This window comes from Polypterus senegalus, chromosome 4 (genome assembly GCF_016835505.1).
Source record: "Polypterus senegalus isolate Bchr_013 chromosome 4, ASM1683550v1, whole genome shotgun sequence".
NCBI classification, from domain to species: domain Eukaryota; kingdom Metazoa; phylum Chordata; class Cladistia; order Polypteriformes; family Polypteridae; genus Polypterus; species Polypterus senegalus.
This window is the reverse complement of record NC_053157.1, coordinates 221,979,587-222,040,534: the sequence shown is the minus strand read 5'-3', so window position 1 is coordinate 222,040,534 and position 60,948 is coordinate 221,979,587. Positions and strand designations below refer to the sequence as shown.

The 60,948-nt window shown below is 38.1% G+C and overlaps 1 protein-coding gene across 1 annotated transcript; it reads right to left on the bottom strand.

The window, feature by feature from the left end:
• Positions 1 to 3,177: 3,177 nt before the first annotated feature.
• Positions 3,178 to 36,645, bottom strand: faah2b (fatty acid amide hydrolase 2b). The gene is made up of 11 exons (XM_039752000.1): positions 36,428 to 36,645; positions 29,760 to 29,842; positions 29,295 to 29,431; positions 28,397 to 28,606; positions 26,536 to 26,655; positions 26,323 to 26,458; positions 24,490 to 24,607; positions 23,870 to 23,989; positions 16,625 to 16,736; positions 7,759 to 7,947; positions 3,178 to 3,360 (listed from the first exon to the last, which is right to left on the bottom strand). Exons 1-11 carry the CDS (start codon positions 36,614 to 36,616, stop codon positions 3,188 to 3,190), a joined length of 1,587 nt encoding a protein of 528 aa, XP_039607934.1. The 5' UTR covers positions 36,617 to 36,645; the 3' UTR covers positions 3,178 to 3,187.
• Positions 36,646 to 60,948: the final 24,303 nt, after the last annotated feature.

Here is a 60,948-nt window from a genome sequence, read left to right as displayed (position 1 = left end):
GCCACAGTGAGCCGTCAGGACCGAGGTTGGGAAACATTGGACTAAAGGGTGTTATTTCATGGCTAGAGGGCTCTAATAATGTTAACAGTGTGGGAGAGTTTATAAGGGCTTAAAATATATAAAAATAACCATACAAACATATGGTTTCTACTTTGCGGATTTTCATCTATCACGGGGGGTTCTGGAACGCAACCCCCGCGATCGAGGAGGGATTACTGTATAATTAATTTGATTGGCCAACGGGGCTTTCCGTTCTCATCAAAAGTTGTTACATTGTTCAGTACCGTCCAGAGTTATTTCTTTAATTATATACAAGTGGCTCACTAACAGTATAAACTTAAAACCATACATTAGGAATAGCTACAAAGTATTTAGGACATCAGTTATGAAATTTTAAATAAAAATGTTTGACACACCAAGTCTCTAAAGAGTCTCTATACTCACTACCCACCATGCCTCTGTCTGCCAGTGTATGTTGATTCAAGTATTGCCTATAAGTAGCATACTTTTGAAGTCCTCACTTCTCCACTTGTTAGGATAATAACAAGTTTGTTTCTGGCAAGGCTCAGCCTAAGACATTGGCAGGCAGAGTTTTGACACACAATGTTGACAGGGTAAGAAAAATTGGCAAAACACCAGTTTCACAAAAGGTTCTATACGTTAGCCACCAACAGAGCCAACCAATCAAGCAGGGTTGAATTGAGAGAGGACATGCAACTCTACAGTTATTTGTTCCGCTCAGTAAAGGAGAGAAACAAAGTTCTGAAAAATTATTTTTATTAATAATCTGCAACCACATTTCTGAATATAAATAGTACCATATGTTAGATCACATAACCACATTTGCTTTCATTTTCGGTCACAAGTATAAAGAAAAAGCAATTTTCAAGAACCACAGCAGTATCATTTCTTGAAAGATTTGTCTGTGCAAGAACTTGTTCAGCATTTCCACATTCTTACATCACAAATGTCCACATCGCAACTCTCAGGGCCCTAAAGAGAGGTCTGCTCCTCAAAGTCAAGTGTTCTCTGCAGTTTACATGAACTGGATGGACACATGTGGACCCAAGTAGAACCAAAGAAAAGCTATTGGGCTGAAGGCTTGAATTGTAGGCCTTAGTAGACCTTCTAGTAGCCTGTGTGTTTTCATCAAAGCTGTATATTTAGATACTGGGGGTTCTGGAAAGTCATAAGAAGCTGCAAGACTGGGATCATGTAAAACTATCATTCATAATAGGCAGGATGAACCTTAAAGTACTTTCAACCTTCTTTTCCTTCTGCACAAGACATAAAGTACAACAGCAGACAATAAGAATGCATCTTATCAGGACTATTGTGGTTGTAAGCACTCAATCTGAGACCCTTAGATAAACACATTAGTTTTGCAATAAGCCATTCATGAATTAACATGGAGGTGGTGGTTGTCATCGAAATTGCCATGTTTAGTGGCGTTACCACCATTTTGACCTTGTTTATTTATTACTGTTTTGGCTATTGTAAAAATTGTTCATCATCTAATTTCTTTGAAGTGATCAGCATGCACTCTAAAGAGGGTTGTTAAAATATGATAACGAGCACAAACCATACAATATAGAGGCATGAACAGTAGGGCAGCTAATAACGAAACATAGCAGCACAATTTGAAACTTCTCTCTGGGAAGGCACTTCTAAAAAGGACACACTTTGTTAGAAAGAAAATGATGGACCTCATGAAAATATCAGACAAAGGAACAAATGCAAAAGAGCAAAAAGACAGCTTTCAAAATGATTATTGTATGATTAATACATGTAAAAATTAACTTACAAAAACCCTTCAAGTACAACATTTTAGAATCTGTTTAATCTAACTCACATTTACAGTTAGTCTGAACCTAACCCAGGAGCACAGGACAGGAATCAGTTCTGGAAGAGGCACCAGTACATTGCTGTGCCCACTCAAACACATTCACACGTCCATATTGGTAATTAAAATGAAGTGTACATCTTTGGAAATGTGAGAAGAAAACTGGAATACTCAGAGAACAACTTAAAACAGATATAAACAGAATGTGGAAACTCAGCATAGACAATGACTAAGTGGGGGATTCAAACCCAGTACAGTCAATCTGGGAGGCAGCCCTTCAAGTAAAATATTAATTTAATAAATAATTCAATAAATTCTGACTATTACATAACAGAAATGAAATTAATGAGTCATAATGGAAAGTGTGTTACATAACTTAGAAACTTAGTCTTCCCAAAACACTGAAGCAAATGATATCGGTTATTAAGGGAGAAATGGACTGATTTACCAGCATGAAAGGAAGAGTAAAACCTGCTAAAGTAGAAAAATAATTTAATATTTAAGTATTAAGCACCTCTTTCAAAAAATATTGGAATCTACCTTTTCTTTAAGCCTGCTGTTGCAGTACCTTTGGAACAGAATGCACGCCCACAAGTAACTTTGACAAATGTGATTGCACAATTGAACTGTGTAAATGCCAACTAAAAATGAACTGATTGCTCAATTTATTAAAAGAAAACACTTCTTTCCAAGTACCTTCCACAGGTTCTATTAGTAAATAAAATATCTCTAATTTGTTTATATGCATTAAATTCAGAACCCAGGGTCAGTATGTGTTTCATGAATCCTGATGCAGAATGGACCCTACGGTGCGTGTCTTGGGATGATTTTTTTTCTTTGATTTTATGACTAAAATGATTGTTCATTGTCTAGGAAGCTAAATTATCAAATACTTTATGCAACTGAAAAAAATGTTACTTCCAGTTCGAATGAGTCAGATAAACAGTAAAGCAGTGGTCAAAAGTAGTTCAAGAACAACTTCCCAGTCTTTTCTACTCAGCTTTATATAACTGAATTCCGTAGTCTTAATGTATTCCCATCACCTCTTTTTATTTTATTAAACAAATCTAGTAAAATTAACTTAAATAACTAAAATTATACATTAAAACATTAGTTTAAACTATTATATAAAAGGTTTTAAAAATTGCAAATCTCACTGGGGAATGCTACAACAGCTGCTTTCCTCCCTTAGATGATACAGGTTCATTTAAATATGGACACATTGGGATACCTGGCCAGAGAGGTGACACTGTGCTGGCTCCAGAAGGTAACATCACAGGGGTTTCACTGCAGATACTATAAACAATTTTTAATCTCTTTTAAGGTGTTGGTCGTTTTTTTTTTTTATGTTCCAGGGTTCCTCCAGCCACCAAAAGCTTGCTCCAGGTAGAGGGCTGTTGCAATGGTGAACCGATCATTGTATAAATTGGAGACAACTTGAATTCCTAATGGGAGACCTTCTTTGTTCAAGCCAAGAGGACACTGTGTGACTGGCAGACCCAAAATGTTGAAAATTCCTGTAAAATCAAGGGAATAATAGAATAACAAAATTCACATTAGAGGCCACAGTTCTTGAAGATACTCTACAGTACTACTGCTCTTTTCATAGGTAGAGCACTGCAGTTTTCTACTATACATTTGCTAGGACACAAATATCAAACCCACTTGTTGAAAAGCCATAAACATTGCCATTTTTAGTTTCCACCAGCAAAGCTTATAATCGGAAGAAAAAACAAATCTGCTTTTAAAATGAGATTATTTCTTAGTTTTCATTTTGAGCCACTGGAAGCCAAAAAGTTGGCTTTCATTCAAACAACCCTGTCTAAAAAAAGTGTCCAGTGTACACTGCCAGCATAGTTACTAACACTGGCAATACATTCAAAAGGGTAATAACATTCTATTTTTGAATTTGTCCTAAGCAGAACCATCTTTCAGTATTTGTCCCATTATGTGAATGTCAATTAAAGTACTAATTGTTGAATCAGTTAGACACACAGAAACACTGATGACAAAGTTTATGCTCTTTTGGACACCTCTGTGTTAAACAATGTGGAAATAAATTAAATACATAATTTGACAATATCATTTGCCATTAAGTGGATGGGCATTCAATAAAAAGGTCTAACACCATGTGACACAGATGATAGATAGATAGATAGATAGATAGATAGATAGATAGATAGATAGATAGATAGATAGATAGATAGATAGATAGATAGATAGAATAGATAGATAGATAGATAGATAGATAGATAGATAGATAGATAGATAGATAGATAGATAGATAGATAGATAGATAGATAGATAGATAGATAGATAGATAGATAGATACTTTATTAATCCCAAGGGGAAATTCACATAATCCAGCAGCAGTATACTGATACAAAGAAATAATATTAAATTAAATAGTAATAAAAATGAAAAGAATTGTAAAAATCCATGTCAAATAGTAAAATAGTAAAAATGTGTAAAAAGTGTCCAGGGAGCAATTCCACATAAAAGAAAGTGGTAGAAGTGATCAGTGAAATAGAGAAATAGAGAAAAATAGAGATAAAAAGGTAAAAAGATAAAGTTGTATACGGAGCTGCTGGAAAGGCTGCCACTCGGATGCGGCGCCGGAAATCAACTCAAAGAAACACCTTCTCTCAAGACCATTATGGATTATCACATTACCCAGTTAGGTAAATAAATTATGTATATACTGTATGTCTGTCATCTCCTAAACCACCACTAGAGTGACTATTTGACTTGCCCATAAAATGGCAATAACCAGATTATGGTGACCTTGGGACTCCTTTACTACCCCAGCAGTATACCACAAATGCAGCAACAGCATAGCTATAAGATGAACAAACAACTGCCTAAGTCTGGTACAGGCCAAATGACATGTCGTCATACTACCAAGTGGGTAGCCTGACATATCACTGCATATACTTGCTAGCATGCAGATGGACTAGTGAAACAATGTTGCCAATCAAGATTATTGGAATATGATGAGATGCGTGAATATAAAAAAAAAAAAAACACACACCAGGCAAGGTTAACCAGTTATGCGATAGCCCATCACAGAGTCTACAACACAGATTTCACAAATAAACGCTATCGGACTATCAGTGGTCAGTTAATCCTTCAGACTGTAGTTAACAACTCATCAAGGTGTCTGACAGCTTCACAATGCAGAAAATGTTCACAGCTAGAAAAGCTTGTTTGATGGGGTAGAATGTTGTTGTTTAAAACATCTAATCATCTTTACTTCTTGTCAGGGACGATCAGAATGTACTCTGATATGAGAACAAGATTCTCACACTCACTATATGACCTTTCAGTGCCAGCCTGCCTTGGACAGTTTTTCAACAGGACACTGTCAAATAACATAACTGACACTCCCCAAAAATGCCTATGCAACTTCAACATCCTTCCTGCCCCAAGGCATCAATTACTGCCTGCCCCACATCGTCCAATGGATGTCTGCCTTTCTGCAGCAATTCGTAAACAAAGCATGACTGGGTTTATTAAAAAAACACCATTCATCATCTCAATTCCACAACTTATAGTCTCCGATATTAACAACTCCAATTTTGGATGTAAACAGTTAATTTGCATTAGTTTTGATGTTATTTCATAAGCCCGCCTCATATGATGCACAAGTATTTACATATAAATTGGACCATATCTCTGCACATAGCCATTCTGTCACATCAGGCTTCGACTTGCCATGCCTCCAGTCTTGTCCAGTTTTAACTTATGTGGCATTAGACTTAATTGGGACTACTCATTTCAGTGTACACACTTCCAAGCATCATTAACTTTCATTAACTTTGATGGGTGTTTTATTATAGCAATTACTGTGCAATTACCATTTTAATTAATGATGCAAGTGAAATCTAAAGAGAAGCATGATAACAGTTGTGTGCTCAAGTATTGCTCTGCAGATTAGTGGATCCTGCTAGCTTTCATGCCTTTCTTAATTTTAAGAATACTGTCACTAATATGCCAGAGAATAAATGATGTTTAAGATAACCACATTTGGTTTCATGGTTAAAGTCTATTGATAATATTTTGGATAACTAATTCTGCTTTACAGTGGATATATTAATTTTACTAACATTCCCCATTTATAGTAAAATATGTTTAAATTCCCCAAATCATTTCTTGCAAGAACACTGCAAGTTTGGAGGATTTAGAAAAAACCTTTCACTAATTAATTTTGTCAGGGATGCCAGGAGCAACGACCCGGCCGGGACGCCTTGAGGGACCGGAAGAAGGTCGACGCCCGCCCTGGATCACGTGGGGGCCGCCATCCTGGTTGCTTTGGAAGCCCAACCCTGTAGGGACCCGTGGTCACCGCCAGGGGGTGCCCCAATGCCTTGGGGACCCTGGACCTCAGCACTTCCGCCACACCAGGAAGTGCTGGGGGAAGAGGTGCAGGGACACCCGGAGAGCTGCCGGTAGAACAGCCGGCACTTCCGCCACACTGGGGCGTGTCCAGGGAGCAGTGCCGGGTAACACCTGGAGCCCATCCGGGATGACATAAAAGGGGCCGTCTCCCTTTATTCAAGGCTGTAGTCGGGTGGAAGCAGGACAAAGCAGGAGAGAGAGTGGAGGCGGCCCGAAGAGGAAGGCATTGTGTGGCCAGGACTGTGTAGGGGTTCGTGTGTGCACTGACTTTATTGTATATAGTGTTGTAAATAAACGTGTGGTGGTGATTAACAACGTCAGCCTGTCTGTGTCTGGGCCGCGTCCACAATTTACATTTGACATTGCTGAGTACTCACAGCATTTCTGGAGTTAAAGGATTACTTGACAAGTTATTATTTGCACTTAATGTACTCATTTGTAATTACACGATAATTCTGAATAAACTCTAAAAGTGGTGTAGACCTGGGTCAAGTGAGCCACATATTGAAGTCAATGACTCTAGAGGTTGTCAGACACTACAGAGTTTTATGGGAAGATATTCTTCTAAGTCAGGGGTCCTCAATCATAGTCCTGGAGGGCCGCAGTGGCTGCAAGTTTTTGTTCTAACTCGGTTGCTTAATTAGAAAGCAATTCTTGCCAATAATTTAATTTCATTGCTTGTTAGTGCTTTAACTCTGCTATGTCAGGTAATTCTCAAATCCTAGATTTTCTTCCCCTTTCTAAGGATATCATCCAAATGGATTGAGCGCTAAAATGGATGAGTAATTCTCAGTCCTTCATTTTTTTTATTCTTCCAAGTATTTAATTAAATCCAATAGTGCATGATAAATACACACAGGGGTAAATGGTAACAAGCTAAATGGAGAAATGCTGGTCTCTTTTGTCATTTGCATGTTGTTGCTAATTAGGAGCCATTAAAAACTGAGAATACAGCTGTTTAAGACTAAAATAAGCAATAAGGGTTTAAAATCTTAACAAGCAAGGCAACTAAAGTGAAGCAGAAGTGTTACCTGATGGCCAAAATTATGGAATTTGAGCAGCAAGTGCTTCTTATTAAGCAAATGGGTTGGATCAAAAACCTGCAGCCACTGCGGCCCTCCAGGACTGTGATAGAGGACCCCTGTTCTAAGTCAACACAGTCATTAACATAACAGACAGGTATGTCAACATGTACTCCATCATTTGCTGGACACATTTTTGGTGTGCCACCCAGTATCTGCCCTTATATTCACAACTACATTAAACTGAGAGTGTGCTATAATATTTTGTAATTAAAGAAACCCAGCAATCAGTACTTAATTACGTGTGTCTATAACAGATTCCAAATTGTTATTCAACATGGTCTGTCTATAGAAATCTTTTAAAGAAAACTAAAACCATTCAGCTTGATATGATGATCACCAAAAAAGTCAGATGGATAATACAAGCTCTGGAAAACCTTTCAAAATGAAATCAGACACACAAAATTTGAAGACATCTTTCATAAAGTATGTTACCTGTGTATGCAAAGTTAAAAGGAGTGAATATGGGGTGATGGTGTTTTGGAGCAATTTTAGGATGGGAAGGATACAAGAAAACTCCATCGGTTCCCAACAAATCCTCCATCGCCTTCTTAAGCTCCTGTGTTTTCTGCAATATGCCTGGGTTGGGCTCTAGTTTCTGGAACTTCTCTGCAAGACTCAGTCCTGCATTGAACGAAAAAAAAAAAAAAAACACATTGTCATTCAACTTTTATTATAATTACACTATTTATGATGAAACATTTGTATGCAAGGAGGTGAAACATACTTTTGAGAAAAAAGTAGCTTTGAATTATAATCAAGGCATGGTCACTTTGACCGGCTTCTGAATGAATATGCACATCCACAGATATCTTCACATTTATTTGTATCTTTGCTGCCATTGAATGGGTTTTATGTGCTAAGCAAAGCAAAAACTTTTTATAGGCCAAATTGAGACTGGATCTGTTAAAAAATATGCTCTTACTAAATTTCTATGGAGATTAATTTTTTAAAATTTTGATAAGTATTTGTAAAAAAGAAGCAGATTTAATCGAGAAAATCATAGAAATTTAATTTTCAACCCCTCATTGCCTTTTGATAAGTGCCACTTTACAAAATGTATTTTACAACAGGGGTTGGGAAAAGGGAGCATCAAATCAGTTTGGTAAGGAGCTGCGTTATAACTTTGTTTGGACATTACATAAGCTTATAAGCTATCCCCAAGGGGGGGATCATTAAATTGTCTGGCTGGCAGGAACAGGCTACAACATGAACAAAGGAAATAGAGGATGGCTTGTACCAGAGTGTTTTCATTGGTGAATGGCCCAGGAAGGGACAAGCAGACTTACTCTATTGGACATTAGTAGTAGGGGTTTATACCGTGTTAGCCATAATGGATGCAATGAGAAGTCAAGCAAAATGACACATTTTATTGGCTAACTGAACAGATCACAATATGTAAGCTTTCGAGGTAACTCGGGTCCCTTCTTCAGGCAAGTAGGATCATTGGAATTGCATCGTGGATGAAAGAAATAGGTTTGGAAGAACAAAGGGAGTTGCTTGCACCCAATGGTCTAGAAGTAAACCAAAAGAAGATGGACCTCTCTCCCTCACCATCTGTCCATCAAAAGAAGACCACCTCTTTTTCGCTACTTCTCCATGGTGAAGACAACTCTGTCTCGGCAGCCATATTGCATGTGGCCTGTTTTAATATTCCATTCCAAAGCCATGTGGCAGAAAAGCCAAACTAGGCTGAAGACAAGCAGAGAGCCACCTGCAAGACGCACTGCTACTTAGGCTGTAACAGTATTTTTGTCACACATTTTATTTTGCTTATAATTTGGGTATATTATTTATCTTCTTATATAATACACTACCATGGCAGTCATTTTGTTCATCCAGGATTTTAAATCACCTGTAGCTCACAAACCGTTTAACCTATTGACCTGAAATTTGGTACACATATACTACGTGACCTGTACTGTCCGCTTTCAGGGTGATGATTTTTATTTTATTTTATTGTAGAATCAACTCTCAGCAGTGGGCAGCAGAGCAGCCACGCAGTGCATGCGTATGGGCATCGTTCTCATCACTACCACCTTCACCATCACTTCCCCTACTTCTTCATATCTTAAATCATTCTTCTGGCAGTTTGAACACTTAAGTGCGAGCTTAAGTTAATAATTTAAAAAAAAAAATGTAATAATTTATTGCAACACAAAAACTGACTTAATCAGTTTTAACTCGAAAAAATGCCAACGGAAGAAGAGGGCCGCTAGAGTGGAGAAAACAAGAGCTGCTCAAGAAGCAGCAAGCGCATCAACCTCTGAGCAAATGAATGGTAAATGTACAGAGATGAAAACTATAAGTCAAGTGTCTTCACTGCACTTAATCGTGCAGTCCGACGTTACTGTTAATACATATTTTAAAGTACAACTCTCTCCTATTTGTCCTACTTATGTTTCTTGTTGTCTTATAGCATAGGTATAAAAGGCAGCATAACATATGAAGGGCAAAATTATGGAATTTAAGACATTTTGTTAAGGGATATATAATAAAGAGTATAAAGGAGAAAATAAGGTCACAAAGGACCTTATACAACAAAACACCGACAGATTAGATTAGGATAGACAGATAGACAGACAGATAGACAGATAGATAGATACTTTATTAATCCCAAGGGGAAAGTAGTCTTTCATATAGTTTTTTTTAGTAAATATATTGGGTGTGTTACATCCATGCATCAAAAAGCAAATTGCAAGGTACCCCTCAGTAAATATTACACCCAACAATCAGTCATTTAATACCATGTAAATACCAAGTTAATACCATTTTTTTTATAAAACTCTATAAGAAACGGCAGTACATTCTAAGGCATTTTACAAAATATAGCATCGACAGCTTCATATATTCTGTGTCCAAATGACACTACTTTGTCTAGCATATTGACACCTTGGTGAAGAAGGCACACCAAGGTCTTTACCACCTCAGATGCTTCAAGGATTTTCAGGTGCCCTCGCAGATACTAAAGAATTTCTATAAATCCTCTATTGAAACTTATCCGGACAGGAAATATTACTGCCAGGTTTGGAAACCCCAAGGCACTGTACTCTGTGTACACTCTCCAACTTCCAGGACATGTATAGTAAGCAATGTCAGACCAGGGGAATAAAATGATCAGAGATAAAAGACATCTCAACAATTGCCTCTTCTTTGCAGGTGCCGTTCATGGAAATGCTACCACTGCCTGAAGACTAGTTCAGAGAAACTTGAGTTGGAGCTCCTTTACACTGTCTATCCACATTCTAAAGGAGGGCAGTGCCTTGAGTACACTATACCCTATTACTAATTCTCCTAAAGTAAGTTAAATTTTATATATTTTTATAAAATGAATATAATGTGTACATATTGATATTTATTGAGTATTTCCTATTTATGGTCTTTAAAAATTATTCTAATAAACGGTCTTGGAGTTCAGTAACTTAGCATTTCACTGCATTTTGTACTGTGTATAACTATGAGACAAATAACATTTGATATGATATTGTTTTGATATTTCAACAACTGGAGTAGCACGCAGCAATTCAGCAATGAGAATGAATAAGGCAGACAAGTATGTCATGCCAGATGACCTTAAGATACAAGGTGTCACTCAATTGCTGTGTGACCTCAGGCAAGTCACTTTACCTGACAGAACTCCAGTTGTTCAAATACATAAACAGCTGAACCAAGAGCTTGATTTGCTTAGAACAAAAGTACCACATAATTTATTTTAACATCCTTTCAAATTCAACAAACAATCTCTTGTTTCACATTCCAAAACCTTAGTTACTGTAACTCATCCCCACTCTCACCAATTTAAACTTCTTCACTGGAAAACATTCTTTATTACAGAAATAGTACGGAGCTTTTACTCTAATATAATGAAACCGCACAGACAGGAAATGGCATTGCTCTACATTGTAAATGTCACATATGAGTATTTTTGTTTTTCTCAATTAGGCTGACCTACTAAACATTCCGTTTTCCCAGTATAACATTTTACCAACTTGAAGTTGTCGTGGGTTGAGGCTTGGTGGAAGCTTTGCCATACACAGTAATCACACTGTGAGTGCTTTTTCTAGTGCAAAAAACATTCAGCAGTAACTGTTTGCAAAGAAGGATTTTCTTCTTGAATAAATAGATACATTTATTGATGGCGAATTTATTGTTCAAACTGTTACCAACTTAACACTGTTCTATGTGCTGATTATGAACCTTCATCTGTTTGAAAAGATGGGTTGCTGGCTTAATAAACAGAATGAAACTTTACTTGAAAATTTGAACCCTTAATCTATTTTCTTGTAATCTTACTACATTTAGCAGATTACTCCTAATTACTGCTTAACCTGCTAAGAATCATATCTGACACCTTAGTTAGCATATGTATTTGTGAACTGCTTATGAACGATACTGCAATCCACCAAATGCTGACAGAATAGGCTCCAGCTGCTCATGACCCTGAAATGGAAAATGTGTTTGATATTTATAATGCCATTAGAGAACAGTCAAAAAAATGCCAGCTTATTTCAACACGGACAAACTGCATCAGCAAACAGAGAGTGGTTGCAAGTTCACCAACACAAATAGAGGTAAACTTCACAGAAGAGTATCTAAATGCCACAAAAGTACAGCCACCAAAACTGGAAAAGAATTGAATCAACGCATCTGTGACTCAGATGTTATTCTCTGTGTTGGGATTTACTTGACTGGTTTTGTCAACTGTCACATACTCTTCAATTCTCAAACAGCTACTTTGGTGAAATATTAGATACAAGTCAGAAATTGTGCATATAAAGAAAGGATATAATTAATTTCAGAGGTACTACATTCATGTAATAAAATAAAAAAAAAATAATAAGTGCATGATTCCACTTTCTTGGTGCATTTTATACTAGTACTTAGGAAATGTACAGCACTGAACTGTACAGTGCCACAAAATTATAAGCATTATGGTATAGTACTTAGACTTTTATTACTGCTGTTGCTCCCATCACTATGTATTTTCAGTAAAATTAAGATAATGTCACAGATCTTCTCCATTACCATAAAATAAGGATCCCAGTGGCAGGTGTTTGACCCTTTTTGCAGCTGAAACTTCCAAGTGTTTATGTAACCAGATCATGTAAACGCTACAAAAATGGGTTACAGATATGGACATGCAACCTAAACGCAGCACAGCCAGTAAGCTCAGGCTATGAAAGATCCATAATCAAGGTATGGCAAAATCAAACTGGCTTTATGTTCAGAAAAGTACCGTCTTTCCATACTATAACACCTATCTTATTTTATTATATTTATTTAACTGTTACAAGAATGGTTTGGGACTGCTGACATGTTGTTAGTTAACTGGTAGTGTCGGAGCTCTAAGGGTCTTTTTAAAGTGGAATGTTGTGTTTAAAACTACTTTTAAAACAGTTTGTAGAAGGGCAAACAAAAATCTCCAGTTCCATAATATTGATGCTATATTGGGAATTTTCAGTTGTGTGGATTAGTCTTGACCTAGCGGCAGAACATCTGTCCTAGCCCATAACAACTGTAGCAATGTGCCCAACATGCACCTTTGTTAAATGAAAGTGTTAGTGTTAAAGAAAGGACTTCGCTTAGACTGTACTATTGTAATGGCTTTCCCACTTTTCTTAAAGGGAAAATATCAGTGGTTCACACTAAGTGGATAAAATTGCAAAACCAAGTGTGCCAGTATTTAGGTGTATCCACTGAGAAGCTATGAGAAAAATGTTTAACTACGATCTTGCCAAAAATAGAAAAATCCTGTCTGCCAGACACTTCAGTAACACAAGACATTCACACAAAATACATTTAGAACGTAACACCATCTATTCATCTCCTTCAGCAAGGAAGCTAAAGCAAACAAAAGAAGGTAGAATGACAAAAAGCAAACCATTGTTTAAAAGGTAAGTAAAAATAATAAATGCAGAAAGTGAATCTAGCACTACAGGACAGTATTCATGGTACACTTGCACTGCAGAACACCAAGAATGAGCATGAATGAGTAGTATCAAAATGCATTCAACAAAATATGTCAAGTAGGTATTTAAGGTTTGAAAGAGGCCAATGGATTTTGGAAAACTGATCAGACTTATGGTCCTGAACTGGAGAACTGATTTAAAAAAAATGTATGGGTTTGATGGATGGATAGATGGATAATCTTTATTTCCTGTAAATTATCATTTACATCAACTCACTTTCTTCTCATACAGAGTCATTACAGGGACAACAGATTTTTATGGCAGGCAGTGTGGCCTTGTGGATGAAGCACCGAGCGTTAAACACAAGGTTTCCACTTGAAGCCCTACGCCTGGTACACTGGGTGACCTGTACATGTTATTTGTCTGGACCGTTCCTTTACATGCTATCTGCATCTTTTACCAGTTTGTTAGTCATTTATACAACTGTAGATCTTGCCTGAAGAAGGTGCCCGAGTTGCCTCGAAAGCTTGCGTATTGTAATCTTTTTAGTTAACCAATAAATTGCTTGACTTTTCACTACATTCATAATGGCTAACACGGTACAACACCCTAGTGCTACAAATTACAAAGAATGTTGACCCCAGTACTAATTCTGAGGGATACAACTTTTAACATTACCTAATTTTAGGAAATGTTCCTCACCCCATAAACCTTTGCAATATTTTTTTTTTCCAATTACAGAAAGCAATCATCTGCACACTATGCTGTGAACTGCCATTTCTCCTATTTCAGTCTGAAAACTAGGCTATTGTGATGTTGTGGTCCACTGTTCATATGTTATCTATATCTTTAATTTAAGATTTTCCCCCCCCTATCTTCACACATCTTTATTTTACTAGATACATCTTCACTTGGTCTGTGTTCATTCCAAAAGAACATGTTTTCTTTAAGGTACAATTGAAGATTGACTCTTGTTGGCAATCAGATGGAAATCACCTGCATTAGTGTCTGCCTGTGACTGGCAGATTCCATTTTTTTTATCTCATTCAATCTTTCCTATTTGGCCTTCTCTTAACTACAATCTAGTTCTACCCTTAATAAACTAGATATAGGCAGAATTATCATACTCTTCAATGAATCTGCAAATTTTATTAACCTTTACTTTTCTGTTTTCTTTTCCTGTTTTTCTACTGTGGTGTTCTGTCCCACCACTGTCTGAACAATGTCCTGTACGGCCACCAGTGAAATGTGAATGTTTGAATAAAAGTGGATACCCCAACCTTCCATGAGGTCCACTGCATCCAATCTTCTAAGACAACACCTAAAAAACTGGAAATTACATTAAAGACAGAATGCCCAGTGGGACGCTGAGCGGTCTTTTGGCCAGGAACCCCTAGAGATTTTTTTTCCGTCCATCCTGGCCATCTGGCCTTATCTGCCTATCATTCAGACACTTAAAAAACAAAAAGAAAATCTATATTTAAGAACTCCACATCTCTTAATTATATATCTCTCTTAGTGTGCATCATTTTTGTATACTATTTATGCATTATTTTTCTTATCTAATTTTAGTTTGTTTTTCTTTGCATGTAATTACTTCTTTGAGAAACTGAAAGGATCTGTATACTTTCTGAATCCTGAATACTTAATGTATAAGTGTATGTACGTACGAACTGTATCTGGGTATTTTATATATATATTGTGATAGACGGCTGGCAGCTCCATCCGGCCAGGACGTTCATGAAAGAGAAGACTGGAGGAAGGCAGCCTTATCAGGCACTGCCTACCCCAGGATGCTAGGTGGCAGCTCCCCTGGTCGGCAACGGTTCTCCGGATTCCCTCAGGGCATCCTGGGACATGGAGCCCTGTTGGGTGCCGTGGGTGCTGTCTGGGGGAGTTCACAAAGAACCTGGGGACTCCTACTGTTACTACAACCCAGAAGTACTTCAGGGCCACGAGGACGGAAGCCCGCAATACTGCCGGGCTACTTAAGGACTGAGGATGTGGCATTTGACAAAAAAAAAAAAAAAAACCTATTTGTTTTCCATTGTATCACCGTTTAAGAAGGGGTTTCAGAGGATGCTTCGGCCCCCACCTCTTCACAACGCAAGTGGCAGACACAACTCGTGTTTGTCCTGTTTTGTCACATTACAACCTGTAATTAAAATGGATTTTTGGGGGGTTCGCACCTTTTCATTTACACAACAAGGTGCAAAATATTTTTTATTGTGACTAAAACAATAATAAAGACAAAAAAAAAATCATGTGCATAAGTGTAACTTTAGCAGTTATGTTCAGGGTTATTGTCCTACTGGAAGGTGAACTCAGCCCTGATCTATACTTCTCCACAACTTTGTCTCTGACCTGTTTGTGGACTGCTCCTTTGTCTTCATGTTGCTTGCTTAGTGGTGTTGCAGAGTCAGAGTAACTGGCTGGATAAGATCAAATTTAGGGGGTCATAGCAAAGGGGATGAATACATGTGCACACAAGGCATTTAAGTTTTTACTTGTGTATCCTAAGTATTGTATTTTGTATATGGGTAATGAATCTGGGTAAAACCTAATTAATTTTCTCCTTTTTTCTTTTTTTTTTTAAATGTCATTTTGATTTAGTCTCTGTGGTCCAGTTTTGTTTTGTATTTCTGTGTATGGTCAGTCCTGCAAAAAAAAAAAATTAATTTCTAAAGGAAAAAAGTTTTATGTAAGTGAAACAAGGCAAAGGAATAATTTTCAAAACAAATTCTTTACTTATTTTCAAATCCTAAACAAACCATTCATTACATTCATGTAACTAAAATCTGCAGATGACTGCTTCTAACAAAAGATATGAACAATTTAACTTTGACTGCGCTTATTTTTTGTGTGTGTGTGTGTGGTTTTAAAGTGGTCTGCACATTGAGGATTTAATCTGGGTAAAGGTAAAGAGAAACATTTCTTCAGGATGTATAATTCTTGATAACAGCAACTGACAAAAAAACGACAAATATTGGGTATATGTTTCAGTTCCTCTATTGCCTCTAAAAACAGGAGTGAACACTGAGGAGTAACGGCTTAATTGTAGCACAGGTACTGATGACACATTACCTTGGCTTACAAAAATGAAAAAAAAATCTTCAGAATTCAGAAATGGGTTGCTCAGAATTCTTTAAATGGTTATCTTTAACGGACAATGCAATAAGTAGTGTTGTTCACCACCTCCTCAAGCTAGTTTGGCCACAAAGGTTACATCAATGTGTTAGTGCATTCACATTACACTCAACAATGTGTTTTGTCACATCTGTTTTAACATACTTATTACAGAACTTATGATGCATCTTTTACTGGGCCAATAACTGCAAGATAATGTTTCAACAAGAACCCTAAACTCACTGGTCACTTTCATTATAACTCACCAATTGCTGGAAGAGTGTGACACGAAAATCCCAGCATCCACTTTAGCAGCTCCCACAGAGGCCACACAGGCTTGCCATGGTCCCCCAGAAGCTCAGTAAACGTTGTAGCAGCCTGAAAACAGACACAGTGTTTAAAATATGTCTTATTTATTTTAAATCCAGTATGAACTGCAGCTTATTCAGAGGACTGCAGCCAAGCCATGTCAGTTCAAATAAAGCTAGTAAAATACGGTATGATAGACTTGAAAAATAAGATGATCTTTTAGCAGAAAAGGGCAGACAATTTCTAGTTTTCTCAGGGTGAGGAAGTAAACAAGACAGTAGATGAAAAGGAAATTGAAATGCCACACATTTAGGGCAAACTCACTGCCAAAAAACAAAAGTGGTAGCAGCTCTAAAGAATGCGAGAAACTACTCCGAGCATGCTGTACAATACCTACTTATCTGCTATTTTCATCAACATTTTGCCTAAGCATACCTAACAATAATTATTCAAGTACTGTACTGAATCAATATTATTGTCAGTGGGAATAACCACATATATTTAAACAGAAAATCTGGCATTTCATAGATAGATAGATATTAATAAAAATGCACCCCTGGAAGTTTAGCAAAATAAAAAAGACAAATGATAACGAATGTATTACAAGGAGAACACTACAGAAATGTACGATAAGCCCCTTTGTGCAGCAGAAGCAGCTACACTAACACCTTTCTGATTCTATGCCACTGGGTAGAATTGTAACTTCAGTTATTAAACATTTTGCATAAATACTAATAAATATATTTAGAGATTGCTGTAAAGTTTTCGCTTCTTTTCATCATACTAATAAAATAAAGAATAAAACTGCATCTCTTTATTCTTTATTTGTGCATACTTAAAATATCTTTGTTCCTACTGAGAAAGTGTACTAGAACTGAAATAAATAAAACACCAGCTTCATATCCAAGAGCACTGCTAATTCATACATTACATTTACTTCTAGCGGTTCTATTGAGAACAATTCTCTATTTCTTTTCTAGTTTTCTCTTGTAGCTTTTCTTTACCATGTTAAGTTGTAACTCTGTCATAATAGGACAGCAAGGCCTGCAATTTGGAAGATACCTAAAATATGCATTCAGTTTTATGCTTGTCATGGTTTACTTAATCACTGGTGAATGTATAAGAAATGAGAAATATTTTGTAAAGGATTATATACATTTCTGAAAACATTTATTTGATATAATTTTTTTTTTGTGGTAGATTCTAATTTCATCAGGTACAATTATATTATGACTGGTCTGAAAACATTTTATTTCAATCAATCAATCAACATTTATTTATATAGCACATATTCATACAAAAAAATGTAGCTCAAAGTGCTTTACAAAATGAATAGAAAAATAGAAGACACAATAAAAAATAAACATAAGTCAACATTAATTAGCATAGAATAAGAGTAAGGTCCGATGGCCAGGGTGGACAGAAAAAACAAAAAAAAACTCCAAAGGCTGGAGTAAAAAATAAAATCTGTAGGGGTTCCAGACCAAGAGACCACCCAGTCCCCTCTGGGCAATCTACCTAACATTAATCAAACAGTCCTCTTTGTATTTAGGGTTTTCATGGAAGGACCTGATGATGATGGTCACATAGACTTCTGGCTTTCAGTCCATCAATGTTGGTGCATCATGATGCTTCGAGTAGGTGGTGGTGGCGCAGAAATTTGACATATCTTGAAATCTTTTACATATATTCAAATGCATAAGAGGTATCTAATGCCTGCTTTCACTGTATATAACTATGTTATAACACGTCATTACATTTCCAGTATCTAAAATATAATTTTTCCAAGTCAGAACTCGAATTTGACCTGTCCACAATATGACCTTTCAGAATGAGAATTTCAGATATCTACATTTTAGTATTGACTAAGAAGGGGAATTAAAGGTATATTAGCAATATATGAAATGGAGGGGTTTCACCATTGACATGACATCTATGAAACTTTGTAAATTTGTATTTCAGTTATGACTGGTTAAATTTCAAACAGGAGATATATGAATTTATATTTTGAAAAATTCTAATTGGACTTCAAATATCTAAAGTTGTTAACAGTAATTGATGCCTTTAATTTAAATATATGGAAGATGTCTATTTTAAAATTAACTAGTAAAAATTAGAATTTGAGAAAATTTAGACCTTAACCTATCATTAATTGTGATTAGGTTTTCAGTTAAGAGATCTCTGTAATTACATTTGGAAAAGCCCCTCAGTTTCACTTGTCAAAATGCAACAACAGATATCTTCATTGCAAATTTTGACTGGTTAAAATGCATTTGTAGAGACCTAAAATATAAATTAACACAAAACACAAAATGTTAAAATGTCATCTCATTAGAATGTCAATATATTTAAATCATCATTGGATGAACAAGACGCTATTTTGGGATATCTAAAACTGTATCCAAGATATGTTGAAATGAACATGAGATATTTGTAAATATAATGCTGGCATGTTACCTTGAAATACATTTCAAATGCATGTAAAGCTGAACTCCTTTTATGACATCAGATGCATTTTAAGAGATCTCTAGATGTTAATCAGCTTGTTGTATGGTGCAGCGTGTTCTGTTTATCACCTTTTTACATGATTGTCCAACAGCCTTGTCCATTTCCCAAAATGTAACCCCTTGCTCTCAGGTTTATACAGTGTACATGAATTCACATAGCAGAATAAATGAGGAAATATGAGATGAAAATCTTACATAAAACTTTTAAATAAAAACAAAATACATTTATTATTTACATGCACACAAACTACTAAGTGTGACAAAGTGTAAAACATTACTAAACTTAGGTAATGTAAATGATTAAACAAATAAATAAATACAACAATATGGTATGCTTTGTGGGTTACAAAGGCAGCCTTACAAGCCATCTGCAACCCTTTTTTTCTGCTTGGAAAAGAACATTCATCAAGTCAACTACTATAAACTAAGGTAGTCAAGAAATACTCCTATTTCGTTAGTTTAGCTTAGGAATTTTGTGCTTTGAATACTGCTTGATTAAATTACCTGCCAATGAAAAACAGCAATCCAAACAGAGAGAATGGGTTAAAATTGGAAAATATTTCAAACACACTAATCTTGAATGAAAATTATTTGCATTCACATATTAAGTATTAGCCACGGAGCCCCTGAGGAGACACTGTGTCATTTTTTTTTTTTCTGGTGCGCACCAGATACTTTTAACTGCACAGAAAATGAAAAGGGGCTCCATACCTGTACATAATTTCTGATGCATATTAGTTCTGTTTTATAGTTGCATTTAGGAAAGACAGAAATTGGAGACTTTATAGAAGTATACTTTCAGCTTGGTCGTAAGCACAAAGACATAGAGTTTGTGCTTGCAGTCTGTCAGGGATACATTATCACTGATAGGCATTTAAAACATATATTGAAGTCTAAAGGTCTATTTTGTTGTAAGGTCTATAGCAGGGGTGCCCAATGCGTCAATCGCGATCGACCAGTAGATCGCAAAGGTAGTGCAGGTAGATCGAGTTGCATTCAAAAAAACATTTTTTTAAACTTTAGTCTATCATATATCCTCCCTATAGCATTTGCCACTTGATTGACATACAGGGCGGACAGTCTGAGATCTCTTCTCTTCTAACACACTGGTCATCCCGCACGCACGATCAAACGCACAAGCTACTGCAAAACTCTGGCTGTGATGTAGTTAGCCTTCCAATTTATATCGACTGAAGAAGGGATTAAAATAAAATAAATTGTTTGGGGAGGGAATGGGCTGGATGTGGAATTGGAAGAGGATTTTTTTCTCTTACAATGTCACAATTGAAGTGCATTTGTCTGATCTGTCAATCTATCATTGCTATTCCAAAGAAGGAAAAGGTTGAAAGGCATTTTCGAACTGTTAATAAAAACTATGAAACTGACGTCCTTCCAAAAAGCGATCTGAGAAAGAGAAATTGTGTTTATACAGCAACAATTGCAAAGTTCAGGTCAGCTTCATGGCTACCAATGTATGCACACAAAATATAAAAATGTGAAGAAGGAAACTTTTTATAAAATTAACAGGCACTAACAAAAAAACAAAAAAAAAATCCAACAAAGGAGATTAAAATATGCAATGAGAACATACTGTATCAATACTACAGTGTATATTTGCAGACTTTGTCATGAATTTAGCCAGCACAGTGGTCGGACTTAGTGCTGTGTATTAGTAGGATATACACTTTGAATTCTGACTGTGACAGTCTGTTTTTTCACACTTATATCAATATCGGGTTGTTTTTTCATCTGGGCATTCCAGTTTCCTCATACATGCTAAATATGCCCAGGGTAAGGCAAATAGCAACACTAAATTCACCCTGTTTGGGTGAATGTATATTTTGTGATGAACTGGTGCTTTACCTGGAGTTGATTGTGGGCTTGTACCTGATGCTGCCTAGATAGGGTCCTACCTTGCTGCAACCCTGAGCTGTAATAAGCAGGGTCAGTAAATAAAGGGATAAGTTCAGGAAAATAAATGAAATGAAATAGTTACAAGGAGTTAGAGACAATCCTGGCAATACCATAAATGAAAGTGACTATTTAATAGAACAGCATAGAGCATGAAAGCTATAACCTTCACCAGTCTATTAATAAACTGAGCAACTGTCATCAAAAACTTCATAAAAATAGCACAAAAAAAAGACATGTTTACACAGGGCTGTGAACAATGTGTGTTCAGGAATGCCTAAAATATATAAATATACTGTCAAAATTGTAACCTTGCTACAATATTTTGCTACATTTATTCCTACATTTTATAAAGGAGTTAAAAAAAATTACATCATATTAGACATATTGCCTTTCCATTGAAGAATTTTGTGTGCTTCTGCTGCCCTCTAGTGAAAAGAATAATTTTAAAAGTTGATTTACTGATGAAGAAAATGTGAAGTATTCTTACATGGATTCCAAATTTGCTTTGACAGTCTATCAAAACCAGAGTTAGCGTTGCCACTGTAGTTTGTGCCGCTGCCTAGCAGATCTGGCATACTGGGCTTGAATCCCATGCTCATTAATTGTCTGTGCTAAGTGTGTACATTCTCAAAATGTCTAAGGCTTTTCTTTTTTTTGGTCTCAGGATTCCAGTTTTCCTCCCACATCCTAAATAAATGCAAGGTTGGGTTATCTTGTAACTCTAACTGGGCCAGTTTGAGTGAATGTGGACGTGTGTGTAACAATATGCACTGGGATAGACTGGCATGCTCTTTAGAGATGGTTCCTGCTTCACCCCTGTAATTATTTCAAAGCTCTGACCATTATCCCCCTGGACTGTATTATGCAGATTACAATGTTAACAGTATTTTGTTAATGTTAACAGTGTCTTGCTTGAATGACTACCGTCCGGTGGCTCTCACACCTACAATCTCAGATTGCTTTGAGATGCTGGAAATTTTGGAGATAAAAAAAAAAAAAAGACCATCGATATAACAGTGGACCCCCATTGATATGTTTATAGGAAGAACCACTCCATAGCTGACGTTGTCTCTTCTGTGATTTATCTGGCTCTCACCCACCTGGAGAGAAAGGAGTTCTTCATCAGATTATTCTTTGTGGATTTTATTTCTGCCTTTAACACCATCATCCCCCAAATGCTAGTGAACAAACTGTCCCTACTTGGATTAAACTCAGTATTTTGCAATTGGATTTTGGGTTTTCTAACAAACAGGACACAGTCAGGCAGAATCCATGGCATTACATCTTCTACCATCATTCTCAACACTGGTGCCCTCCAGAGGTGCATTTTAAGCTGAAGCCGCTGTATATTCTGCTGACCTATGACTGCATAATTCACTACTATCCAAACAATAAAATAGTGAAATTTGCAGATGACACAGTGGTGGTAGGACCTGTCACTCATAATGAGGAGTTAGCATACAGGATGGAAGTAGCTAATCTGGAGGTTTGGTGTAAGGATAACAACTTTAGCATCAATGTCAAAAAAAACTAAGGAAATGATTGTGGACTTTCAGCAGGTTGGTACTCTTCCTCCTCTCCCCCTTTACATCAATGGAGAAGAGGTTGAAATTGTCACCTGCTTCAATTACATGGGAGTGAACATTACTATAGTACAGCCCATCTGGTAAAGAAAGCCCAACAACACCATTACTTCTTGGGGGGGCTGAAACAGGCTGGTCTGTGCCCATCGATTCTGACTTCCTTTTATAGGTGTGTGGTAGACATTATTCTCACTTCCTGTAATATGGTGTGGTACACTACCGGCCACAAACAATAGAGCACAGCAATGAGTGGTTAAGTCTTCACAGTGGATCATCAACATCAGCCTACCCACTATCGAGGACATTTACACCAGCAAGTGCAAAAGTAAAGCCTCCTCCATTATGGAAGACATCACTCATCCTGCACACGAACTGTTTACCCCCCCACTCCCATCAGGGAGAAGATTGCACAGCTTCTTCCTGGATGCTATTAGACTAATGAATACAACATCACTAAATCTACCTGTACACTCTGTGTGACTTATACTACACTTTGCATTTTGTTTGCAGTAGTCTCATGTACTAAACTATTTGCTGCTACCTTGTTTTACTTGCTGCTAATTATAGGGCATACTGTAATATTTCTTTTAACTATAGTTATCTTACTTATGTATAAATATTTTGTTTAATTTTATTGTTTTTATCTCTGTTAAGTTTAGCTTAGGGGCTACTTTTTATTATGAAGTTTATTTATTTCTTTTTAAAAATTGGGTTATTGTGGGTACTGTTTAATTACTGGGACTCAAGTACTGAATTGCATTTCTGATTTGGATACTGGAATGTCAATAAAGATCCTTGATATTTTTTCATAGCTTGCTCAGGGTCAAACAAGGAATCGCAGGACTCTTCATGCCAGGTTTGGAGGCCTAACATACATAACTCACTGCTAGTTAGTACTGTACTGATTTTTGTTAATGATTATTTTTATAGAGAAGTGTATAGACTTCTAGTATCACTGGCCTAAACATCATGGAATTCTACAGAGAGATCCTGGCATAAGCTCAAATTGTTTATATCATTTCATATAAATATCAGAACATAATTTTTACAGCATTGAACAAAGTTCTCTAAATTTTAACTTTTTTGTCCTTAATTTCTTAACAAAGTTGTAGACACAGAAGAAACAAACTGCATCCGGCTGACCAATGACTTGAAGTGATGCTAGCAATCACGCATACAACACAAAATTAAAACCAACCTTTCCATCAGTACTGCGGGCAGCCATCATAGCAGACCATATAGGTAAAGAGTACCTAAACTGAGGAATATTAACTTCTTGAACTATGACCCCCAGATCATCTTCTAGTCGCTTGACCACCTAAATAATAACAATGAAAATAAAGACCGATTTAGTGGGGTGTATTACATATTTTACTGCGTTTACCAATAGCATCGTCTCTGTGTAGGAGCTGAAAACAAGATTGCACAGCATAACTACAAACAGTCCTTTCTTTTACAAAAAGCACAGACAAAAGGGTAAAAAAAAAAAGACAGTGCAACAGTACAAACAAATATTCCACCTAAAAAGAAGAATCAGCACAACTAAGACTGAGCTGGCAACTGACTCAGCACACTACTCATTAGTTAGTTTCAGAAGAACCTTTAATGCATCAAAGAGTGCCAAACTCTCTAAAGAAAAAAAATAATACCACATTGCAGCAACTGTATCTGATTGAATGGATAAAATATGCTGCCATCTCCACCAACAGAAATTCTAACCAATGTATTGCCAGTCTAATTCCTAGAATCTTCATCTTTGGTGGCAGTCAGTCAAATTAAGTCTAGCACTCATTGATTTCCTTTAGCATCATGTTTTACCTGTTGCTGAACAGCTATAAGTTCTCTGTCGACTGCAGACACAAAAGCAGAGCCCCCATCTGATTTCATTGTATAAAACTTGAGTTGCTTCAGATTCACCACTTCTAAAAGGTTTAGCCTGAACCAAATACAAAACATTGGAAAAGTCACTGGATTGCCAGTGCTCAATTTTTCAGAGGTGTGACCAGCAAGTGCCTTATTTAGAATCAGACAATGCACAGGAAACAGATTTAGAAACATACGACATGCAAACACATGTGAATGTAAAGCTCACTTCTTTACTGTTAGTGCGGGGAATCAGAGGTGGAACTACAGCATGAAATTTTAAGTTATTAACATACTAATAGCTAATATAGCTGACGTCTAGAGGCTAGATACATATTTGAGGTCAAAAACAACGATATTAAATTTTATTAATGACAAAAAGTCAGAGGTACCCCCTCACCCCCAAAAAGGCTTGTGAGGCTCTGAAAAATTATATATATATATATATATATATATAGGAGACGAAGCTTGTCTGGGAGGAGTGGTGGAGCGAGGTGGAGAATTGTGGTTTGTGACTGTGTGGCACGGGAAAGACGTGTCACACAGCTGAAGAAAAAAATAAAAGTAATTGTACTTTTTATACGTGCCTCCGTGTCTTTCAGTGTCGGGTCAGGCGCCTATATAGCGCCTTTTCTACTATATATTACACACACACACATATATATATATACTTATACATATCTACATATATACTGTATATATACATATATATATATATATACACAAATCTACATATATATATATTAGGGTTGGGACTCGATTAAAAAAATTAATCTAATTAATTAGAGGCTGTGTAATAATTAATCTTGATGAATCGTATGTAATCACACATGACAGAATCAAATAATAGACATGGACATGAATATTGTAAACTCAAGCTCTTTTAATTTCTGAAAAAAAAAATGCTTTTAAACTGCATTTCAATTCAAAACAGAAACAAAAATATTATCCCTGGTTAAAATTGGGCAGATTTAAAAATAAAGTGGTAGTTTAAGTACTTTAAGTACATTTTCAGAATGGTATTGTCTTTAAATAATAATAACCAAAATTTCAACATAAAGTGCAGTTTTTCTTCTTAAAATAAGTCAGAAACATAAAAGGTAATTTGACCAGTTTCATCTTTAAACTCTGAGTAACCTCAGCCAAAATTATTTTGTACTTTAGGCTAAAACAGTGTGATCATTGAACATTTTGTAATTAAATGTAATTAGAATTACTAACGTTCACAGAAGTCCAATGATCCCCAGTAAGCTTTCTGTAATGCATCTAATTTTGCTTGCTTTTCAGTGTGCACAAAACCACGCTTTTTTCAAGGCTTCTGCCGGGTAGTCTTTTGAAATGAAATTTTTCTCCGATCTTTCGTAGGAACGCGCTTTATTCCGACTCTAACATTTTTGTAGCTCTGATGTGTGCATCGATGTAATCGATGTACTGGGCCGCTGCTGGCCAAATGGGTGCCCTAAGCAGAAATTGACTTTTGTGCCCCCTCCCCCAAATATTACGGAAGTAAAAATAATAAAAAAAACACCTACTATAGGGGCCAAAATAGAACTTTATTCAAATAAAAGTAAATACATAAATAAATTGGGGAACACACTTTATTTAAAATAGTTTTGCAAAAATTTTTAGGGATTGCCAATACTTTATATGGTACGGTAAACACTATATATAATGCTTCTTTTAAGAGTTATATACTTACAGTATATGGTTATGAAAGTGGATTTTGACTAATTTTTCTAAGAACATCATACAAGCCTGACGAACAATTTTCCAAGTAACTTTCTTTACCTCTCTGCTCTTGGGCCTGCCATAACTCTTAACAATGGAATGATGTCTTCAGCATAACGGCACATTGGCCCAGTGCATAGGAAGTCTATTTGCCTGCCTTCAGCATTTGGAAACTGACCATCATTTGACACAATTCCTACAGCAGAAAAAGAAGATTGTCGAGCTCACTTCAAGAAATGTCACAAAAAATATTCATTTTCTGTCATACAGTACCTGTAGTCGATTTATGTCCAAATATCCCATTAAAGAAAGCTGGCATGCGAATACTTCCTCCTATATCTGAGCCAATCCCAATAACTGACCCTGCACTGGCCAGAATGCAGCCTTCCCCTCCTATGAAGAAATAACATATCTCATCAAAAAATAAATAAATAGCACATTAATATAGCTTACTAGTAACAGTGTTAGGTTCTAAATCTCTGCTTCTATGGCATATAAATAAATTTAATAATTATTAAGACCTGCCGCTATGTAGCATGTGCTTTAGTAAAAGGCCCAAGACAAATCCATTTCCTTACTAAGCATCAGTATGGACCCCTAGTTTTTTAATGATGTTTTTGATAATACCCCTGAAAAATGAGGGGTCACACATTACTGTAAACTTGTGAACATAATATTAAATTATATACTGGCACTTACATACACTTGTGATTAGTAAGAAGAAGACATCTATTGTAAATAAAATTATATTGGCTCTTTTATTTCACTGTATCAGAAGAAAATAAATGCTTAGAGGAAAACAGACAATTCAGCTTAACATAACTGACTATAAAATACTGCATTGATTATTTAAGTAGGAAGGCACGGTGACGCATTAGTAATGCTGCTGCCTCACAGTAAAGATCCCAGGGTTTGCACCCTGGGTCCACCCTGCGTGTAGCTTGTATGTTCTGTATGCGTCTTTGAGGGTTTCCTCCCAGTGTCCAAAGACTTGCAGGTTAGCTGAATTTGCAATTCTAAATTGGCCCTAAGGTGTTTTTTTTTTCCAGTTTAAGAGAACATCTGTGTCCTGTCCAGGGTTTGTTCCTGCCTGGCACCTTATGTTACCTAGGATAAGGTCCAGCCCCTCATTCCCCTTGATTGGCCTGGATTAAGTGGATGAGAAAATGACATGACTATTAGAAAATATAAAAATTACATGACTATTAGAAAATATCTTAATTTGGAGGTTTCCAAAGTTTTCACGGTTCTCTGTGTAAATAAATATCATTTAACATTGTTGAGAAATTAAAACCTTAACCAATTTGCATGTGCGCCTCCATGACTTTGTTAGAAGAAAGAAAGAAAATAAAAAGTTACATCTACTCTACAGTATTAACTCTTCATAATTTTAAACATTTTGATAAGCCACCTCTTTTTATTTTGAATAAAAGTAAAAGATTAAAGCAAAAGCAACACAAGGGTCAAAAACCATTCAGTAGATTTGTATTACACTGTTAAGTTAAACTGACTTTTCCTCTGAATATATGTCCAGTATTGTATGTTATCTGGATGATTTAAGAACCAAGGCAGGCAACTTCACTGAGAAGCTGAAATATGTAATATTACAACACAGTTCTCAGGTTGTGGATTCTACTGTTTTAATTCTGTCTTTGTTCTGCTGTTATATGATGCATACTTTAAGCTAAAAAGGTCAAGGCAAATCATTTGGTCTCCTATAATCAAATACTTTTGTTGCTCTCCTTTCCCCATCTAAACCAATATCAGAACTATAACAATCACTTTTATAATTAACAGTCTGACGTTGACTAACTTCTATTAATGTATTCACTCCCTCTAATTCACTAGGGGGCATGTCACTTCACACATCACAACTGTACCATTCCTCCTATTAAAATTCGCCAAGCAAATTATATTTTTACTAACCATAAATAATACACAGCCATTTTCAAAATGGCCTGAAGGTAGCTTCCTGAAAGCATTTTTTTTAAAAGAGGGATTTTGAATTGACTGTGAAAGTGTGATACCAAGTTAAGGAGTGCTGCAGCACCCTCAGGCTACACCTTTAGACTTGCTGCATTTACCAGTACTCTTCAAATCCATTTTCTTATTCTGTCACCATGGATAGACTCACCTGAACTCCCTCCCACAATCCTGTCAAGGCTGTAAGGATTGTTGCTCCTGCCATATACAGTGTTGCTAGATTCTATCCACATACACACTTCACTGCAGTTAGTCACTCCCAAAGGAATGGCTCCTGCCCGCTTCACCAGAGACACAACAGCTGCATCAGACTGGGCCACAAGAGAGCGCCGGTTTACTAGCCCAGAGGAATTTGGCATCCCTGGTGAAATAAATAAACAAATAAAAGATTTAAGGCAAATATCCAGCAGTATGGATCAATGTACCCTACATTTAGCATGTTGATTCAATTGCCACACCATTTAATTTACCATGATGCACCATGGGGTAGTCTATACACACAGGAGAAGAGGACACTTTAAATCAAGCAATCTTCATTTTACACAGAAACATTCCACAGTTGATACCATCCCATGTCACTTAATACCCTCATTACATATGTTTGTATAAGTAAAATACACGGACATGCACATTTTGTTATCTCCACTCATGGAGAGTTCCATTCAAGTACTGAAGAGACAGATGTCTTTTTACCGTTGGAGATGTCGGCTCAGCTTTCAAAAGGCTTCAGGTGCAAGCTATCACTAAATGTGAAGAAAGCTAACAACAAGTGTGGATTCTGAAGTCCAAGTATGTGGCACTCAAAAACATCCACCTCAGATCTAACTGCTGCTGCCCTTTGGAAAGGGTTATACCAGCAGTTTAGTAACCTACTGCTGTGGCTTTTCTAGTCCATTATTTAAACAAAAGAGCTTGACTTGTTCAAAAAGCAGGAAAGACAGGAGTGGTTTCAGGCTCCAACTAAAATGAAAATGTAAATTATCAATGAAGACCATTTCAAAATAAGGCTCAATGACAAAAAATAATCTGAACTGGAAAGTGGGCAATACCCTGCAAAGCAAAAGCCTCCTTCACAGTGACTGGCACACCCAACAGGGGATACTTTTCTTCCAGAGATGCTTCATCCTCACTCTCTTCTGCAAGTAGTCTGTCTACCTGCTCAGCTTCCTGCAAGGCTAATGCGAATCTGTAAGAACAAAAAGCAGCAGAAAGGTGTAAGCATCCGGGTCAGATCTGCTGATATCAATGCTATGAACAACACAAGCCATTACTGTAATCAGATTCTGCATTAAGTTCAGAGTTTTATATCTTCCAGTCTCATACATTGCAGCGCTTATAGTTCTGCTGGCTTTCTGGACAGGGACACATCTAGGGACCTAGCTCCACATTATCTAGCATCATGGTACCTATTGCTAGGTCAATGACACTAAACACACAGCATTCATGTCAGAGCATCTTACGTTTTAGCTTCAAGCGCTTAGCCTGTGCACCATACAAGAGTTGTTTATTCACACCTGTCCTTGACAACAGCATTCACCTCAGGGTTCACCTCCTCAATACGGCTGATGTAAGTCTGCACCACTTCCACACAGGGAACCTGGGTGTAAAGAGAGTTAAAACCATGTCACATGCTACAAAAGAACAAATGGCTCTTATTTCATCATTTTATATTTAACATCCCTCAAGTACTTCAATAGTAATACTAGTCAAAGAACATAAAGTAAGTTTTTATGTAAATAAACATAAGAAAACCATAACAACTACAGACAGTGCACCCAACAAAAGGCATTATGAAATGAAAGGAATTGCATATGGTGAGAAGGTTATAAAGCTGGAATGAGGCTTCACTCCAAAACAGACAGATGTCATTTACCCAAGGTGCACTACTTTAATGTGTAACATTTTTTTTTTAATATAATATACTCTGCTAGTAGATTCTGCATACTGAAAACATACTACTTCCATTGCCACTATTTAGTCCATTTTGTAATCACTTTTATTTTATTTATAGGTTTTAGCTAATTACACTCCAAAATGTTTGTCATAATGTTTGCTCTAATACATCTAGCCTACAGCAAATTAATTATTTATTCTAGCAAACTAAAAGGCCCTTGCCATTGTATTCAGTTGTGAAAGGTACTGTATAACAAAGACTAATATATCTCATTCTGGTTATAGTTAAAATAAGGTGTAACACATCTTGGATTGATGTGCTTATTCTTATTTAAAAAGGCAACATGTAAAGACGACCGGAAGAACTTATCTAGATATTTTGATAAAAAAAATCACTACTGTAGCTACTGTAACACAGAATGAATTCGTTGACTGAATGTAGAATAGTGCTATTAGTCCATTAAAAAAAAGTAAACCCCCCCCCCACCAAAGATTATACTTTGAAATGACACTTCATAAGAGAGACTTACTGTATATGCCCAGATTTGTAGTTTTTTTTTTTTTTTACTTACACCATTTTAATTACACCGTTTGCTATACAGTATTATTCATAACTAGCCAGCCCGTGGCGTACCATACGCCGCATAATCAGGACGGTTTTTTAATGATTTTTAAGCACAGAGAGAAAATTAACATTTGAAAATCGGTAATGTAATAAATCAGCAAGAAAAGCAACATTGTAACAATGCACGGAACAAACCAACGCACAATCGTCTGTGACTGAAAACTGGCGGACCGCCATCGCTCATGTGCCCACCTCCAACTCGTCACTTGAGTCGTTGTCGTCTTTGCACAGTCCAGATGCACCTGTGACTCATGTAGACTTTCCGTGTTCCTACAGGAGTATCTAAGAAGACGCATGTTTGTCGCGGATGCGAATTGCTGTATGTAGCTAGTAAAACTGTGGTGCATGCGGTCGTGCGTCGTAACCGAAAACTCGGTTTCTAAAGACTGCTTACTTCATTTTGTTTTAACCTCAGTTGTAAAGGATTGTTTTAAGGATCCCATGGGATACCCCTCCCAAACCATTTTACACACTGCATATGGCAATTCACCTCCGCCGTGACTCCTTCATGTGTGCGCCATAGGTGTCTGACTTGTTGGCGGCTTAGTGAATCCACGCCCCTTCCGGCGTGCTTTCCATGGGTGTCTTGCCTTAGTGAATTATATATATAGACAAGCAGAATACCCGCGCTTCGCAGCGGAGAAGTAGTGTGTTAAAGAAGTTATGAAAAAGAAAATGAAAGATTTTAAAAATAACGTAACATGATGTTCAATATACAGTAATTGTTTTGTGAGTGTTGCTGTCATCAAGGATTTGATTATCATTATTTCTTTCAATCAGGGTCGTATTTGTAGGATGTGTTGTGTTCAAGTTACATTCCGTGTTTGTCAATCGTTGTAAAGATAAGAGATTTCATTCATCGATTCGTTTCTTACTGCATCAATAAACAGCTCGTCTTCTTCTTTATCTGAGATGTGACACACTGCATGCACAGGTTTTTTTTTACACTGTCTTCCTTTAGCGGGACATTGACTTTTTCCACCGTGTGCTTTGTTTCCGCAGTAGCTGCACTTATGAATATGCTTGTATGTATCAGACGCTTTATATTTTTTTGCTGCCTTCTCAATTGTGTAATTCGGTTTTTGTTCAGCACTCTTTGGAACTGTTGCTTTTTGTCTGTGCACTGCGTCAGTTCACGTGAGCCGCTTGGTGTTCTTGATTCGAAGGTTCCCAGCTGTGCTGGTGCCATCTCGTGTGATGTCCACGGCTGTATGTAATGTTAGCTAAGACCCGGCACTTAAAAGTTTCTCTCGCTGTTTCATTGAGTTTGTGCCAAACACCACCCTCACCATCTCATCTTCCTCTGCATAAGCACAGTCCTTCACCCGTGAATATTTAGCGGCAGTGTTTCTATTGGATTGCTGCTGATGGACGGCCTTATATGGGCAGGCAGTAAATTACAAATGCCAGCGGCAGCCTGTCTATGAACTTAATTTAAACTTTAGGTTTACATCGTGCTTTGTTTCTGAAGTAGCAGAACTCATGAATATGGTTGTATATGTCAGTCACTCGCTTCTTATTGTTTCGCTGCCTTCTCAATTGTATAATGCATGTTTTCTTCAGCGCTTTTTTGAGCTCTTCCAGGTTTTCTACGTACTGCGTTGATAGTCAGTTCACGTGATTACGTGGGAGGCGTGATGATGTCACACGAAACTCCGCCCCCCCACGGCCATCCAGCTCAACTCCATTACAGTAAATGGAGAAAAATAGCTTTGAGTTATGACCATTACGCATAGAATTTAGAAATGAAACCTGCCCGAGTGAGTGAGTGAGTGAGTGAGTCAGGGCTTTGCATTTTATTAGTATAGATTACAACCCCAATTCCAAAAAAGATGGGACATTGTGCAAAATGTAAATAAAAACAAAATGCATTAATTTGCAAAACTCATAAACAGAAATTTTAGTCACAATAGAACATAGAAAACATATCAGATGTTGAAAGTGAGACATTTTACTATTTCATGAAAAATATTAGCTCATTTGGAATTTGATGGTAGCAAAACGTCTCAAAATGCCGAAGGGTATATACAGGTTTTAGAGCACCATATGCTCCCATCCAGACGATGTCTTTTTCAGGGAAGACCTTGCATATTTCAGCAAGACAATGCTGCATCTATTAAAACATCATGGCTTCGTAGTAGAAGAGTCCGAGTGCTGAGCTGGCCTACCTGCAGCCCTGACCTTTCACCAATTGAAAATATTTGGTGCATCATGAAACGAAAAATACAACAAAGACGACACGGGGCTGTTGAGCAACAAGAATCCTACATCAGACAAGAATGGGGCAACATTCCTCTCTCAAACGTCCAGCAACTGGTCTCCTCCATTCCCAGACTGTTGTTAAAAGAAGAGGGGATGCTACACATGTGGTAAACATGGCCCCGTCCTAACTTTTTTGGGACGTGATGCTGCCATCAAATTCAAAATAACCTTACTCTTTTCTTAAGATGGTACATTTTCTCACATTCGACATTTGATATGTTTTCTATGTTCTACTGTGAATAAAATATGGGATTATGAGATTTGCCAATCATTGCATTGTTTTTATTTACATTTTACACTGTCACACAACGTTTTTGGGATTGGGTTGTAGTTCCCAAATGTGCACAATAAATATTATTCCCATGAACTTATATGTGTTGTTACAGAAATTTTCTATCAACAGCATTTGATAAGAAATAGAATAGCTTTGATTGAACGTAACAAAAATGTACTAAATTTTAATCGATATAACTTAAATGATCAACGATCCTGAAGCACTTGTTGTAACAGATACAAAGGAGAGCACCAAGTTAAAAGCTTTTCATTTGAATGCTCCTAAATGATTATTTCACTGTTTATTTGAACAAATGCTTATTTCAATAGATGACAGATCTGTTCCTTAATAACACAGAACAGTGGACAGGACAAATCCAGCACATTTGATTTGAATACCATTCCCAGTCATTGTGGTGTTTGGATGCTCTTCTCATTTTTGTGTGGGTTGTTCTCCCTGTAGTATTATTCTCCATTAGAAAGGGTAAAGTGTTGCACTTTACTATATAATGCAGACAATATTTAGATTACTTTAAATAACAGAATCATTGTCTCCATGTGGAGCATGCAGCTCATATTGGCAATCTGACTCAGGCTGCTCTGCTACCTTTTTTGTTGGTAGGCGATTTCTTTTCCAATCATGAGTCTTTAAAATTACACTGTCATTTTCTTGAAGCAATGGACATGGAAAAAAGTGCAGAAACTTTTTGAATGCCCCTTGTAGATTTATTTATCCAATTTAGATCACATCTGGAGTTTAAAAAATAAATAAATAAAACTTGTAAGTATGCAACTGCGGTGGGCTGGCGATGGATAATGGATGGATGGAAGTATGCAAAGGAGGAGGATTACAAGGCATTATTACGTTCCACGCTAACAGTACTCCCAAGCTAGACTGGCAGAACTTTTTTTTAAAGAATCAAAATAGTGTTTTTGGTTTATACTCCATTTTATTTTAATTTTAATCTATCCATCCATCCATTATCCAACCCGCTGAATCCGAACACAGGGTCACGGGGGTCTGCTGGAGCCAATCCCAGCCAACACAGGGCACAAGGCAGGAACTAATCCTGGGCAGGGTGCCAACCCACCGCAGTATTTTAATCTAGGAGTTATCAATTCTAAGCTTCCTTTTCAGTTTGACACCAAAGGTTAAGGAAACCCATTTAAAAATTCTCAGAGGGAGATTTTAAGGCAGAGATTTAGATTTGATTGGACCTTTTGCGAGGAATATATTAAAATAAGAAATCATCTGTGTTATGTATGCAAAATTGCTCAGATCTTTTGGAATGGCAAACATCATTGGTTATTTCCAAAGATTCTCACATTCAAAGAATTCAACACAGGGAATACAATTTGATATTATGAAAGGAAAGAAAATAAACTCTAATTAGTCAATAACACAATCATTATTTTAGGAACACTTTTTACATAAAGCTAGATTTATGAAAGTTACGCTATACTTTATTTCCTTTCATGAGGAACAGTGTCAATTCTGCTTATCCCTGCAATATAAGAAAAAAAATGCCAGTCAATTCCTTAGTTTGGGGTTAATGAACTTGAACTATTAAAAAAAAACCTAACACTGAAAAAGATACGTCATACGTTACCTACTCAATAACATTATGACACCTATTGTATGTCCAATTACAAGTACAGTAGGTCAAATATATACAAAAAAGTATGCTTACCCTGGTATCAAAGCAGGCTTTTACTGAAAACAAAAGTTGTTAGAACTACTTCTTAAAATCATTTTATTTCCATTTGATCTACATAAGATGCACCTAATATAAACCAAGTGTGTAGATTTAATATAACACTTTCTTAGTGCTGAACCGATCATAAACTACATTCAAAAAGTTAATTTTTATGCCAAGTTTTTCATTTAAATAAATTAAATCTACTTAAAAATGTATTTACTTTTGTTTATTTTGTTATAATTTGAAGAAAACAATCAATTCAAACATTAGAAATTCCAAAAAAAATTACTGCACAGCTATTACTTCAATAGCCCCTTATACTTAACACAGTTAAAAATACGGAAAACTTTCTTGGTTTATTTTTGATCGGACTTAACTGTGTAATCTAAAACATTACTTTGTCTGTTGTGTAGAAAACAAAGAAGATACGTTTCCAGATGTAGGGTTGGCAACACATTTGACAAAGAAATATCACTACGGGGTTCCACAAAAACGGAAGAGAATCGTTCACTAAAACTCTTCAACTTTCTTTTCAAACGCACAAAGGTTTGAGGACCCCATGAAACACGCGACAGTATACTGTCAAAATGGGGCGGTGTTTTATGCAAAATAATATAATTTATGCAAATAATGGTGTGTTGTACATAATACTTGCTTATTTTAAGTTTAAAATCTGCTTATTTCAATTGTGTAAAATGGGAGTATTCTGTTTTGAGTTTTTTGTCCTCCTCCCAACCCCCCGTGTTGATTTGGAGTAAGATCAACATAAAATAAGTGAGTAATGACAACAATCCTGTTAAAAGGAAACAATTTAATGGTTTTGTTCCAACGTCATTTAATTGTGTTAATGTGACGTCTAAGAAATAGATGTCTAGACGTAATATCAGCAAGCATTTCTAAGTTAAAATAACTTAAATTATATGTAAAAACATTCCCTTTAGTCTGAAATCTGACCCTTCTCTCTCTCTCTCTTCCTTATTCTTTCTCGTATTTCTACAATTTATATTTCACATTCTGTCTGAAGCCTTTATTTTTGATTTAATAAATTAACTGTGCCATTATTTTTGAATTGTGTTTTGTGTTATTGTATAAATAAAAATAATTTTAAAACGTTACACTTTGGATCAACAGGCGCAGACTACTACCGGCCCAAGATTGCGTTACCGGGTCCCCGTGCAAATGACATGGCAAGAGTGTGCTGTGCAAATGATGAAAATCCGGCCCTCACCGACAGCTTTACTAAAGCTGTACTCTCATTCAAGAACATGTCAAATAGTGCTGCAGCAGAAAAGAAATGATAGGAGCAGGAATGACAACCGGTCAAAGAAGTCGAAACACATTTAAAGCCTAAAACTACATCTCCCATAAGCTCTCAAGGCCACACTTTTTCCTGGCCGAGCACCTGCGACTCACTGTCAAGGTAACCTACCTCCCTTCGTCGAATCCGACGAGCGAGCTCCACTGCCGGCAAGAGAAGCAAAGGATGTTTGGCAGGAGGGATCCGAAGCTGCGAACATCGTTTCGTGGCAGATGTAAAAAATATAAAGACGGACAGAAATAACTGGGAAGCATAGCGTAAAATCCTCGCAAGCCACCGCTCTAGCCAGGAGGCAGCCATCGCGTCGGGAAGAAGCACATGACCAGACGAAAGAGCGTCGAGGCCACGCCCACAGCATGTTTAGAGCGGACCTCACACAGCCAATCACACAACCCTGCTGGGATCACGATTCAAATTGTGCAATAGATGTTTCTTATGCCTTGTTTTACAATCCTCCCATTTAATGATATTATACATCATGCTGAAGTTATATCTGTGCATATCGTGTAAAGTCATTGGCTCAAACGTAGCATTACAAAACACTAATTAAATACATTCCTCAGGTTGACTATCATGAGCGGCGGAGCTACCTACAGGACAGGTGCACAAGTGCAGTAAAAAATTCAGATCCCCGTGAAAATCAGCTTTATGCTACTGCTTACAGCTTTTAACTGACTCTTATGCCAAAAAAATCTTAAAGTAACCGCATGTGTCATAAATGCGAGGATTCAAGTTCAAAGTAACAGTCTTCAGAACAGGCAACGTCATCTGATTTAAATAAAAAAACAAATACTGTAACGTAAATGTTAAAGCGACCCTTAATTAATATGATCAACTTTTTGATCAATCGAGTGAGGAGTTATTATTAGCAGTGCTGACCTTTGTTTGTGATAGGGTTAAGCGTTGCGTGTCCACCTAGAAATTAGAAACCCTTTTTTTCTAACATAGGTCCTTAAACCAAAACAGTGAAAAACGAAAGAAATGAAAGTAGAACATTAGGTGGGTACAGGCCTATAGGAAGCAAAGTGTTATGACGAGGGTAACTTTTTCAAAATTAGTATGAGGTTAATAGTGGTGGCCCTCAGGGATTGATGATAGGGCTGTTGCTATTTTTAATACACATACATGATCTGGACAACAATATAAATAACAAGCTGGCTAAGTTTGCAGATGATACCAAACTAGGAGAAATTATCAATGTTTATTAAGTCAACTTGATCCATTCCATAAGCAGGAGCATTAGGGCAGAAAAATTACTAATAAGGTAGTTAACAAGGTGGACGGGTGTACAATGTAGCCGAGCTCAACAGGATATACGACAGTAGAACACAGCATGGCAAAGGCATGGATACATACACACACACGCAAACGTTCAGACACATGTAGCTTCAGTACGGTAGCGTCAAAGATCCTTTCACTCCCACAGTCGCGATTTGTTACTGGAAGTTTATTTTATGTTATACAGTTAGCTCCATAAATATTTGGACAGAGACAACTTTTTTCTAATTTTGGTTCTGTACATTAGCACAATGAATTTTAAATGAAACATCTCAGATGCAGTTGAAGTGCAGACTTTCAGCTTTACTTCAGTGTGTTGAACAAAGCGATTGCATAAAAATGTGAGGCAACTAAAGCATTTTTTTAACACAATCCCTTTATTTCAGGGGCTCAAAAGAAATTGGACAAATTAAATAACTGGAAATAAAATGTTAATTTCTAATCCTTGGTTGAAAACCCTTTGCTGGCAATGACAGCCTGAAGTCTTGAACTCCTGGGGCCTCATGTATAACGCCGTGCGTAGAACTCGCACTATAACATGGCGTAAGCACAAAAGCCGAAATGTGTTTACGCACAGAAAAATCCAGATGCAGGAATCTGTGCGTACTCCAACTTCCACGTTCTTCCGCTACATAAATCCCGATCAGCGTGAAAACTAACGCTCGTGCACGCGCATTATGTAACGCCCCAAATCCTCCCAGAATTACGCCTATTTGAATATGCAAATCAATATAAATCGCCCTTAAGCGCAGCCTTCTGTGAAAAGACAATGGGAAAAGCACGGGGAAAATATAAGAATTTCAGCGAATACCAAGTGGAGGCAAAGGAAAAACATACTATTTGTTCAAATAAACCGTGGTATAATCAACAAAAGGAAGTTGATCGAGTGACATAGCGTGTTGGAGAAACTTGAAAGCTCACATTCACAAATCGCACAGTGCCGGAAATAAAAAAGAAGTCACATATCAAAGTCGCCGTGAAAAGCCGAGTTGTAAGCCCACTGTCTGAGTGTCATATGAAAGCTTATTAGGTACAGAGAAAAAGGCACACAGTGAGGAAAAACACGAAATGTCAACTTCAATCTCGACATTTCCACTTTAATCACGTAGTTTATTTTGTCATTAAAGTAGAACATCATAAACTTCATCTTAAAATCGTTTAATTAACCAGTTTCTCAAATCACATCGTAATTAAAGTAGCACGTTAAATGCTTTGTTTTGTATTTGATCTTCTATGTGCTCTATGTGTGTGAATCACTACTTGCTTTTAAACCGGCTCTCTTCCTCCAACTGGACACAGAATCAATTACATTTGTAATATTACAGTTCTCTGAATAACTAAAATACTGAGATGTATACCGATATCATTTTCATGATGATAGGAGTTAAAGCACGTTATTAAACATGTGTTTCACTTCGATGAAATAATTTATTGCAGCAGTACAATCAGGGGCGGCTCTAGGCTTGTGGTGGCACTGGGCAGAGGAAGAATCGGTGGGTCCTTAGCCCGCCGTCAGTAAGGTAGCTTATGCACAACGTCCGGTGGACACTGCATAGCCGCCTCGTGCTCATGACACAAGCATTTAACTTTTGCCGAAATTTGTCGCTGTGTTTTTAGCTGTGTTGTTATTTTCTCTTTCTGTTTTATATTCAATATATTTTGGCGTAGCCGTCACTGCAGTCAGTGCTTTTCTTTCCCCAAGTAACCGATCGCCATACAATCAGCTCTGTAATAGACGTTAAGCCATCTGTAAGCTTAGCGCCGATTCTTCAAAACGTTTAAAGAACATTGAAATATCTTCGTAGTACATGTTTAATTATTCTATCCTTAACGACACTCCCAGTGAAGAATATAGATTATTTAAATGAAGTTAAAGTTTTATCTGTATAATTTAATAAACATATTTTGCTGAATTTCACCTTATAAATGATATCGTTTCTGTTTCTGAACCGCGAGGTCCGTACAGGAAAGGCTTTAAAACATTTTGCAGTGGCTGAGACAGCGTGTCCTTGAAGCTGTATACCGATAATTCCCTTTCCGATCAGCTGCTGCTGTGATTCACACTCAGATACAGTGATATAAATACTCCGAGTGGTGCAGTGAGAGTAATATGGAAAAAGATGATCCGCTGTGGCAACTCCTAACAAGAGGAGCTGGAAGAAGAAGTGAGAGTAACAACGCTAAAGCAGTTATGGTATTTGGAATATTATGGCTGTTCCCTGGACCATTATATTGTTACAAGTTAATTGCAATCAGATGCATTACACTAATAAACAATATGCGGTTAGTTTCAGTGTATTTATAAAGCCGCGTCAGGAAAATAAGGTGTAACCACACAGGAACAGTAGCACTGCTTTGACGCTGGGTGCCGCCAGTCTGCAAAACCGAGCGGAGAACTTGCGTCACGACAAGGTATGAGGTACCGTGGAAAAGTGCGTGGATTTACGCCAAGTGTAGGTTTTATACATCGCGATTTGAACGTGGAAAAGTTCTTACGCAACGTTTCTGTGCGTACGCACCGTTTATACATGAGGCCCCAGGTGACTGACGTGGCCATTCAAGAATTTTCCACTTCTTTGCTTTAATAAACTCCTGGGTTGCTTTGGCTGTATGTTTTGGGTCATTGTCCATCTGTATCATGAAACGCTGCCCAATCAATTTGACTACATTTAGCTGGATTTGAGCAGACAGTATGTCTCTGAACACCTCAGAATTCATTCGGCTGCTTCTGTCCTGTGTCACATCATCAATAAACACTAGTGTCCCAGTGCCACTGGCAGCCATGCATGCGCAAGCCATCACACTGCCTGCCTGTGGTATGCTTTGGATAATGAGCTGTTCCACGCCTTCTCCATACTTTTTTCTTGCCATCATTCTGGTAGAGGTTGATCTTGGTTTCATCTGTCCAAAGAATGTTTTTCCAGAATTGTGCTTGCTTTTTTAGATGTTATTTAGCAAAGTCCAATCTATCCTTTCTATTCTTGAGGCTTATGAGTGGCTTGCACCTTGCAGTGCACCCTCTGTATTTACTTTCATGCAGTCTTCTCTTTATGGTAGACTTGGATATCAAGACGCCTACCCCCTGGAGAGTGTTGTTCACTTGGTCAGCTGTTGTGAAGGGGTTTCTCTTTACCATGGAAATGATTCTGCGATCATCCACCACTGTTGTCTTCCGTGGACGTCCAGGGGCCTCATGTATAAACGGTGCGTACGCACAGAAATGTTGCGTAAGAACTTTTCCACGTTCAAATGTATAAAACCTACATTTGGCGTAAAGCCACGCACTTTTCCACAGTACCTCATACCTTGTCTTACGCAAGTTCTCCGCTCGGTTTTGCAGACTGGAGGCACCCAGCGTCAAAGCAGTGCTACTGTTCCTGTGTGGTTGGTTACTCATTATTTTCCTGACGCGGCTTTATAAATACAGTACACTGAAACTAACCGCATATTGTTTATTATTGTAACGCATCTGATTGTAATTAACTTGTAACAATATAATTGTTCAGGGAACAGCCATAGTATTCCAAATACCATAACTGCTTTAGCGTTGTTACTCTCACTTCTTCTTCTTCTTCTTTCAGCTCCTCCCGTTAGGAGTTGCCACAGCGGATCATCTTTTTCCATATTACTCTCACTGCACCACTCGGAGTATTTATATCACTGTATCTGAGTGTGAATCACAGAAGCAGCTGATCGGAAAGAGAATTATCGGTATACAGTATCAGGCACACGCTACCTCAGCCACGGCAAAACGTTTTAAAGCCTTTCCTGTACGGACCTCGCGGTTCAGAAACAGTTTCATCCCAAGAACTTTAAACTCACTCAATCACTGCTCCTTGTAGAACTGTTTGTACTTATAAGTACAACTACCTCACTGTAAACATGTACTACAATTATAATATCGCACAACCTGAGCCACTTTATAAAGTGCGTATTTACATATGATGACAATATCATTTTTAAGATGAAATGCAGCAAAATATGTTTATTATATTATACAGGTAAAACTTTAACTTCATTTAAATAATCTATATTCTTCACTGGGACTGGCGTGAAGGATAGAATAATTAAACATGTACTACGAAGATATTTCAATGTTCCTTAAACTTTTTAAAGAATCGGTGCTCTAAGTTTACAGATGGCTTAACGTCTATTACAGAGCTGATTGTGTGGCAATCGGTTACTTGGAGAAAGAAAAGCAAGAACTGCATGGCGGCCACGCCAATACATACTGAATATAAAACAGAAAGAGAAAAATAACGACACAGCTAAAAATGCATCGGCAAATTTCGACAAAAGTTAAATGCTTGTGTCATGAGCACGAGGCGGCTTGTGTCTGCAACGGACTTGGCCATCCGCCGTGCATAAGCTACCTTACTGACGGGCGGGCGAAGGAGCCACCGATTCTTTTTCTGCCCAGTGCCACCACAAACCTAGAGCCGCCCCTGAGTACTGCTGCAATAAATAATTTCATCGATGGTCGTGCACAATCGCTGCGCTGTAAAACCCATGTTTAATAACGTGCTTTAACTCTTAATGATATCACGTATACATCTCAGTATTTTAGTTATTCAGAGAGCTGTAATATCACGAATGTAATGGATTCTGTGTACAGTCGGAGGAAGAGAGCCGGTTTAAGAAGCAAGTAGTGATTCACACACATAGATCACATAGAAGATCAAATACAAAACAAAGCATTTAACGTGCTACTTTAATTACGATGTGATTTGAGAAACTGGTTCAGTAAATGATTTTAAGATGACGTTTATGATGTTTAATGACAAAATAAACTACGTGATTAAAGTGGAAATTTCGAGATTTAAGTTGACATTTCGTGCTTTTTTCCCCACTGTGACTTTTTTTTCTCTGTACCCTAAAAAGCTTTCATGTGACACTCAGACGGTAGGCTACGACTCGCCTTTTCACGGCGACTGATATCTGAGCTTTCAAGTTTCTCCAACATGCTATGTGCCTCGATCAACTTCCTTTTGTTGATTATACCACGGTTTAATTAAACAAATAGTATATTTTTCCTTTGCCTCCACTTGGTATTCGCTGAAATCTTTATATTTCCCCCCGTGCTTTTCCCATTGTCTTTTCACAGAAGGCTGAGCTTAAGGGTGATTTATATTGATTTGCATATTCAAAGAGGCGTAATTCTGGGAGGAGTTGGGGCGTTACATAAAGCGCGTGCACGAGCGTTAGTTTTCACGCTGATCGGGATTTATGTAGCGGAAGAACGTGGAAGCTGGAGTACGCACAGATTCCTGCATCTGGATTTTTCTGTGCGTAAGCACATTTCGGCTTTTGTGCATACACCATGTTATAGTGCGAGTTCTACGCACGGCGTTATACATGAGGCCCTTAATGAGGGCTCTAAAGATTTTAATCGCTTTGGGACACCTTAATTTTTACAGTTTTGTGACAAGAAAGATTCCTTTGTTCAAATCCAGTTAAACTTTGGCCAAGCCAATGCGGATATATGTTTTAAACTGAGGGCAAAGGTAGCATACTGCCTTATCTAATATATCAACCTACTATGATATTTAATGGCCAATGGCCAATATTAGGCATTAACTCACATTGACCAACCTTAATTGTTAAAGTTATGTGACAATGCAGATGCTTTTGTTTAAATGCATCTGAGTTTTGCCCATCCCAATGACGGCACAAAGGTCAAATCACAGGCAAACTTGGCACAATCTCATGCTTAAAGATGTTGAATGGGCACTGTAAATTGTTAAATCGCACTCACTGAGCCAACTTCTTTTCCACAGTTTGGTGACAACACTAACTCCTTTGTTAAACTGCAGTTGCCTGGCCCAGTGCAGGTGCATAAACCAAACTGACTGGCATGGTTGACTCTAGCTCTGGCCACATTCCTGTGTGAAATAGCAGATGTGTTTCCCCAGCAAGATAACGTCTGCCTGCATTCTTCTCATGAACTCAAGGTGCTCTAGAGATGGATCATCAACTCCCCTCACCAGCATGTTCACCAGGTTTCTCCCAAATCTAAAATGTATGGGTCATGTGTCTCCCGCTCCCAACCATCAGGGATGAAATTGATCTGATCTGACATTCTGAGTCTGAGCCAGTTCTAAACCCATCTACAAACATCACCCTGAACTGCCACTTCTTTTAGTTTGATGCCCAACCTCTTGTGTGGCACCTTATCAAATGCTTTCTGAAAGTCATAATAATTAATATCCTATGCTCCACTCTGATCATATCCTTTCGTTTCTTCGTTATAGAATTCTAGCATGTTAGTAAAACATGAACCACATCTGCTAAGCCCATGCTGACTGTTCAGTAAAACTCCTGCTCTTGTCTTGTGCTGCTCAATCCTTTCCTTAATAATTCCTTCCATTAATTTACCTGTGATGCACGTTAAGCTTACTGGCCTATAGTCACTTGGATCTGCCCGGTCACCCTTAACAGGATAATATTTGCCATTTCCCAGTCATTTAGAATCTCCCCAGTACGCAGTGACTTCCTAAAAATATGCATCAAGGGTTCATATATGTACTCATTAACCTCCTCAGAAGCTCAAGGATAAATATTATCTGGCCCTTGTGATTTGTACTCTGCTTCATTCTCTACCATGGAGGAGATAAGTCAGGTGGCCACTGACTGGAGAAGGAATGGTGGTCCCTGGTACCACCTATTAGGTTGAAATAATTCAGCTACATCCAAGTTAGCAACACCATGAGTCACCAAATGTCCTTCAATGGATGGATATCCCCTCCAATGTTATTTGTTGTTTTGTTCCTCATGGCATAGATCCGGATTAATTGGTTTTGTGGCTGTTTTATTTTGTTGTTAAATCTTCAATCCACATGCCAAGGGCTTTTTACGTTTTACCAACAACAAAACTTTTGTAAATTTCCTTCTCCTTCTTACAAATGTAGCAAACTGTGAACTTGTTTACACTAATATCTTAGGTCCACATATGTTAAGGAACATCTGTTTAATAACATCCAGAAGTGACATCATCACTGTCATCACCTTCCACTTCACGCTTCAGCCAAGTAATAATGACACTAATGGGATAATTTGTTAAAATCCGGGACACAATGCATAAAAACGGGACTATCCCAGAAAAAAATGGGATGTCTGGTTAGCCTATATAATGATTTTTATGCTCTTCTCAGCCTCATCTGGCATGTCCTTGTCTCCACTGCCTCACTCCTACTCCTTCATCTCTTAACCTCTGCATCAACATCTGTCAGCATCTGCACTCCCTGCACCAGAACCACAAACACACAAACACACTGACCTGACAATTTATTTCAGTAGCATTCATTTGCTCAAAGGTTGATGCGTTTGCCGTTTCCTCTGAGCAGCTCTCCTTTTCTCCCCCCTAGTGGCCCGCTTCTTCTCTTCTTCCGTCGACATCTTTTCACATTAAAACTGATTAAGTCAATTTATGTGTTGCAATTACTTAATATGTTTTTCTTAATTTTTCACTTAAGCTGGCACTTAAAGTGTTCAATCTGCCTCAAGAATGATTTGAGATATGAAGAGGTAGAGGAAGTGATGGCGAAGGTGGTAGGGAATGGGAATGGCCCCTGTACGCATTTGCCACATGGCTGCCCTGCTTCCCACTGCCGAGAGTTGATTCTATAATAAAATAAAAGTAAAAAGAGGAACAACACTGGAGGTCGATCATCACCCAAAAGCAGACAGTAGACGTCACGTAGTATATGTGTACCAAATTAGGTCAAACGGTGTGTGAGCTACAGGTGATTTAAAATCCTGGACAGACAAATGGACAGCCACGGTAGAGTATTATATATAAAGAGATACAGTATATAAATATATACTGCATATATATATACAGTGGTGTGAAAAACTATTTGCCCCTTCCTGATTTCTTATTTTTTTGCATGTTTGTCACACAAAATGTTTCTGATCATCAAACACATTTAACCATTAGTCAAATATAACACAAGTAAACACAAAATGCAGTTTTTAAATGATGGTTTTTATTATTTAGGGAGAAAAAAAAATCCAAACCTGCATGGCCCTGTGTGAAAAAGTAATTGCCCCCTTGTTCAAAAGTAACCTAACTGTGGTGTATCACACCTGAGTTCAATTTCCGTAGCCACCCCAGGCCTGATTACTGCCACACCTGTTTCAATCAAGAAATCACTTCAATAGGAGCTGCCTGACACAGAGAAGTAGACCAAAAGCACCTCAAAAGCTAGACATCATGCCAGGATCCAAAGAAATTCAGGAACAAATGAGAACAGAAGTAACTGAGATCTATCAGTCTGGTAAAGGTTATAAAGCCATTTCTAAAGCTTTGGGACTCCAGCGAACCACAGTGAGAGCCATTATCCACAAATGGCAAAAACATGGAACAGTGGTGAACCTTCCCAGGAGTGGCCGGCTGACCAAAATTACCCCAAGAGCGCAGAGACGACTCATCCGAGTGGTCACAAAAGACCCCAGGACAATGTCTAAAGAACTGCAGGCCTCACTTGCCTCAATTAAGGTCAGTGTTCACGACTCCACCATAAAAAAGAGACTGGGCAAAAACGGCCTGCATGGCAGATTTCCAAGACGCAAACCACTGTTAAGCAAACAGAACATTAGGGCTCGCCTCAATTTTGCTAAGAAACATCTCAATGATTGCCAAGACTTTTGGGAAAATACCTTGTGGACTGATGAGACAAAAGTTGAACTTTTTGGAAGGCAAATGTCCCGTTACATCTGGCGTAAAAGGAACACAGCATTTCAGAAAAGAACATCATACCAACAGTAAAATATGGTGGTGGTAGTGTGATGGTCTGGGGTTGTTTTGCTGCTTCAGGACCTGGAAGGCTTGCTGTGATAGATGGAACCATGAATTCTACTGTCTACCAAAAATCCTGAAGGAGAATGTCCGGCCATCTGTTCGTCAACTCAAGCTGAAGCGATCTTGGGTGCTGCAACAGGACAATGACCCAAAACACACCAGCAAATCCACCTCTGAATGGCTGAAGAAAAACAAAATGAAGACTTTGGAGTGGCCTAGTCAAAGTCCTGACCTGAATCCAATTGAGATGCTATGGCATGACCTTAAAAAGGCGGTTCATGCTAGAAAACCCTCAAATAAAGCTGAATTACAACAATTCTGCAAAGATGAGTGGGCCAAAATTCCTGCAGAGCGCCGTAAAAGACTCATTGCAAGTTATCGCAAACGCTTGATTGCAGTTATTGCTGCTAAGGGTGGCCCAACCAGTTATTAGGTTCAGGGGCAATTACTTTTCACACAGGGCCATGTAGGTTTGGATTTTTTTTTCTCCCTAAATAATAAAAACCATCATTTAAAAATTGCATTTTGTGTTTACTTGTGTTATATTTGACTAATGGTTTAATGTGTTTGATGATCAGAAACATTTTGTGTGACAAACATGCAAAAGAATAAGAAATCAGGAAGGGGGCAAATAGTTTTTCACACCACTGTATATATATATGATTGAATTATTTAACAATAATTATTGCATATTTTTGCAAATATATTGCTTGATACCATCAGTATTATTGTTCTCGTGTGTGCTCCTCTCCTCTAGTGATGAACAGTGAGAAAGAAAAGTCCTTTATAACAGAACTGATTGTTTCATTCTATGGCTTTCATTATGCCCCGTTGGTCATATAGGACTAGCTGTGCCTCTCATCTAAGATGGGTTCAAATCTAAGTTATTATTGTAGATCTAAGCCTTAAGATTTGCATTGCACCATGCAATGCATATGTCTCTGTTATATACCATTTGGTATGGGAGTCATAATCAATCAGTCAGTTAGTCATTGTTCAACCCTCTATATCCTAACACAGGGTCACGGGGGTCTGCTGGAGCCAGTCCCAGCCAGCACAGAGTGCAAGGCAGGAACAAACCCCAGGCAAGGCGCCAGCCCACCGCAGGAGGGTCATAATTGCAGTGTTAATGTTTGTGATGCGCCATCTGTTGGAATGACCAGTGCTATTTATTTCTTTACTAAAAATGTGATGCACCATGTTTTAGAATGACAGAGACATAGCAAGTAGACAGACACACAAACACTTAACCTTTTGTAAGGTTGAGATCATCAAGCCCAGAGTAGATTAGTCATTATTAGTCTGTCACTTGTTTTTATACTTTTCTAAATGTTTTTATCAAAACAAACATAATATGGTATAGTCTTTTACCCCCTGTAGATTAACATGAAATTGAACTTTCTTTGCTATATCTGTGAAACTGAGTGTTAATTAAGCCAGTTAAGAAATAATCTCACTGCTAGCATGGATTGTGAGATAAAGTTTACAAATAGGATATTGGCATACAGTTTTCCAGTTTTCTGACTGTTCTACATGTAATATGACTGTATGACTAAACTTAGTGAGAAATGAATCGATAAAAAAGCCTTAAACAGAACTTTCTTTAAAATAAGAACTTTTGTTTTCCTTTTAATATCAATTTTCCCTATTTTTGTGTCAACTGTTTTGCTTTGAATTTCACCAAAACTTTTAAAACGAAGATATTTGGATTGTGAAACCATTTGTCATACTATTGCCTGAACTGTACTAGGAAACAAACTAAAAGCTGCAAAACTTTGGTCATTTTGAACAAATGAGGCTGCAGTTTCAGTTGCTGCTGGTTACTTTGTCATTTGCATATTAGTTCACGGTTGGTTAAGAAAACAAGGTAACAGTGCAACTGCAGCCCGCAAAGGGCGTTTCCTGGCTGACGTCATTGCTATTGTGGACTGCAGTTTCACCCTTCTTGGAGCGAACTTAAAGACTTTCACGTTGGTATGCAATACTTATGTATTACACTAGGGGGAAGCAGAGCACTTCTAAACGTCTGATATAAGCGCAAAACTCAGCAAAATACAGTATGTATTATATGACCAGCACACGTTAATACACCTAATAATAATGAAACATTTTACTTAAATAACACTTTTTGCATGCTTAACTATTTGCTCCATATAGTGCACAGCAGGAGAAGAAGCAACACGGAGGTTTTCAAGTACAGCCTCCGTGATGGTGGCAGTTGTCATCCCAACCAGTTTTTTTTTTTTTTTTTTATCTCTCTTGGATTCCTACGATAATTAAGCAAGCTGTATTTTATTGTGTTACTCCAGTAATTATAAACTAGTTATGCTAAATGATCAGTGGATGAAGCAAGCATGTATGCGTTAAACGTGTACCAGTTCATTCTTTGTATTTCTTTGTGTATTTTTTTTTTTGTTAATTATCCAGTTATTTGAGCCATTATTTGCCAATAAGAACAATAAGTGGATGACACTAATGGAGCTGTCGTGTGCACCTGTCAGCTCCTCTGATCATTAATTTTTAGTATTTGCATATGCTAGAGAGAGCAAACACCACATACAAATGTGAATTTAAAAGAGAATCATGAAACAGAGCTAAGCATTTACAGCTCTGACATTTAAAAATAATAATATATAATATTTTCTTCTAAATGTAAATCTCATACTGCTGCATTTCCCAAATGCAAAATAAAGAAGGGAAAAAGGTCAGCAAATTGAACAATGAGATCAATCAGGGGCAAAAATTAATCACTGAATGTGACAAAGCCTACAGCCATGGGGGCCTCTAGGACTAAACTTGAAAGCCCATGCAGTAACTAATTGATAAATATCACTGAGTTCAAAGTAATATTGAAATATTAAATACTAAACAAGATAATAAAATAATAAAAGCTGGGTCAGAACAAGTATTCATAAAACATATAGACTTTGACAAATGAGAGGAGACCATTCAGTCCATCAAGCTTGTTTGTTTAGCTAATAGCTAAGCTGTCCCCATATCTCATCCAGGTACTTCTTAAAGGCTGTAACTCAGTAGTTGGTTTCAGATTCCCACAATTCTTTGCATAAAGAACTACTTTCTGGCTTCAGTGTTAAGCACACTTCTCGTTAATTTCTACTGGTGTCCTCAGCTACAAGATTCACTGCCCACTTGAGAGAATTCTACTAAATCAATGTCTTTGAGGATTTTCAAAACTTGCGTTAGGTTCCCATTCAACTTCCTCTGCTTGAGACTAAACAGGTTTAATTCTCTGACTTTGTCAAAGTAGGCCATGTCCTTAAGTCCCATGATGTCCTTGGTTGCTCTCCTCCATAGCAGCTTCAAGTGCTGCTATGTCTTTCTTGTATTGTGGTGAGCAGAACTGCACACAATACTCCAGATTTGTCTTACTAGTGCATTATATAGACTATTATGCCTCTTGATTTATATTCAATAATTTGTACAGTGTAAACTACCATTTTATTTGCCTTAATTGCCTCTACACATTGTCTGCACAATAAGGATGCTGTGTCAAAATAAATCACTAAATCCTTTCCAGATGTGGTTTGCTGTAAGACCTTGTCTCCAGTATTGTTTCTCTGTTATAAAAAAAATCTTGGAAGGTTTGGAAGAAGATGATGCGTGATCTTCTTGGAAGACAATGTGACGTCCCGTGAGAGACACTTTAATGTCATGCAAGACAAGGCAGCGAGACAAAAGGACAGCTGCTGTACAGGCTTTTAAATGATTGACACGCAGCGTAACAAGGAGAACATGCAGCTCGGCAGCAGCAAGAAAAAGACAGCAGCTGATCAGACCGCATCTCCTCAGTGTGTGTTCAGCATATCTTCTGGCTCAATTAATTTTTTAAAAAAGGCAGTTTAAACCCATCTCTGCGGAAAGGCAGTGGCACGCTAAACAAATGATAATAATAAAATACTAGGGGGATTTGCCCCCTGCTCGCTTCGCTTGCCCACCCGCTACTACTTGACAATGCGAGTGGCACAGATGCGAAGTAGCTGGAGCATAGCGTGCCCAGTGGGCAAATGAAGTGAGCAGGGGGCAAATCCCCCTAGTATTTTATTATTATTATTCTTTATTATTATTATATATATAATATATATATATAATAATATATTATTATTTTATTACTCAAAGCATCATGATGCACCAACATTGATGGACTGAAAGCCAGAAGTCTACGTGACCATCATCATCAGGTCCTTCCATGAAAACCCTAAATACAAAGAGGACTGTTTGACTTATGTTAGGTAGAATGCCCAGAGGGGACTGGGCGGTCTCTTGGTCTGGAACCCCTACAGATTTTATTTTTTCTCCAGCCTTTGCAGTTTTTTTTGTTTTTTCTGTCCACCCTGGCCATCGGACCTTACTCTTATTCTATGTTAATTAATGTTGACTTATGTTTATTTTTTATTGTGTCTTCTATTTCTCTATTAATTTTGTAAAGCACTTTGAGCTACATTTTTTTGTATGAATATGTGCTATATAAATAAATGTTGATTGATTGATTGATTGATTATTATCATTTGTTTAGCGTGCCACTGCCTTTCCACAAAGATGGGTTTAAACTGCCTTTTTTAAAGAATTAATTGAACCAGAAGATATGCTTAGTTTAAGGGAGTCATTCGTAGGTCTGGGTGCTGTAGAGCTAAAGGATCCATCACCCATACATCACAGGTTAGTTTTGTTCAATGACAAGATTGTCAGCATCAAAGGATCACAGTGAGCATACCAGACTGAAGTGGTTTAGGAGGTTACTGAGAAAGGCCACGTAAAGTTTTACAGGTTAAGAACAGGGTTTTAAGTTTAAGTTCAAGTTAAATTTGTTGTGAGAAACACAGACAATCCCCCAACTGCCATGTGTGCAGGAACTCTGTTATCGCAGGCAGGCATTGGTAGGCCACTATTAGTAGAACTGCAAATTCGCAGGCTCACCACATAACGTGTCTGTCGCCCAATGGTTGGTGCTGGGAACATTTAACCTTCTTAGCATTAGCTCCAAGCATCACTCAGGCTGTAAAAATAGTGCTAAAAGCATTAGTCCCGAGGGTCACTTGGGCAACTGTATAGACATGTCTCACGTAAGCGTTAGACCCGAGGATTACTCGGGCTGTAAAAGTGCCAACATTGTTAGTGCCGAGAGTTACACTGTGTTTTGTCTTGGTAGAGTAATATATTATTCTTTTCCCCTTTTGTATTATTAATATGTAGCCTTTGCCAGAATGCCTCAAATCTCACAGACTTACCACTGTTTATAAGGTATTGTACCATATAACTTCTCTCCACCTTCCCTTCTACATTTATAACCTCAGGCAATTAGGTGTAGTAAAAGACAAGCAGGAGTTAAGTTACAATTTAAACAATGTATTATTGATAATATTCATAAATAATAACAATATGCAAAGTACTTTTGAATATTGGCAACCATGCAACTTGATAAATGGTGATGTGTAGTTTCAGGTGGCACACAGACTTGTTAGTTACTTAAAATGTCTCTAGTTATGGCCTCATTTGTGGTTAGCTTTCTTCAGAACGGGCCGCATGCCTGTCTCAAGATGGCTGCCGAGCTGTGCCCTTCATTGTGTTGTCCTTTTCAGTTCATACTTCAGTTTGGTAAGAGAGAAAGAGTGAGGGAGTGAGCAAATTTATAGGCTTTCTGTCCAGCCCCTAGAGCCAATAGGACGTCATGGTACTTAAAGGCTTCAGATACAAGCTAATTCCAACCAGCCATACTTCAGACCAATGGGGAGTTAGAACATCTTCACACCTGCCACCCCCCAAAACCATATGTTAAGGCAGGGGTGGGCAAAGTCAGTCCTGGAGGGCCGCAGTAGTTGCGGGTTTTTGTTCCAACCCAGTTGCTTAATTATTAATTATTAATTTAATTAAACCAAATGGTACATGATAAAAACACACAGGTGTAAAACTGAAACAAGCTAAATTGTGGATTGCTGGATTCTTTTGTATTTGAATTTTATTGCTAATAAGGAGCAATTAAAAATTGAGACTAACGCTGTTTAAGCCTAAAATAAGCAATTAAGGTTCAAAATCCTAACAAGTGACACAATAAAAATGAAGTAGAAGTGTCACTCAAGCAATAAAAGTTTCTTATTAAGCAATTGGGTTGGAACAAAAACCTGGAGCCACTGCGGCCCTCCAGGAACGACTTTGCCCACCCCTGTGTTAAGGTAAAGTTTGCCAGCTAGGCAGCCTGGCTTTGTGTGGGGGTTGAGAGAGAGACTTTAGCAGAGAAACACTTGCCAACCCTATCATAAAATTTAAAGAGACCCATTCCTAAAAGGGGAGGGGTAAACATGAATGCTTCTCACTAACGTAACACTAATATTACATTGCTATGGCTAAGTTACAAATGAAGACGTACAAAATATTTATCAACTTGTATGCAAAATGTCACATCACAACATTTGGGGAGGCGTGTCTTGCATAAGCGACAGTGTTACCCAGGCAATGGTGTAGACACGTCTTCTTCTAGCCTGATAATGGTGCCTTGTAAGAAACGTTTTTCAGCAGCCCAGGTGTTGCACGTTCTTGACAGTGATATGTGTAGTGATGATGAAGAGAATCTGTCTTCAGGAAGTGAAACTGAAACAGACAGTGAAATCGAAAATGAGTCTGATGCATCCTAAAGTGACGCTCGTGTCAATCACACATGTGCAGTCTGGAAAGAAGCAAAGAATCATGTTACTATTGTCCCAACTGTGACGCTGGGTTGTGTATTTCACTATGCTTCAAGATATAGCACACAAATGACACATTTTGTCAGTATATATGATATTATTATTATACTTTCTACACTACTGACTTTGTTCTTTAAGTCTCTTACACATTTTACAGTAGAACAATCAAATTTAATAAATATGTCATTTTTCAAGCAAGAAAATTTGTGAGCGCCAGTAGGCTTTGTGTCCTTGGAACCAAGTTACCTGAATTATTTTATAACATTTCAGTAATTATTTACCACCCTGATGCGGATCTTTCTGATCATAAAATAGGTCATTACGATAGAAATCGGCGCAAAGAATTCATAATTAATTGCAGAATTACGGAATTTGTTGGTTCCTCTAGAATGCCACTTTCTCTTGCACGATTTGGCTCAAAAACTAATCAGCACATCAACATCTCATAGCATGCTTACGTTTCAAGTTTGGTATTTTTTCCGTCCAGTCGTTTTAGCTCTAGACTGCCCTCAAGAAACTGTGACACACTGACACCCATCATCGAGATGCTGATGTTTTCTGTATCGGGGACCCTAAAATGTCAAGATCCGTCGTAAACCGGAGATCCAAATTTTTGACGAATCTAAAGCTTTTGCTCCTCCCTCATAGATGATAGGTTATGGTGGGGAAGGGCGCAAAACAAAAATGCAATGCTTTTTACATGTTTACTGGCCACTGAGCTGGCCTTGCACTCTTTTTTCTGTCTTTTCTCCTCCAGAATGTGATGGCTGTAACTGTTGATCTGCAGCCACTCAACCTACCTGACGAGGGAGGCTATCTGTTCCTAAACTGAAGAAGGAAGTTAATACAGGATGATCGATAACATGACTGCTTGATTGCTGTGTTTGTGAAGTGGCTGCTCCTGTTTGAATAAATGCTGAGACTGTTCCTGTTTTCACTACAATAAAGCTGATTTTCTTGAAAGCCTGGACTCACTTGCTTCGCTCTGGTGCAAGTCGGTGACCCACACATCACAATGTACAGTGTTCAGTAAACGTCTTCCTCACGTGTGACTGGCTTACAACATGTCACCACTGTCTGGCACCACAAGCGTTATAACATAATAAACACTGAATGAGCACTCGGTATCCCTGGACATGCAATTCTGCCCAATACAAATGGCACGCACTAATCTAATAACATTGTTTACAGATTATTTTGCTTTCCTTTTTCCAAAAGGGCAAAAATAATCGTATCAGTACTCATCTTCGATTATGTAATTGGTAGGAATGATACAGGCGAGAAGAAGATTCTGTTACTTTGGAAGCCAGTGAAGTGTGAACAGAACAGACATTATGTTCTCACTGCTGTGAGATGGAAGAAGGAGTCCTGGAGTAGAATTCTGAGCCAGCAAGAACTGAAATAAATGATTATAAGGATATGAGCCATTAAAGAATTACAGGAGTCAGTTTAGGACAAGCTTATCAATATCACAAATGGAATCTAAACAATTTGAGAGAAATTCAAACTGAAATTATGATATTATGCTTCAATGTATTTCCATATAATCCTGATCCTACGCAACATATTTATAGAAAATGAATGGGCTGGACTTTCAAGCAGTTCACAGAGAGCTGTCTCTAAGGGATGCTTGCACATATTGAGATTTTGATCATCTTTTTTGTTAATTATTCAGCATGATGATAACAGGGGAATACTGAGCAGCCAGGGCTTTTTGAATCAATTATACAACAAACATGCAATGTTCAAGCTAATTAATTTTTCCTTTGGTCAGTTAGACACACTGTAGGATGCAGGCAGGAGACCGGATTCATTTAGTGGTGGTAGTCTGTTTAAACCTGCCAGCTATAAAATGTGCACTCAAACGTGGGAAACAATGCTACAATGAATGTTCACCCCATTGGACATTTTCAAATTTATTTGTGATACACCATTGAATCACAGTGGATTTATGTAATTAGAAAAAAAAAAAAACCTCTTTAATATGTAGCGTACGGCTGGGACGCCTCCACACTGAGAGGACCAGGCGATCAAGCGTGGCCAGTACGTTACCTCCTCCGGGACGCTACATGGCAACCCCACTGGGTTGCAGCGGTGCCTCGGACTCCCGCAGGGCTTCGTGGGAGTTGGAGTTTTGTGCAGCCCTGTTGGGATCTGCAGGCACCGCCAGGGTGGTGCTGCAGCTGGAGTTGCTGAGCCCTTATGGGCAGTTCTTCTGCCACACCCGGAAGTGCTGCCGGAAATGAAGTCATCAAGCACCTGGAGCACTTCCGGTTGTATTATAAAAGGAGCCAGCAGCCACTACTCCGGAGGCCAGAGTCGTGAGGAGGAGGACAAAGCTTACGGAGGAGGAGTGGAGGAAGAATAAGAGACATAAAAGTATTGTGTGGAGTTGTGCTTGTGGGGACTGTGGTGTGCCTGTGGGAATGGGGAAGGGGTTGCCCACAGGCAAAGAAATAGAAATTAAACATTTATTTGTTTTATTACTGTGCAGCCCGTGTCTGTCTGTGATGGGTCGGCGCTCATATAACACCTTTAAGTCACAATGTCAAAGCAAAAACAAAGCTCTGCAAAGTGGTCTAGATTGATTACAAATATAAAACCCAAAATTATTGATCACAGAAGTATTCACCCCCTTCGAGTGAGTGTTTAGTTGGTGCAACTTTGGCAGCCATGACAGCCTTGAGTCTCTGTGCACATCTCTCACTCTATCAGCTCTGACATTTTTTTCCCATTCTTCTTTGAAAAACTGCTTAAGCTCTTTCAGGTTACATGCGCTTTACAAGTCCAGATACAAACACTCAGTTTGAGACCTGGCCACTCCAGAACATTAAAATTATTGTTTCTAAGTCATTCCTCTATAGTTTTGACTTTATCCTTAAAGTTGATGTGTTGTTCTGCCATGGTGCAGGTTTCTTGTGGACTCAGGTATCAGGTTTCCATGATTTTGTTGCTTTTGTTTTATTGACTACTCACACAAGCCTTCTAGGGCCTGCTGTAGAGAAGTATCTCCAAAGCTTGATGCAGTCACCACAATATTTCATAGAGGGGATGGTGTGTATTTCATAATGTGCAGTGTTTAAACATGGCGTTTATTCTGATGGGCAAAAGGCTGAGTGGTGGCTCTGAGGCTAAAGATTTGTGCTGGTATCTGGAAGGTGGCCGGTTCAAATCCTGTTACTGTCAGAAGAGATTCTACTGCGCTGGGCCCTTGAACAAGGCCCTTAAACTGAAAATTGCTCCGTGGGTGCTGTACAGTGGCCAAACCTGTGCTCTGACCCCTAAAGGTCATGAGACAAGACAATTTCCTCTCTGGGATCATTAAAGTGTATCAAATAAATAAATAAATAAAAGTTCCATGTTGGTTTTGTCAGACCATAGAACCTCCTTTCTTCAGGTGTGCCTACTGGCAAACTCTAACCAAGATGTCCTGTGCATGTTTCTCATAAGCCTGTGATTGATGAAGCACAGCCTGTTCAATCTTTAACCACTGTAGCTTGTAACTCTTTAGAGTTCTCATAAGTCTTTTGATTGCCTCCCTCCATATTCATCTTCTTGCATAGTCACTCAGTTATTGTAGACAGTGTGGATGGTGACAAGTGATCTCAATTTGACTAATTTTGTGACATCGAAAACTGATTGGTGCATCAATTGATGATTTAGGCATATTATATTAAAGGGGGTAAATACTTATGCAATCAAATATTTTGTGTTTTATATTTGTATTTAAGATAGATCACTTTGTAGAGATCAGCTTTCATTTTGGCATTAAAGAGTCATTCTCTATTAATCATCTTCAAAAAGCTCAAATATGTCTATAGAGATTCAATGCTGAATGCCAATAAAGTGCAATATACATTGCTTGGGACTTGAAATTTGGAATGTAGGTTACCCTTGGCCCATAGGTGCTCACTAAGAAACGGTTTTAAAAATTTTGTGTTCCAAGTGCAAAACTTCTTATAGTTTTTTAGACCCGTTTGTTATGTCTGTCCGCTTTTCACGAGAGAACTACTTAACGGATTTAGATCATGTTTTTTTTTATAATTTGCATGAACATTCCGTTGATTTTGCGACTTTCTCATCGCACTAAGTATCATAGTTTGCTTTTGATATAACGATTTATTAGCGCGACTCCGAGAGAGAGACTCATCGGGCTGCTGTGTGGTGGGTGGGGCCCTCCTCATTCATGCATCTGCCTCGGGGTGTAACCTTAACTCCGCTTAGTTAGCGAACGAGAGAACTACTTAACAGATTTAGATCTTTTTTTTTTCTATAATTTGCTTGAACATTCTGGTTGATTTTGTGACTTCTCTCATTGGGCTAAGAATCATAATTTTCTTGCAGGAGCGATATATTCACACTAATTTAAGACAGAGGCTGCAGGCCGAGGGGAGGGTGAAGAGTGGCGTCAGGAGTAGAGAGCCTGGCGTGGCCCTCCTCACTGTTTCACTAATACTTGGGTGAAGCCGCGGAGGATGGCTAGTATATACAGTTGGCCCTTGTTTATCGCAGTTATTCCAGACTCTACTGCGATAAATACATTTTCGCAAAGTAGGATTCTTTATTTATAAATCAAATATTTTCACAGTTAGAGCATAGAAAACCTGTATCCGACGTTCTAAATACGATTTTTAACATTATTAGAGCCCTCTAGACATAAAATAACGCCCTTTAGTCACCATTACACTCGTATTACCCAATATATTAGACAAAATAAGAGAAAATAAGACATATTAGACGTTACAAATATCATATTATTATTATTGTACATTTAATTACATACACACACAGTTCTTACACACAACCACTAACCGATGAAAATGGTGCAACTTGTTCGTTGATGAATACGCATGAATACGCAATCAACCCCGGAGCAGCGAGTGCACCTGCACCCGCTCACACATGCACCTGCACCAGCTTGGAGCTTGCACGCTCCTGTGGCATAGCAGGTCCACAGCTCAAATTGAAAAGGCAAGTTTTTTAATAGATAATCGCTGCACTCGCAGCTTAAAGAGGGGACGTGGTAGTGCGGCCGGAACGGTTCCCGGGTGTTTAATGATGCGGGCAGTCCTCACTTAAGTGCTCAAGTGAGGAGGCGTCCGCATCCGTAATTGTTGCTGGGAGCTGCTAATCTCCACACCTGATCCACATCCCTGTAATGTATAGTAGAAGCATGAGGCGGATGAAGGGAGAAAAGAGAAAGAAAAAAAGGACCAGAGGTTAGAAGTGAGAAGAAGGCATCAGGGAGGAGAAAACTGGAGCGTGAGCATGAGAGTGAAGGAAGGCTTATTGATGGTAATACAGCTGGTACGAGAGCCCTGAAGGAGTGTTTGGCCAAGTCTCTGGGGATGGCAGATTGAAGCGGTCGCTCTAACTGAGCAGTTTTGAGGAGCTGGAGTGACCGGCAGAGGAGATGACTTACCGTTGAAGGAAGCAGCAGTCGAGGAGGCTTTGGGTGTGTTGAGTCCCAGCGTGAGTGCCCTGGCCACTGGGGAGGAAACCCAAGTCAGGTCGGCTGGAGCCTTACATAGCCGGGGATCGGATGGCTACCGGACCAGAATGGAAGGGAGCTGCATGTAGAAAGAAGTAAGCACTGGATTTTTTAAAAAAGACTGCCTCCAGCCATTGTTTTTATTGGATTTTAACCTCCACCTTTTCATCTGTTTTAATGGATTGCTTATTTAAGAACTATTTGAGACACTGTACTTATTTATTTGGACACTGTTTTTTGTTTTGTTGATTTTAATAAAAGCTCTCTGCACTTTTTGCACCAAACCCTTGCTTCGTTGTTGATGTCTTCACTTTCTAGCTCATCAGTGACATTACCGACGGTGACAGGTTCGAGAGCTCCCCAGAAGCCAGAAGGGAGCACGGAGGAGAACACGCATCGTCACAACTCTGGGACCCCTGACTATTTATTAAAACTGTTCTTGGGCATGGACCCTTTAATCACATGGCCCGCTATGAGCATGCTCACCCACTTCAAAACCGTTGTTCTATCACTGAATCAAACTGCCTGTTTTGCATAGTGTCCTTCATATCTGTCTATGTGTGCTCTTAGCTTATTTATTAAGAAGCCTATAAGACTGCATGGCATGCCATTTTGCTGAAATCCTACCTAAGTAGCTAAAACTAATAAAGTGTCATAAATTTTGCAGAAGAAAAGGTTACAGTGTTCTTTTCTGTTCTTTTCTCTTTGCATCTTAATCATTTTAATCAAAGCCAAGCACTTATTGTTATAACATGGTGTACAAGAAGACCTCCAGTGGGTGTCTTTCAGAACATGGTGTACTGGATCTGTTTAATATTTAAAGGTTTCTTTGATTTATTCATACTCCATGCTTCTGATTTGAAGTATGTGAATATTCAGATAACTAGCAAAAGAGTAGAAGCTCTCTTTCCTTATGAAACAGATTGTCGCTCTACTGTTCCAGTTTCATTTGTTTTCTATGTGAAGGAGGATAACAAAGAGAACAAATGAGCAAAATGCATCGAAAAACATTAAAACCTGTATCATAAACCTTCTTACAGAGCACCTTCTTTAAACCTGTGCATGAACTCTCCTTCAGGATCCTGTCAGGACATCAGTAGAACTCTTCCACTCACACAGGACACACATTACCTCCAATGAGACACTGAAGGTTGCTTTCTCTAAGCCCTATGTAGATGCCCCAGAGGATGGATTGGCATCCCACCCAGAACAGAGGTAGAGTCCTTACCCAGATGGAATGTCATAATGGAAGTATGGACTAAATTGGGGCAATACCTGTTTGGGACACTTTATGAACCCCATCCTGGGTGGGATGCCCGAAGATCACAAGAACTAGCAGGAGAGCACAGCAGGAAGCAATTCATCCCCCACTTTAATTGGTGGCAGTGTCCCTCATATAGAGTCCCAATTTGGACACCCACAGGGTTGCATGGGAGTTGGAGTCCAGAACAGCAGCACTGTAGGGACAATAAAGGGCATTGCCAGGGGAGGATCTCCCTGGCTTTCTCATAAACCAGGAAGTGCCTCCAACTGGCTAGATCAGGGGTCCTCAATCCCAGTCCTGGAGAGCCGCAGTGGCTGCAGGTTTTTGTTCTGACCTGGTTGCTTAATTAGAAAGCAATTCTTGCCAATAAAGCACTACCAAGCTATGAAATTAAATTAACTCTGCTATGTCAGGTCATTCTCATATCCTAGATTTTCTTTCCCTTTCTATCATGCAAATGATTTGAAGGCTAAAATGGACGAGTAATTCTCAGTCCTTCACTTTTTTCTCTTCATTTTTCTTCCTAGTATTTAATTAAACCCAATAGTGCAGATAAATGCACACAGGTGTAAATGTAAATAAGCTAAATGGAGAAATGCTGCTCTCTCTTGTCGTTTGCATGTTATTGATAATAAGGAGCAATTAAAATAGCTGTTTAAGACAAAATTAAGCAATAAGGGCTCAAAATCACTAAAGTGAAGCAGAAGTGTTACTTTAACAATAAGTGCTTTTTATTAAGCAACTGGGTTGGAGCAAAAACCTGCAGCCACTGCGGCTCTCCAGGACCGTGATTGAGGACCCCTGGGCTAGATCATGTCACCTAAATAAAAGAGACAGCACTGCCTTGTCCAGGTGGGTATAGGGCAGAGAGCAGAAAAGGTCAACACTCGACTGGACGAGTAGCAGTGCGGTAGAGAGAGAAAGAAAGAAAGAAAGACCTCTCTATTGTTGGTACAAAGTATTTTGTAATAAAACTCCTTTATTTGAACTTGGGATTGTGCTTTTATGTTCATATTTGTGGTTTGAGGCTCTGTGGTGACCCCTCGCATTCACATCTTGTATACTATGGTGCTCTCTGATTGCTCTTAAAAATGAGAAATC

What these genes read in the sequence shown, in the direction of transcription:
- faah2b (XM_039752000.1), bottom strand. Translation starts at nt 36,616, where the DNA reads ATGGCTGCCTCCTGGCTAGAGCGGTGGCTTGCGAGGATTTTACGCTAT. An exon ending in TGGACATAAATCGACTACAG is followed by an intron (nt 26,459 to 26,535) that starts GTACTGTATGAC and finishes TTTCTGCTGTAG; the next exon opens with GAATTGTGTCAAATGATGGT. An exon ending in CCCGCAGTACTGATGGAAAG is followed by an intron (nt 16,737 to 23,869) that starts GTTGGTTTTAAT and finishes GTCTGTTTTCAG; the next exon opens with GCTGCTACAACGTTTACTGA.